We start from the raw sequence: 72089 nt of genomic DNA on the forward strand, positions 1-72089 counted from the left end.
CCACTGTCAATGCTCTTCTATCATTGGATCAAATTTGATCCAATGGTTGAAATTATCCCTCATTCACTTGTAACCGCTCAGATTCCCAAACTCGATGGTGATATCATCATCGTCACATTTTTCGTTGGTTGTTAGGAGAAACCATGAATGCATCGAGGTTACTTTTTTTCCCTTCCTTGGATTGCATCACAACCATTTTCGTCAAGTTTGGTCTTCGTCGCATGCCCCTCCTCTTCAGGTCTGAAAAACCAAAAATCATATAAAAATTGGAAACATTTTCCCCTTTATAACATGCACGATGAATATCAGTTGGGGGAGGAGATTTTTGAGCAAAACAAAAAAAAAAGGAACGAAAATCACCATTGTTCATCACAAAACCCAACCAAGCAAAAATTGGAAGAAACACGATAGGATAGAAGAGATCAATTAAACGAAACCTTATCTCTCGAAAGTTGATGTTGCTCTTTCAAGTCAAGAACCACAAGCTACCAAAGGTATCTTTCTCAAACCTTTTAGATCTAGACTAGGGTCGAGTGCTTGGGGTCTAAAAAGTGAGATAAGGTCCATTTTTGTGTGTGGAAATTTTGATGTTAGAATATATTTTTTAGGGTTTTTTTTAATGAGTTTTGGATTTAAAATGAGGTATTTTGGGGTAGTTTTATGTCGCTAGTGCCAATTTATGGCAATCGGTGCCGCGTGCGGTTCTTTTAGTCAAGGGAGAGTAGGAAAAGGGATAGGATAAGTTTACTCTTTTGGCAAAGTTTCATTTTAGGAGTTATTTTGACCTTACATACATGCTTCAAAACAACACGTTTAGGGGAGAGTGCTCTGTATCAATGCTTGGTTAATAGTGCAAGGAGGGTCCTAATTTTGTAAACCTTTTATTTTGGTCCTTAAATCAAATTTTATTTCCTTTTAATTTGAGCACATCACTTTGCTTGTATTTAATTTTGATCCCTAAATTGATGCCTGATGTTTTATCCCATTTGACTCTTATATTTTGCATTATTTATATATATATATATATATATATATATATATATATATATATATATATATATATTACATGTACATGTAACACGTTTTATATTATTTCATGGATATAATATATGCATATTCATTAATTTATTCATTAACAGGGCTTGATTTTACGCTAATATCTTCGTGTTAGTGTGTATTAATTAATAACGTTATGTACCATATATTTTAGTGTATTGTTTTAAAATATTTACGCGTAATTTAAAATTTATTAGTACCTGACATGTTTTTTAAAGTTTCTCACAAGTACGTTTGATTTAGATGAAATCTTCAGATTTTATTGAATAAATTAGGTCTTTAAATTTAACTTAATTAAAAGAACATTTAAAAGAATATTTGTTTATACTCGAAGTTTTATTTTAATTATTTGATTCAATAAATTCTTAAAATTCGTTAGGTTTCAATATTAGAGCCTTCACTTTAGTTCTAATTTCACCTTAACCCTTTAATTTAGGTGCATTTTTAATTTGGTCCTCTCCTTTTGCCTGGTGTTCCAAGTTAATTATTCGATTCAATAATTTGTTAAAATTATTAAGTTTTAATATTAGAGTCTTCACCTTAGTTTTAGTTTCACCTTAGTAATTTAATTTAGGTGAATTTGAAATTTGGTCATCGCCTTTTACTCGAGGTTCCAATTTAATTATTAGATTCAATAACTTGTTAAAATTGATTAGGTTTTAGTATTAGAACATTTACCTTAATTTTAATTTCATATTAGTCCTTCAATTTAGGTGAATTTTTTTAATTTAGTCGTTGCCTTTTTTCTCGAGGTTCCAAGTTAATTATTCGTTTCGATAAGTTGTTAAAATTGATTAGGTTTTAATATTAGATACTACACTTTAGGTTTTAATGCATTTTAATCCCTAAATTAGGAGGATGTTTAAGACCATCCCTGCTGTTATAACCATATTTTTTTTATGAAAATGAATTTTAAAATAGTTATGATTTTATTTTGGAAAAATTATATTTTTATTTAATTTGAAATTTTGAGACACCATCGACATTTGAGTTAGGTAGGTCAAATAAATATCCTTGAAAATATCATGTGGTTCTTTTCATGCCCATTATATGATAGATGTCCTTGAAAATATCGAATGAGACATAGAAATATTGGCATATGGATATTTATAAAATAAATAAATAAATTAACAATATATAAATATCGGGTTAGGAAATACTTTATATATATATATATATATGTTAAGACTCATGTATAAATAATAATAATAATAATAATAATAATAATATAATAATAATAATAATAAAAGTAATGTACTACCTAATTCATTTAATATTAGCTTGTGTGGTGTAAACTAAAATATATAGCATATATAACATTTATGGCATGCATATCTTAAAACACACACGTACCATAATATAAGTAATGCATATAAGGGTTAATATGAAAGTAACCAAACTATGAGTTAATATAAACGTATGCTTGCTGAATGATTAAGGCAAAACATGGTGATGAAAGAAAGACTAACAAATAAAAAAAAGGAAAAGGCTTTATTTAAAAAGTGGTGGGTAATTATCTATACTTGAAATCAAGGAATGAATTAAGTTTCTTATAAATATCATGGTGAGAGTGCAAAGAAAAATAATTATGGATGTTAAATAGATAAACATATAATATTATAATATAAATAAGAAGTCTTTTAATACAACCAAATATATTCGGATAAAATATAGTAAATACTAAATATGAATTAAATCGAATGAAAATAAAATTGTATTGGTCGGGATATAAACAAAACTATCAATTTAGACTGACATAAATTATGGAATAAATTAATCTACCAAAAATATAAATAAACCAGAACAAGAAACTTAAATGAAGAATAAATAGACATGCATTTAAAAAAAAAAAAATAAATGGGAAATAAAGAGAAAAAAGGCAATAAAGTTATCAAATGGACTAAAATGAATTAAGTTTCCAAATTAGAAGGGTTACATGTCTTATATACCCAGAAGTGTGACCTAGCTCATTTACAAGTATACAAAACCCAAATGTTTTTAGGATAACTCATTTCTTACCTATCTTTAAAAACTAATAAAGAGAGTGAGAGAGAGTTCTGCCACCTTCTCGCTGGGACAGAGGACCACTGTCGCTCGCCACCGTCTCCGATGGTCGTTCGACGTTAAACTTCAAGGGAAGGTTCATCTTCATTCCATGAACTCATATATGGTATTGGTTTTTCGAGGAACAATCTTTAACTCCACGAAAAGACCGTGTAACCTCTCGACTTCCACCATCTGTTTTATCTCATCGGACCGTCGGGTCGAATTGGTTCCAAGGTATGTTACTCCTCTCGGTATTCTCCTTCAGTTGATCATTGAGATTCATGTACCGACCGTCAGAGGTGTCACCATTAGATTCCCAATGGTAAACTTCTCCTTCATTCTCTTTCTTTTCAAATCACCCCATCTTTGTTCTCTTCATTTTTATTTTATGGTGATGGTTTGTTTGGTAGAGGCTAGGTCATGATAGAAGAAGGTAGACTAGGGTTTAATGATGGCTCCCCAGATTCTCCAGGGAGTGTTTATTTTGATTTATTTATTTTATTAGATTTAATAAAATTTGAAATTGATTTTGGTTTGACTAATTTTGATGATAGAACAGGGGATTGTGTCGGGTTGAGGTGACAGACGAAGCGAGACACCGACGGCGGGAGTGGTTACACGTGTGGTTCCTGTCTTCTTTGGCGGCGTAGATGGCTAAAGGTTAGGGTTAATTTGGGTTCTAGGCTAGTGTTTCGTTAATGTTTCTGTTTGGGCCGAATTGTATTTTGGTTTGGGCACTAGTTGCTGGGTTTGGTATTGTAATAGTCCTTCAATATAGATAATGAAGTAATATTAATATAATATATAAATAATAACATAAAAAGTAACCCAGATAAAAAAAAGAGTGTCGACAGCTGTCCCTCTTTGTTTTTCTTGTGTGAACAAGAGTAGTGCAAATATAAAAGGATAACGACTTTTTGTCCAGTTCTACCTTTTGTATTGAAAGTTGACATTGTCTAAAGAGAGACTGAAAATGATTTTTATCTCAAGGGAGTTGTTTTCAATTTTTGGTTTTAAAAATAAATATTCTCAAAAGAGTTAAATTTTAAAATGTTAAAAGTTGCACTTTCAAGCGAGAGAAATTTTAAGCAAGACATAACTTGTTTCAAGAGAAACAATGTCGATGCTTTGAGTTTCAAAAGAAAATGTATAGAGCGAGACAAAATTAGTTTCAAAAGAAGTTATCTCACGCGAGATAAAATTTTCGCTTTTGGAAGAAAATTGTATCAAGTGAGGTAAAATTTGTTTGAGTTTTTGTTTCAAAAGAAACCTTCTCGAGTAAGACAAAAAATTGTTTTAAAAGAAACAATTTTTTTATTATTTAAAGGGAAATTGTGTTGAATAAAATAAATTTTTTTTAAAGAGAAATAATCTCAAATGATACAATCGGTGTTTGCTCACGGTGTTGTTCTTTGTGATGAGGACGACTTGCCATTTTTGAAGGACTGGACATTTGAAGACAATATTGTTCTTTCACATTGAGGAAATTTGATTGCCTAGAGATAATTTGATTTTGGAAACGACACTGCTCATTCATGCTGAAGAGATCTGATCCCCTTTTGTGTGATTTACTCGATGTAAATCTGATGATGACATTGCTCATTCGGGTTGAGGATGTCTGACCAGTGAATGATATTGTTCTTATGTGATGGGGACATCTAGTTGTATTTGAGTAACTGTATCTGAAGACAACACTGTTCCTTCACGTTGAGGAGGTCGGGTTGTCTAGAGATAATTTAACTGAGAAAACGACATTGCCCCTTCGTGCTGAATAGATCTGATCACTTTTAGGTAACTTGATTAGCGAAGATGACATTAATCATTCATGTTGAGGAGATCCGGTTGTCACAATTTTTTTCTAAAGATTTGAAAAAAAGTCTATGTATGAATGCAACTACCTTGAATGTTTTTATAATTGTTAGGATGAAATTGGTCTGATGTTTTGAGGTTTTGAAATTGAGCTTTTGAATTTTTCCTCATGAGAGGAGAAAATATTCTTACATAAAACAAAATTTCAAGAGATATTTTAATGGCATCCTTGTGAGAGTGAAATCAAAATTTATTATGTTGTTTGTGATAATGAATGTTTGATGCAAAGATACAACTTCATGTGACATGTATGCCTATGTGAATGCATGTTTTCCTGATCAGTAGTCATGAAAGGTTGCACAAGCAATCTTGATTTTCTTATCGATTCGCTTATCTTTATTCTTTGTCACACCAGTGTGTATATTTGCAATTCTTGACTTGTGTCAATTTTTCTTCTTACCCCAAAAAATTCCCCCCAAAATTGTCATCTTTTCTTGCCCCAATTCTAAGCATGAACTTCTATGTCTGAGAAGCATTTGCCAATTTTCGAGATCTACCTCCAAAGATATTGTCTTACTTGAAAATTTTTCTATGAAGTTTTGAAAAATGATGCCCCTTACTTTGGGTTCACAATTGAAACAAATTATAAAACAAGAGTTCATTGTATATCAAAAGAATCAACTGTTATTTTAATCTTCCAAAGTTACAAGTCTTTGATAAGTTTCAGGACTGATCAATTGATTTAAGGTTGGCTTCCTAAATTTTCTATGGTTTCACATATCTAGTTGTCTTCTTTGTCTATGTCCATGTGTACATTGTGAAACCCCTTTTTTGTGGCTTGGTATTTTAATCGGATGCGAATGAAATGATGCACCAACATACTCAACTGATAGACCTTTTAGAACATTTCTTTTTATGTTCTCTGAAATTTTTCATTTATTCAAGCTCCCAAGACTCCTTTAGAAGAGATAGTACAAAAATATTGGTCTAAAGATAGAATTCCTGAGTGCTAGTGTGAAGTTGACTATAACATGTGTTTCTACACTCCCTTAGTCCATGTTCACCGAAACTCTTTAGTAATTTAAATCTCAAACTTTACAGTTTGTATTAATTTTGGTCTCATTTGACCTTATTTTGGCTTAGCTGAAGGATTCATCTCATAACAAAGTCTTTCACTTGACAAACATTGTAGAAAACATCAAATTGACATGTATTCGATCAATGTCAGGGTTTGAAATCTATTCATAAAGGAAAATGATCGCTTGTAAATGTATATACTAAGGCAAGCAAATATGTGCAAGTATACACAATCGATGCAAGTAATATAGTAGTGAGTGATTATCGTCTCCACAGGGATTGGATTATAATATATTTTCACCACAACTAGAAATAATGTCACAAGCTAAGTTAAACTAAGTATTATCCTAAGATTTAATGTTAATGAACTAAAAAATGATTCAATGATTTCAGAAAGGTTTGGTTGAGGCAAAATTAATATGCAAACTAATAAAACAAGTGATGGGTTAAATATAATACAAACAACCTCACATATTCAGACGTTTCACAGAGCACTTATGCTAAACCATTATCTTGACAACAAATATTTTTCATTTAGAATGACTTATTATGACTCACTAAAACTGCCCGACATGATTACTAGGTATTTTTAGATGGTTACTATAGCAATACCTCTCGGCGTTAAATATAGACGTAGTCTCTCCTACTCTAGCATCTATCCCTTTTAGTCGATTGAAACTCACTCCTTATCTCTAAGGTAGAAAAGTTAGAACTTCACCATCCCGGATTCATTCTATTGCTCACGTTGATCTATCTTAATTCTCTCGAATTTAAGAATCATTTATCTAGACAAAAGGCTATCTCTCGATGCTCTTACAATGCCAATATATGTTTTTACCAAAACCCAAGGCTATCTCTCGATGCTCTTACAGTGCTAAGGTAAAATATTTAAGCTGTGAACAAAACAGTCATAAGCGAAACATACTTCATCATTCATAAACATAAAAATATTGTTCGGTAAAACAAAGTTTAACACCAAGTAAAGCATTCATGGTGTTATCAAAGATCATCCAAGATTAAATGTTTTAATACAACCCCAAATAAATAAAGAGTTAAAAAAAAAGGAAGAACGACTCCCAAAACTGGGGGCTCTGTCGCGCCAATCCTGATCAGCACCGCACCTGCCTTGGTGATCACCCTCTCTCGAGGCCTGATCATCGCTCTGCTATCGTCTGGCAATGGAGGACACCAAGGAAGGTTGGTGGGTAGACGGTGGGAAAACACTGCAGTTGCTTGCTCACGCCTTAGGTAAAGCTCTTCTCTCTTCTTCCTTGCCTCATTCTTTGGTGGCTACGACTGGCTATTTATAAGAAAAAACCTCCTAAGTCTTTGTCTACTTTTGGAGTTTTCTTAACTAGTTGTTATTAATTGCCCGAACCTAAAAATGAAAGGTGGGTGGTGGCTGTCAGAATAATTTAGGCTTGCTTGTACGTGAAGTAGGTCATCCAACTGGCGTGTGACATTGGCGGTTTAGCCACACCTACTTCAGACTTCCTCAAATAAATCTTTCTTTGGCGAGATAAATCTGCTCCTCACGTTCTCATCTGTTTCGTTGGCCTCCGCACTTTTCATTGTCACGACTAAAATGTTCTTCCTCTATAAGATTCCTGCACAAACACAACCCAAACAACCCTTTCTCTTCAGCAACATCAGTCAAACCAAATAAATCTTGTCTAAGCAAAACTTATCCACCACAATCTAATATAACCTATATATGACTAAATGCAACTAAAAATGCAATGCATACTTTGTCTAAATGAGCAATAACTTAAGTGAAAAGACTAGGAATTAAGTCTTTTTACGGAGTTATCACACCCCTAAACTTAAGCTATTGCTTGTCCTTAAGCAATGGATACTAGCTAGAAGAGAATTAAAATTGTCATGGCAAAGCAGTATTAAGAAAATCATCTGGTTTGAGGTTTCAGCCCTCAACAAAAATTGTTTGGCCTCAACACGTTGACAGTCATATCAGTCAAGTCCCTTCCCTAGTCAGGATCCCTAGCTATTGTGTGTGCGTGATTGTAACTAGTCTATGCATAGAGGTAATTTGAAAACTTAAAGTAAGCACTCATTGTTTGTCAAGGTAACATATTATTCGTCAGGCTTAGTTTATACTCCTAGTTATTTATCAACTTTTATTCTCTTTATTCACAATTTTTTTTCAGGGGAGTCAACTCATCACACCTACCGTTCCACACTCTAGGTGAAAGGGAGCATACCTTCCACCCCCAAGCTAGTCGGACAGAGTCATCTTGTGACTACTTTTATTTACTCATATTCCTTAGCTACTCTAATTTGTTTTGGAGTTTTTCTTGTTCATACATTTGTACAGAGGAGTGTCCCTTTTGTATTTTTGAGTTTTTCAAGTTTTTAAACACTAGAGAGTTTCCACTTTACCCTTAGAATATTTTTGAAGTCTCGGCAAATAGAAAGTTATTTCCTAAAAATTTTACAGATTACCTAGAGCAAAAACATCCTACAATCGTGTTTATAAATTTCAAAGAATCAAGCCTAGAATTGGTTTTCTTCTTTAGACAGTCTTAACAATAATTCTGGCCTAGGCAATAAAATTCTGCATTCATCATTGGGCATCCCTAATTAATTCCTAACAATAATCTCAACCTGTTTATGTCATGATAACCAAAATTCTCAACCAATTAACATCAATTGTTTTCTAACAAAGTATGGCAGAATATGGTACAATACCTCCCCCAAACTTGAAAACTAAACTACATGATCCTAAATGCATATGCGAAAAAGAAAAAAAAAACTAAATTAAAGACTCATTGTGGTAGGGTGGTTTGACTAGACGCCCTCATTTAGCGTCGTTTGGGATGAGAAGGATTCTCGGATCCGGAGTCTACTGCTGCTGGTTGAGAAGTAGATGATTGAAGTATACGGCCTGCGGTTCTCTTGTAGTGCTTCTTGCGGGTGATGTTCGTGCTGGAGTTGATTGCTCAGTCGTAGGAGTTGGTTTTGCTGGGATTGGTGCTGGACTAGTAGCTACTACTGGGACTGGCGGTGGTGGACAGATAGGGGACTGAGTAGGATCATGCTCGGGTTGTGGCGGTTCTGGAGTAAGATCTTCATCTGAGAAGAAGTGGGGTGGAGTATCATCACTGCTTTTGGAGGTTGAAAAGGAGGAGGAGCTGAGGAATTCTTCTGTGTCGCCTTGGCCTTCCTCTGGTACAGGTGGTACTTGAGTTGCTAGTGGTGTCACATCAACGGGTATTTCTGGGGGAACGTCTGGAGGTGCATGTGATGTCGAGGTATGGAATGTGCTTCCGCTCACCTTGTATTTAAGGATGACAGCGGGGAAGGTTGATAGTCTGATGTTTGAGTTCGGGAGCAACTCCTTGAAGAAGTCGTTGATTTGCATATCCCTGGCCTTGACATATTCGAAGTAAATTTCCATGTGGTCCTCCAGGCGACCGATCTTTTCACGAGTTTCTCGAGTGAGTATGACCACATCAACCAATCTAGCTACTGCAATCAATTTTGCTCCTCACTCCAAACTTTCCTTTGGGTCATCGTCATTGAAACTCATCAACTCGAGAACCTTTTTCTTTGTGATGCCCTCCTTTGGTTTAATGTAATCTTCGAAGTGATCCTCGGAAACCTTCTTCGTCTTGCATAATATAGTTATTAAGTTGGGAAACAGAAGGTTACCCCGGTTTCTCTTGGCACAGTCACGGATTTGCTCAAAAATGAATTCTCCAACGTCAATCTTCCTTCCATAAATGATCGAGTGTAGGAGCATCAACCTCTTCACGAGGACAGTGGTGTTGTGAGACGTTGGCATCAGCTTGCCTTTGAGAAAGTGGTTTCATAGTTTCACGTGCAGTTTCAGTGCTCGACGATCAACTCTATTCCTAGTTGGGGCACTCCCTTCGAACTGGCCCACCCAAAGCAAAGATCTTGCAATACGCCACTGTATGTTTCTTGATCGGCCTCTATCAAAAATATCTTGTGTTGCTCTTCAACTTTCCCTAACTTAAAATATCGGTTGAGTAAACAAGGGAAAAATCGAATGAGCTTTCTTCGAACATAAACTGTGTGGTTAGATGGGTCCTCAAAATGGGCATAGAATTGCAGTACCATCATCGGTGCTACGGCTTTGGGATTGCGGGAAAACTTCTCCCAGTTGTGTTTTTTTATCACGTCCATCACCTTTGGTCCGAATGGCTCCTCTTCCTCGGTTGGAAAATAAATCCATCTTCCTAATATACTTGGCGTTTCTAGAAGGTCTTGAAGCATGCTTCTGCTTCTGCTGTTTGGAAACGTTCGAAACTTTGTGTTGGGGCTGGGACTTTCCTTGTTCTCACCATTGTACTTGGCTGACTTTTGTGGTGGTGATGAGGAGGTATTGTTGAGAGAAAGAAAAAAATTTATTGTTTTTAGAGAGAGAGGGAAACACGCTGAAGAAGAAGAGGTTGAGTGGTTTTTTTGGGAAAGTGATAGGTGGTTTCAAGGCAATTCAGTCCGTTCATGGTGGGGAAAAGATTTCTCATTAAATGAGAAATATCTGATTGGACGTAAAGTGGGAAAAGGTTTTCTTTCCCTCTTTATTTTGTCGCCAAAACCTTGTACCCTAGGGCTTTTTCTTCATGCATGCTTCAACTCCCCATGTTTCCACGTGTTACTTGTTTGCCTACAATAAGAGCGAAGAAAATAATAAAATAAAACGGATTAAAATAGAAAATAACTTAACTTATTTATGTACAGAATTCAGATTTTTTGTTGCCTAGGCAACAAATATATGCTCAATTAAGTAAAGCAAATTCTTGGGCATCATGTGCCAATGATGCCTGTTTGTCGCGCATGACTGTGGCTCCTTTGTACTCCTTGAGTCTCTGCCCATTGACCTTGAAGATGGAACCATCGTTTAGATTTTTAATTTCAATAGCTCCATTTTCATAGACTTGGTGAATGTTAAACGGTCCCAACCATCTTGATTTTAGCTTGCCCGGGAATAACTTAAGGCGTGAATTGTAGAGCAGTACTTGTTGTCAAGGAGAAAATTGCCTCGGTAATATTTTTCTGTCATGCCATCGTTTTTTTTCTCCATGTAAAGGCAGTAATTCTCGTATGCATGTGCTCTAAACTCATCCATCTCGTTCAGCTCCAAGAGTCTTCTATGTCCAGCAAGCTGAGCATCCATGTTTATCTTTTTGATGGCCCAGTAGGCTTTATGTTCAAGTTCAACCGGTAGATGACATTCCTTTCCATAGACCAGCTTGAATGGGGACATTCCCAGCGGTGTCTTGAATGCCGTTCGATAAGCCCATAGTCCTTCATCTAACTTCAGCGACCAGTCTTTTCGATTCGGGTTGACCATTTTTCAAGGATTTTCTTAATCTCCCGGTTAGAGACTTCGGCTTGTCCATTCGTTTGAGGGTGATACACCATAGCAATCCTATGTCGTACTCCATATCGTTTCAGTGCCTTGGCAATCAATTTGCTGTCAAAATGTGTGTATTCGTCGCTAATTATGGCTCGTGGTGTTCCAAAGCAGGTGAATATATTTTTGTGCAAAAACTTTAGCATCGTCTTCGAATCATTTTTAGGTGTTGCGATGGCTTCCACCCAGTTTGATATATAATCCACTACCATGAGAATATACAAATCTCCGAATGATGATGGGAAAGGTCTCATGAAGTCTATTCCATATACGTCAAAAAGTTTAATTTCCAGAATATTTTCCATGGCATCTCATGTCGTTTCGAGATGTTTCCTGTTCGTTGACATCTATCACACGACTTGTAGAATTCATGTGCGTCTTTGAACATGGTTGGCTAATAAAATCCGGACTGAAGCACTTTTGTTGTTGTTCTCATTCCACCAAAATGCCCTTGGCATTGGTGTAGGATATATTGCTGCTCTTCTTCTGGAATGCATCTTCGGATTATTTTGTCTCCGCATTGCTTGAATATGAACGGTTTATCCCAGTAGTAATGTCGCACATCATGTCGGAACTTCTTTCTGCCCTGGCTAGATATATCAGGAGGAACAATACCACTAACAAGAAAGTTAACAATGTCAGCATACCATGGTGCAGCCGTGACAAATAATATTTTCTCGTCTGGTAAATCCTCTTTAATTTATGTGATGTCAGGACTATCATGTTTGTTATCTAACCTAGACAAATGGTCTGCCACTTGATTTTCTATACCTTTTTTATCCTTGATCTCTAAATCAAATTCTTGCAGTAGTAATATCCACCGAATTAGTCTAAGCTTTACATCTTTTTTATTAATCATATATTTAATGGCAGAGTGATCTGTGTGCACAATTACCTTAGTGCCTATTAGATATGGCCTAAACTTATCGGATGTAAATACTACTGCTAAGAGTTCTTTTTCAGTGGTGGTATAGTTCACTTGTGCATCATTAAGAGTACGGCTTGCATAGTATATGACGTGAAAAATTTTACTTTTCCCATTCCCTAGTACTGCTCCGACTGCATAGTCACTAGCATCGCACATGAGCTCAAATGGTTCATTCCAGTCTGGTGGGATAAAAATTGGTGTTGCCGAAAGCTTTTTCTTCAGATCTGTGAAGGCATTCAAACAATCATTAGTAAATTCAAATGGATGATTTTGTTGAAACAAAAGACATAAGGGTTTAAAAATTTGTGAAAAGTCTTTTATGAACCGCCTGTAGAAGTTTGAATATCCAAGGAAACTGCATGCACCTCGAACATTAGTAGGTGGGGGAAGATTTACAATTGCATCCACCTTTGCTTTGTCGACTTTGATGCCATGGCATGAAATTTTGAGTCCCAACACTATTCCTTTTTTTACCATAAAATGGCATTTTCCCAGTTTAGCACTAAGTTGTCTTCTTCACAGCGTTTCAACACCTTGGATAAATTTCCAAGACATCGGTCAAAATCCTTACTCGAGACGGAGAAGTCGTCCATAAATATTTCCATGCACTCTTCCACCATATTCGAAAAGATTGCCATCATGCATCTTTGGAATGTAGCTGGAGTGTTACACAGTCCAAACGACATTCGTCTAAATGCTTAGGTACCATACATGCATGTGAAAGTTGTTTTTTATTGGTCCTCCGGTGCTATTGCAATTTGGTTATACCCCGAGTATCTATCAAGGAAGCAGTAAAATGCTTTTCCAGCTAATCTATCCAACATTTGATCGATAAAATGGAGGGGAAATGATCTTTCTTTATTGCTTTGTTAAGCTTCCTGTAATCCATGCATATACATCATCCCGTGACTGTTCTCGTGGTGAGTAGCTCATCATGCTCGCTTTTAACCACGGTCACACCACCTTTCTTTGGTACGCATTGTACTAGGCTAACCCATGAACTATTAGATATAGGATAAATTACTCCTGCATCCAGCCATTTTATAATTTCCTTCAAGACTACCTCCTTCATGATCGGGTTGAGCCATCTTTGGGGTTTCACTGAGGTGCTATGGTTGTCTTCAAGGTTGATTTTGTGCATGCATATGGTCAGACTGATTCCTTTCAAGTCTGCCATCGTCTGTCCTATAGTTTTCTTGTGCTGTGACAAGACATTTAACAAACTATTCTCCTATTCGGAGGTTAGGTTAGCAGAAATTATCACTGGTAGAGTTTCATCAATTCCTAGATAAGCATATTTCAAATGTGATGGCAAAGTTTTAAGTTCCAGCTTCGGTGCATGTTGTAAAGATGACTCATGATATCTAACTTCATCATAATCTAAGGGTTCAAATTTCATACCTGACCTGTTATGAAGAAGTCTCGATTGGTACCTTGTCTTTCCTCTGCATCTTGCATTCGTATTGTTTTTGGGGTGTTCATTGCTCAGATTTTTTTGGTCGAGGCCATGATTTTCAGGATCGTCTTATGAAAATAGTTCATCTGGGCCAAAGTTTTCTGCTTCATGTATCTCGGTTGTAGGTTCATGGTATAAAGTACTATATTTATCGAGCCTTAGGGATTCACCTCGTCCAAGGATTGCCTTTTCTTTAATCTTGTTAATATATTGGCATTCCTCTTAATTGTCCACATATTTCATGGAGTTGAATACATTAATAGTGACGCTTTGCTCGCCTACTCTCATGGTGAATTTTCCCTTTTCATAATCTATGAGGATTCTCCCAGTGGCTAAGAAAAGGCGTCCCAGAATGATTGGTGAGTTTTCATCGGCTTCGCAATCCATGATGAGAAAATCTATTGGAAATACGAATTTATCCACCTTTACTATGATGTCTTCTATTCTTCATTCGGGTCGCACATAAGATCGATCAGCCAACTGTAGGATGACCGATCAGCCACCTTTACTGGAACATGGTATTATAAAATTGTCAGGGTCTTTTTGTTTTGGTGGGAGTTTGCTTACTGCTTAGCAGATTTCTGTTGCCGTGGTGACACGTTTTACCTTCCTCTTCTTTGTAACAATTTCCTTAAGATACTTGGAATAGGAAGGCATTTGTTCGATGGCTTCAAGTAAGGGCACATTAATACACAATTGATCCAGAACATCAACAAATTTATTGAACTGTATTTCATCCTCATGCTTCTTCAACCATTGAGGGAACGGTGGTGGAGGTCTCACATCGACTGCTGATGGTGCTGAGTAATCGTTGGCCTTGACCATGAATTTTTTATCATCCGGTTGATGCTCTTCGGAGCCTTCACTTCTTTTCTTCTCTTTAGGCACTTTCTCTCGTTCAACATTCTTAGATTGATCATCCAGTTGTGTTATGCCTTGGTAAGGATTGTTCAGGTGTCCTCCCCCAAACTTGTCATTTTGGTCGACTTATTTTCCACTCCTTAGCGTAAGTACATTGCATTGCTCCTTCCCGTGATGCTTAGTGACTTCAGTATCACTAGGGGGATTTCCATGTGGGCGAGAATGTAATGCCGTAGCAATTTGTCCTACTTGATTTTCCAATGCTCTGAGATATGAACTATGGCTTTGCAAAAGCGTTGCTTGGCTTTGTAGCAAATTTCCTTGATTTTAATTGTTGCAGAGTGTTCGTGCACCAAGGTCTTTGTGGAAGCCATGAAATCTTTTATCGAGGCCATGAATTCCTGCAATGATAACTCCAAGGAATTAATATTCGAATTGGTGCTAGAGGAAGAAACCATACATTTATTGTTCTACCAAGGCTGTTGATGATGCTGATTCTGAAAATGTTGATGGTCAGAATTATTTTACTGTGGTCTGTAGTTTGCGGCTTGATTTTTACTGTTCCCTTGATTACTCCATGAAAAATTAGGGTGCTGACTCCAACCAGGATTGTACGTATTCGAATAGGGGTTATTATTATTCCAATTGTAGTTGCCCACAAAATTAGTTGACTCATGGTTTTCAGGACATTCACTCTCATGATGATTGCCGTGACAAAATAGGCATACATTATTGGTCACCTTAACTTTCTTATCTCATTAGGACGTTGCAAAATTTTCAACATATTGGTTATAGCCGAAAGTTGAGCTGCAACCGAATCTTTACCTTCTAATTCATATGCTCCTGATATTTTTCTATCAGTTCCCAATCTTGCACTTGGAAATTGATAATCATTATTTACTATCCTGTCGAGGATGTCAAAGGCTTCCTCGGGTAATTTATCCAGTAATGTGCCATTCGCTGAGGCATCTAGCATAATTCAAGTTGGTGCGTTGACTCCAATGTAAAACATTACCACTTGCATCCAATCGTGAAATCCATGGTTAACACATTTGTGAAGTAAACTCTTATACCTATCCCAATATTCGTACATTGATTCATCATCTCCTTAGCGAAAACTAGAAATGTCATTGCGAAGCTGAGTGTTCATATTGGGCAGATTGTATCGCAGTAGGAAACACTTGCATAAGTCTGCCCATGACTCCATTGAGCCGGAAGAAACTCCGTTGAGCCAGGATCTTGCTCTATCGCGTAGGGAGTAAGGAAAAAGCTTCAGTTTTAGCACATCCTCATGTACTCCTTGTTGCCAAAACGAGTCGTATAATTCAAGGAAAGCACGAACATGTTGTCTTGCATCTTTATTGGGTGAACCACCAAATTCTCTGATAGAGTTTAACATGTTAAACATCACCTGTTTGAGTTCAAAGTGAGTAGCTTATATCTCAGGTGCCACTATGCTTGCATTGAGGTCATCGAGAATAAGGTTTAAATGATCTCGTATCGCTCTTGGTCTTGCAACTTGAAGATTAATTGATGTATCTGGATCTCCTAAATCTCCCATGTTGTGTTGTATTTGAAATTGATTTGCTTGTTCTCTGGTTCTTTGGGCACGCAACCTTTGTCTGAGTGATTGCTCAATTTCAGGATCAAATGGTTCCAAAGGCTTACCAGAAGATCTCAAGGTCATGCAATAATTAAAACTTATAAAAGAAAATAGTAAACTACGTTATAGTAATATAAAGTGACAAAGATAACTTGTTATGGCTAAAAATATCGTCAGTTGCCAATCCCCGACAAGGGCGCCAAAAACTTGATCTCTTGTAAATGTATATGCTAAGGCAAGCAAATCTGTGCAAGTATACACAATCGATGCAAGTAATATAGTAGTGAGTGAGTATCGTCTCCACAGGGATTGGATTAGAAATATATTTTCACCACAACTAGAACTAATGTCACAAGCTAAGTTCTACTAAGTATTATCCTAAGAATTAATGAACTAAGAAAATGATTCAATGATTTCAGAAAGGTTTGGTTGAGGAAAAATTAATATGCAGACTAATAAAACAAGTGATGGGTTAAATATAATGCAAACAACCTCACATATTCAGACGTGTCACAGAGCACTTATGCTAAACTATTGTCTTGACAACAAATATTTTCAGTTTAGAATGACTTATTATGACTCACTAAAATTGCCCGACAGTATTACTAGGTATTCTTAGACGGTTGCTATGGCAATACCTCTCGTCGTTAACTATAGACGTAGTCTCTCCTACTCTAGCATCTATCCCTTTTAGTCGATTGAAACTCACTCTTTATCTCTAAGGTAGACAAGTTAGAACTTCACCATCCCAGATTCATTCCATTGCTCACGTTGATCTATCTTAATTCTCTCGAATTTAAAAATCACTTATCTAGACAAAAGGCTACCTCTCGATGCTCTTACAATGCCAATATATGTTTTACCAAAACCCAAGGCTATCTCTCGATGCTCTTACAGTGCTAAGGTAAAATATTTAAGTTGTGAACAAAACAGTCATAAGCGAAACATACTTCATCATTCATAAACATAAAATATTGTTCGGCAAAACAAAGTTTAACACCAAGTAAAGCATTCATGGTGCTATCAAAGATCATTCAAGATTAAACGTTTTAATACAACCCCAAATAGATAAAGAGTTAAAAACAAAGGAAGAACGACTCCCAAAATCGGGGGCTCTGTCGCGACAATCCTGATTAGCAGCGCGCCTGCCTTGGTGATCACTCTCTCTCGAGGCCTGATCACCGCTCTGCTATCGTCTGGCTACGGAGGACACCAATGAAGGTTGGTGGGTAGACGGTGGGAAAGCACTGCAGTTGCTTGCTCACGCCTTAGGTAAAGCTCTTCTCTCTTCTTCCTTGCCTCTTTTTTTGGCGGCTACGGCTGGCTATTTATAAGGAAAAACCTTCTAAGTTTTTGTATACTTTTAGAGTTTCCTTAACTAGCCGTTATTAATTGCCCGAACTTAAAAACGAAAGGCGGCTGGCGGCTATCAGAATAATTGAGGCTTGCTTGTACGTGAAGTATGTCATCCAGCTGGTGTGTGACATAGGCGGTTTAGCCACACCTGCTTTAGACTTCCTCAAATAAATCTTGCCTTGGCGAGATAAATCTGCTCCTCATATTCTCATCTGTTCCGTTGGCCTCTGCACTTTTTCATTGTCACGACTGAAATGTTCTTCCTCAGTAAGATTCCTTCACAAACACAACCAGACAACCATTTCTCTTCAGCAGCATCAGTCAAACCAAATAAATCTTGCCTAAGGAAAACTTATCCACCACAATCTAATATAACCTATATGTGACTAAATGCAACTAAAAATGCAATGCATACTTTGTCTAAACGAGCAATAACTTAAGTGAAAAGACTAGGAATTAAGTCTTTTTACGGAGTTATCAGGAGGACTTTTGAGTCACCTCTATAACTAATTGCTTTAGCTGAATAACTCAACTTTATTACACATACTTTATAATAATACTTCATTAATTTCTTGGGTATACATATTTGATTTTTTAAGCTCATTAAGAAGAACTTGTTATAGTTTAGGTGTCATTTAGAGTCATAAAATTTTATCCTTCGAGTTCAATTCCCAAGAAACTGACCTATTCATAAAATTTTGACCGACATTTCTTCACTCAACATTGATCAAATTGTTTAAAAACTAGTATATCAGAAACGATGGGTGTTTTCTGATTACTACAATTGTTTCCTGTTTTGATTATTGGGAATTGAATTGATTAAAAAGGTGATAAGCTTTTATTGCCCTTTCCTCATGATCAAATCAAAATTATGCCTTTGATCAAGTGTTTCTTTGTTCTTCTAATGGTTAAGCAGCGAAGTAAGAGATTGGTTATGCTTCTTAATTATTTGATTAACTTTCTTCACTCATCATCGTATCTTCAATGATGAACATTCTCATTAAAAAGTTGTTCGTGTAGGTAAACATGGGGCTGATTTAGTGGATAACTGAAATTTCATATATCTGTGACTCTGACTGTCCAACATAATTACAAGTAAATAATGTCTATGCTGTTGATGCCTGCAGAACCGGTATAACAATTTTCTTCTTAACTGGGCATTTGTTGTTTTGGCATTTCTAATAAAGCACCCTCAGTTTTATACAAGTTTTCAACTAAACGACTGTAGAGAAGAAATGAAAGAGAGAAAGAAGAGGAAAGCTTCTTTTCCTGCTTGCAGATTTTTTTTTTGGTAAGGTTGGAAAGTTGGAGGTGCCACTTTTTTTACACTATGCGGGAAGACTTGTTTGAGAAGATGAGAGTAAATGCTAAATACCAGCGGATGCATCAGATGTGTATTCGCTATTGAAGACGAGCTGTTTATTTTAAAGTTATGAGACATACTCCTGACTTGCGTGCAATGCTACAATTGACTGTTTAAAAGGTGGATTAGCTAGGTATTTTTATATCTTCGGCTTCTTTGGAAGACTTGTGTGTGCTTGACAAATGGTTAGGCATTCTAAAACTATATATTTTTTATGAACTGACATAGCAACCAATGCACTTTGTTGTTGTGCAACTTTGAGGATAAACATGGAGAAAATTATAGAACAAACAACTTTTCTCTTCATTACCATTCATTTTAGATCATCGAAACTGATTGTGATATCTGATCAACCATTGTGAGTACTAACTGATCCGTAAAAGGAACAAAGGAAATTTAGTGACAAGGTAAAACACCTGCAAACGTGTCTCCAAATTTTGATGTTATCTATGCCAAAAGTCTTGGAGATATTGTGGAAGAATTTTTATTGTGTTCTTTTTTTAATGTTTGACGTCGAAACATTATGAATAACATGATCTTGTACTGTGATGTTTTTATTATGGCAGGATGTTGGGATGTGGTTGGAAGAGATAAATCTTGGTAGTTTTCGCCAGATTTTCAAAGAAAATGGTGTTAATGGGGAATACTTGGAAGGCATGCTTATGTTTACAACTGAACAGATTCTCCGGTTTATAAGGCGATGCCATATGAAGTGTGGAGACTTCATCACACTATACAAGGAACTCAGACGAATAAAAGGTATATGTAAATTTCACCTCTCAAAATTTGGAAGTTACTTCAATCTTAAGGGTTCCCCCCCAACACCAATATTATTCTGATTGTTCCTGTGGTAAGAGACATATTTCTGTTAGTAGTATTTCTTCATTTCTTCTGCAGTTTAAAACATGGGATATTTTCTCTGCTGCATGAGCATCGAGCCATTTCATCAAACCATGAATATTTTACCCACTCTCATCAAATAAATTATGGTATCCAAGTTATGTTGCAGCAGTGCCTTGTGCATATGAATTGGTGTAGCATGAGAGAGGTTGACTATACCGTATATCGTGCCACATCTCTCAAATGGTTTAATCTTTCAAATGGTTTAATGATATTCATTTTCTTCCCAAGAAATCATTTTTTTTCTCGCTTTCGTTCTTCAATAGCTCTTAGCTATTGTCCTTTTGTTGTCTACTCAAACAAGAGGGACTCGTTATTGGAATTTTCTATACTTCTTGGTTATTGACATATTTAAATTGCATTCTTCAGTGGCTTGTCTAAAAGGAGAGCAAAAAGTTCACCGGCCGTCGTGGGCGCCTTCATTCCTTTCGTTAGTGTTTCTCAAGGTGGCAAAGCGCAACAGACAGTCTCGTGTTGTTTCCCTGAAGCTGGAACCCTGTTGCAAAATTTGCTTTTATGTACGTTTATGTAGTTTTTCTTATTGTTTAGAGAGCAAAAGGTAGGGGGGAAATACTAAACATTTCAATATTACGAGTCTAGTTCTGCGAAGCAGACTATGATAGAATCGTCTTTGAAAGCTGTTAACATTGATCGCGTATGATTCTTGAACTTCACTCCGGTAATGATTAGGATTCACATAACTCTCAATTATTTGACATTGAATGTTCATATCCTTATTGTTCATCATTTGATATCGAATGCTCATACCCTTATTATTCATGGTGTTTGAACCCAAAACCTTAAGGAATAACAACAATTCTTTTACCACCGAGATTAGAGGTGTTCAATTGATCGGTTAGGTTAATTGATTGAACCAAACTTTCAAAATTTCACTAACCGATTTTTCTTTTTCATTTTAACCGTTAACCGAATTGAAAACAATTAACCAAACTGAACAAAGTTTGGTTAATTAGTCGGTTAACCGAGTGAAACAAATTTTAAATAATATATATTATATATTTAATATTTAATATTTTCGGCTAATTCAGTTTAGTAATTCGGTTTAAATCGAAATTTAAATACTCTCAAAGCTATTAATATATAAATAATATATTAAATTTTTAAATTTTTTTATTAATTCGGTTAATTAACCTATTTCGAACCGAATTAACCGATAATAACTTTGAAAAAATCATTAATCGTGAATCGATCGAACTTAAAATTAACCGATCAATTAATCGAAAAAAAATTCGATTCAGTCAATTTAATGGGTTAACCTAAACAATTGATTTTTTTTTTGTTTTGTTTTTGAATTAATGTGTCTGATATAGTTATGTATGCAAATATGATTATATTTGGTGATATACATGAGGGGGTAATGGCGGCTCATCTCTTTTGATGTGGATTTAGTTATGAGGTATTCAATCTCTGGTCGAGAAAGAAAGGTCGACTCAAGTTTCCAAAATGAATATCTTCCTCTTTACCCACATATATCATAATGCTTGATTCACTCACCATTTTCGAAACCATTCAAACACCTTAAACTCGTATCATATTTTATTTTCTGTAGAACGCTTTTTATATCGTCTGATTTTAAGTTTGATAATTCAAGCAACGTCTATTTTGCCAAAGTAGTTTATGTGATTCAGGGAAGATTACAAAGTAACATCCTAACATTTATCATCATATGAGATTATTGAGGTTTTATTATTCCTAACTGTCCGAATTGATATCAACTTATGGAATAGTTTTAAAATTTGGTTGTCACCCGATTGTCTTCCCAATACGATCGGCTTGCCCAAGCTACTTTTTAACTTTTTATACCTTGTATATCCTTAAACAAAAGGACGAATATTTTGTTACATAACGATCGAGTATATTGCCCAGATACATCATTTCAGAAAGGCTTAATTAGAAAATAAGTTACTAAAGTATATCGTTTTCTCACATAGGTGTCTAAACGCTTTTCTATTCATCTAGCTACCTAACGTTATAAATGTTACTACTTTAGGTGCCTTGGTCGTAACACCCGTTAAAAATCTCCGTCAAGTGACATGTGTCACGTTCTGGTAATTTTAAAAGATATTTTAAAAACACTTAAAAAATATTATATTTATAACCCCCTAATTTTTTAAAATTGCAAAAAAGTCTAAAATCCCTAAAAACCTCAAATCCCTAACCCTAATCCTAACTTTACCTCCCTTTTTTGCCATGGCCACCGCCGCTAACGTTGTCCCTTCCATCTCCGTAGTAGGACGATGTCGTTCTTATTGTGTAGTCGCGATGGTCAACTCGACGACTGTCGTGGAGTCGCGATTTTAGGTTCGTTCTGGTAGTTTTATTTGTCGTGATTTAGGGTTCTTCGGCTATTATTACGATGGTTGTTTGTTGGCAATGGCAGATGCGGGAGTGGGTATAGTGATTAGATTTAGGATTTTCAAAGTTTGGGGAGGTTTTTAATATTTTTGAAAAACTTGAACTTTTCTAAAATACAATTTTAAGTTTTTCAAAATTTTAAATAAAATTTTCAAAATTACCTGAATGTGCCACATGTCTTAACGACGGAATTTAACTTTTGTTGCGGACCAGACATCTAAAGTGATAATGTTTGTAACCTTAGACACATGGATGAATCAAAAAAAATTGAACATCTATTTAGGAAAAATGGTATAATTTGGGTACTTATTTTCTAATTAAACCTTTTAGAAATAATAATTTGTTAATTAAATTAATAAATTCATTATTTACGTAAAAAATATTTTTTTTCACTTCAACGTATCAGTGGTAAAATCTAATATACGACGAGGACGATTAATCTTTGAAATATTAAAAATTCTTGTATAATTTAGATTTTTTATTAATAATTTAATTTTGTTCGTAAGATTTTATAAATTTATTTCTTGAGTAAAATCATTTATACATCCCTAAGTCCAAACCTTTGTTTAACTTACTAAATCAGGTAAAAGGTTGGATGAAGATTACCATTAACCTCACTTCATATCCCTTTTGGGGCATAGCAAGAAGTACATAAGAAGCAGGCTAACAGTATCCACAATATTAACTATATCAGCAAGGCCATGTGTACAGCAGTTATTTAGGGTGCTGCAAAGTTGGTTGCTACCTAATATTGTTCGAATCAAGTGCAAATTAAACAGAGATGGTCCATCAAAACCAACCACCTTTTTAGCAATGATAATGCCCTCATGCTGACTGCACTGTGGGTTTCATTTAAAACAACCCCACCCCCACCGGGAAGATAATAAAAATTTAAATTTTTTATATAATTTATACTTTTATTAATAATTTATTTATTTATTAAAATTTTATAAACCTATTTTTGGTACTGTAACATTTTAAGTCGGATGCTTATCCCAAGTGTATTTGCTACCACACCTACCTTCGTGATATTGTGAAAATGCTTCCTTCTGATATGCTGTCTTTTTCATCATGATAAAAATACACCAATATGCAGGCAAACGTGGCAGTGAATATAATCGCTTTCCTTTTAAAAACATAGCTGCGTGACCTAACCATTTATTCCCTCACCAAGGTTCCTTCCAAATACTACTTCCCAATCTCATTTGGACTCTTGTATCTCACACTTATCCTCCATTAAACAAACTATCTGAAATACCTCCTCATTAACTCATCTTCTTGGACTTAGCTTCACAACACCCGATTCTCACCTAAATCCATACATTAATGTGTTTAACAGTAAATGGCCATCTCCCATAAATACATGATCTAATCATCAACCACTTTGTCATAAAACAAAAACTCTTCTCTTTCTTCTTCTTCTTCTTCTTCTTCTTCTTCTTCTTCGTCTTCGTATCTTTCCTATAATGGGTAGACAAGGTGGTGGTGATCCTACCGTGGTTAGTTCCTCCATTGTTCTTTTGCAAGAAAGGTTCAGACAACTGCAGAAGGATAGGGAAAGGAGAGAGGGGAAAGAGCTTCTGAAACTGTTGTCCGAATCCGACATGAGATTCGAGCCTAACGGATCGGCGGAGGCGGCGAGGCAGAAACCCCATCAGGATTCATCGCTCTCTCTTGGACTAAGCTCTCACGGTAGGCGAACCAATTTCAGAGCTGTGGAAATCCAGGCATCATCAACAAGCTTATGGCCTAATGAAACTTCAAGCACATCGAAGAAGTTTGAGACTTGTGACGTTGATACTTCTCTTCATCTGTAGTCTCCCGAGATCAGGAAAAAAGATAGTAAATTTTAAGATTCGAAATCCGATCCTTAACCTACTCCCTTTGTTTCTTTTGGTCTGTAAGAAATGGAAAACTGTGTATTTACAGCTAATATATACATTGCTGGTACGTACATCTTCAAAACCCCATATTATAAAACGTATATAGGCAACAGCGGATGTTGAATTTGGTAGCAAAATCATAATTTACAAAGGACCTAAACCATCTGATTCTTAGAAATGTGCAAATATATTCAAAGAAGAGAAATCGGTATTATCACTGCGGGTTCTTTTTTTGGGTCCTACAAGGAAGAGTGTGTGGGGAAGGTTTTCTTTTTTCATGGGAAACTGTTTGGTTGTACTATAATGTCGAGCTTTCTTGTACTTTAGTGTAGCATAGTTTTTGTGGGTTTTTTCGCTTGAGATTTTTGCTGCTTGTAAAGTTGCTTCATGCGGTTGTTCTTATACGTATTTCGTAAAGCACGTATGAAAAGTTAGCGTAAACACAGCCGGCTATATTAACGTATGCCTTGTTTGTCTGTTTATGTTTTGTACATTGGAACTGACCATAACACTGTTCGATGGATACTTTCATGGCATTAAAAAAATGAAGTTGGTTTTTTTTTTGGATAAGTAAATTATATTTCATCCAAAAGAAACATCATTAGTTGTTACAAACAACCTGCCTCAACCTAGATCAAGTCCCAATTTGTGTACAAGTATCTATTGCCATCATCAACTCTGTGTGTACTAAGGCTATACATTTTGGTTTTCACCGCTACCTTAATTCTATTTACAATTACCTCACTAGTGCTTGAAAGACCTCGAAACTGCATGTGGTTGCGTTCTTCCCAAATATAATAAAGGAACCCGGTCCAAGCAAGCTTAAGGATCCGACTGCGAAGGGTTTTGTCCTTCAAGTTCTCGATCAACCAATTAAGGCGTTGATCCTAACTGAAATCCACACAGCCGTAGAACAGCACTCCAAACATCCTTAGCATAAGGGCAGTCAGCAAATAGATGATCATGTGATTCCCTGCCAGAACCACATACCATACATACATCATCAATATCCAAACCACAACGAACAAGCATGTCCTTAGTTGGCAGCCTATCGAGGGTAACCATCCACGCGATAAGGGAAAATTTTGGAATATGAGAAGGGAACCAAATAATCTTGTGCCAGCTCACCTTCTCTTTGCTAATTCGAATACTATCCCATATCCATTTACCATTGATTTGGCTCAAATCGGTACCAGGAACAAAGAATCTCCTCGCATCATCTCGAAGTCTCAGTAGTTTGCTTAAAATCCAGCTGTAATGAGGCTTACTAACAACCTCCCAGTAACTTTCTGATTTAAGACAGTAAGCCTTTACCCAAGCTATCCACAATGAACCAGCATTAGCTAGAATATTCCTAATTAGCATCAGGCAGCACGATTTACTCCATAGAGCAAGGTCCCTGAGTCCCAGCCCACCCTCAGACTTCAAGGAGCAGATCTGACTCCAGCCTACTCGGGCTCCTCTAGCCGGAGTGTCACACCCTTTCCAAAAAAAACGCATGCAAAGTCTCTCCACTTCCTTAATAATCCCTTTAGGAATGATAAGCTGTCTACACCAAAAATTAAAGATGCTGAATAGAACAGATTTGACTAACTGCAATCTTCCTCCAAAACTAAGTTTTTTGCTGGACCATTGCCTCAATTTGTCCTTAATTCTTTCCAGTAGAGCAGTGCAGTCTTTACTAGTGAGCTTGCGGGTAACTAGGGGAACCCCTAGATACCTAATAGGGAGCTGAGCCATTCTAAACCCAGTGGCTAGCCGAATCTGATCGAGGGTAGTTTGATTCAAGCCACTAGAAAAAAAACTCAGTTTTCGAGACATTCAACTTAAGTCCTGAAAGCTCATAAAACTTTTCTAAAGTACTTTGAACACCAAGCACAGACTCAAGGGACCCATGACAGAAAACTAGAAGGTCATCCACAAAGCAAAGATGGGTTAATTGAATTCTTTTACATTTTGGGTGAAAACGAAAGATTCCCTTCATGGATGCAACATTCAAAAGAGATGACAAAACATTTATCACCATGAAAAATAAGTAGGGTGATAAGGGATCACCCTGCCTAACCCCCTTTGCACCCTTAAAAAACCCCACCAGGCTGTCATTCAGTGAAACAAAATACATGGATGTAGTAATGCATGCTCTAATCCAATTGCAGAATTTATCAGGAAGTCCCAAGGCTCTAAGAACAGACAGCAAAAATTCCCAATTGACAGAATCAAATTCCTTCTGGAGATCTATTTTGATAGCACATCTAGGAGATAAACTCTTCCTTGAGTAACCTTTAACCACTTCCTGTGCTAATAGAGTGTTATCCACTATATTCCTACCCTTGACAAAAGCTGTCTGATTGAGGGAAATCATACGAGGGAAGTATGGAATAAGTCTGTTTACAAGAATCCTGGTTATAGTTTTGTAGACCACTGAACAACAAGATATGGGTCTAAAATCTTTTGCCAAGCAAGCATTTAAAGACTTAGGAATCAACACCAAAGCTGTAGAATTAAAAGCAGGCAGCAAGCAAGAAGTATGAAAAAAGTGCCTCACAACAGAAATAAAGTCATTACCAACAATTTCCCAAGCAACCTTAAAGAAACCAGATGTAAAACCATCTGGACAAAGGCTTTTATCCTTCCCCTGTCTGAATAATGCCTCCTTAATCTCCATATCACTCACCTCCTTGGTAAGAATAGAATCTGCTCCCTCAGGCAGAGAATACCCCAATAAATCCTTCAAAATCTCAGTAGAGCAACCCTTGACCATAGGATCGCTGGAGCCAATAAGATTCGTGAAAAATAACTCAGCAGCCATTCCTTTAAAGGAATCGTGTCTTAGCCCATCCTCACCTACGACGATCCTGATAGTATTTCTTTTCTTATTGGCCTGAGTCCTTTGATGAAAAAAAATCACCCTCTCTCAGCCAATGTGCTTTCGCCTTTTGTTTGTAAAAATAAGATTCTTCCAGTTCTAAATCCATTAATTCAGCATGAATCCTCTTCTCGTCACCAATCCTCCTTTGATCATGGTTAGCCAGATTAAAAATCTGGATCTGTTCTAATTCAGCCCTTTTGTTGGTAACCCTACCCGAGATATCAGAAAAATACTCCTTATTGAAATTCTTTAGGATATGTTTGAGCCTCCTCAACTTTAGGAACAGACCATCCATGGCATTATCACCACAAGAACCCTGCCAAGAATCTCTAACAGTAGCCAAGAATAGCTCATGGCCAGCCCAACAATTAAAAAATTTAAAAGGTCGAGGCCTCTTGGTCAAACCTCCTTTATGAGTCAACAATAACCTGAGACAATGGTCTGAAACGCCCTGAGCAGCAAATTTAGCAAAAGATTATGGATGATTAAACAACCACTGATTGTTAACTAAGATCCTATCCAATTTACGCGCTAAATAGGAATCTTCTTGTTTATTGGACCATGTGAATAAAGGACCAAGAAACGAATGATCCATGAGGTCAAAACTCTCCAAGCAGTCTTGAAAATCTTTCATGTCTGGGGTGCAATGAATACCCATGACATCAAAGTCAGAGCTCTCCTCTGCTTTGGCTATGATGTTGAAATCCCCTCCAAGGATCCAAGAGGAGGAACCAATATCATTTCCAACAGAATTTAAGTGGTCCCAAAGTCCTCTTCTAGCAGCTCCACTATTGTTACCATAGAAAACAGTTATAAATGTCGTATGCCCATCAACTGTCCCCCAAATAGTAATAGCTTGGTCATGTTTTCTCAGTATATAAAAAAACAAGTTCTTCCTCCAAAAAATCCACAGTCGACCCCCATCAATTAAGTCATAATTTTCAGCAAAATGCCAATCAGCAGACAATGTAGAGCAGAAACTATCAACATTGTCCCTCCTAATACGAGACTCCATCAAACAAATAACATCCACACCATATTTATCTAATCTTCTAAACACTTTCAGTTGTTTAAGGGAGTTGTTAAACCCCCTAACATTCCAAAATCCTATTATCATTAAGAAGGGATGGATTGCACAACACCACCAGTACCGAAATTCACCATAGCACTCTTGGCTTTCTCAAAATGGTCTTTCTTTTTCGACTTTATCTAATGAAGTTGGTTTTGTTTGTGAAGGAAGCACACCTTCCCCTCCGATTTTGTATGTTTGTTTCTTTAATACATGTCTTAGAGCATACATAAATGAATGTGCAAATTTAAAGATCAAAAGCCAACACAATTACTAAACACAATATCCAACTTGTTGATAAATCGGGCAAAGTAAATGAAAGAACACAAGAATCGTAACGAGGATCGACAATGTGCTTACGTCCTCGGTACCTAGGCGGCGCTAGAAAATTTTATTCAATTCTCATAGGTTTAGGTTACATATATATTTATAATAGAAAACCCTGGTACATAATTACAAAATTAACCCTGTACCGTACCACGGGGCCGCAGCCCCCGCATCCCCAACCCACATAATCGTAACCCCCTCAACGAGACTTTCTTTGTAAGGACAGTTGATGTTCGCTTCGCTCACTCCGCTCCATCCCCTGTCCTCTTTACCGGTATATTTATGAGCCATACCTTACAAATCTCCACCTTGGCGAATATCCTGCCCCTTAGGAAACATTCAATGTGGGTTGGGTTACCTTAGTTCTTTAACAACTTGAAACATTCAACAAGTCCAAGCAATGCTTGAACTTGTCTGTCATAACTGGCTTGGTGAACATATCAGCGGCATTCTCATCAGTGTGTACCTTCTAAAACAAAATCTCTTCAGATGCAACCAACTCTCTGATCTTGTGAAAACGTACATCAATGTGCTTAGTTCTAGCACGATATACTTGGTTCTTAGCTAAGTGAATAGCACTTTGATTGTCGCAAAGCAGCTGAACTCCATATTGCTGAACACCCAACTCCTTCACTAAACCAGTGAGCCATAAAGCTTCTTTTGCAGCTTCAACCGCTGCCATGTACTCAGCTTCAGTTGTAGATAGTGCCACTACAAATTGAACAGTAGACTTCCAACAAATAGGTCCTCCACCAAGAGTAAAAACATACCCTGTCGTAGATCTTCTATTATCCAAGTCACCTGCATAGTCTGAATCCACATATCCTACAACCAAAGGATTATCTCGTTGACTACCAAAAACAATTACATGTCCCACAGTACCCTTTAAGTATCAAAAGATCCACTTGACTGCTTCCCAATGTTGCTTACCAGGTTTAGACATATACTTACAAACTTGACTAACAGCATGAGCTAAATCAGGACGAGTACATACCATTGCATACATCAAGCAGCCAACAGCATTAGAATACGGAACCTTTGCCATATCTTCAGTTTCCTTATCTGTCTTAGGGCACTTTTCTGATGAGAGCTTAAAGTGGTTCGCCAATGGAGTGCTAACTGGTTTTGCGCTGCTCATCGCAAACCTTTCTAGCATTTTTTCAACATAACCCCGTTGAGATAGCCACAGTCTCTTTGAGACTCTGTCCCTGCAAATTTCTATTCCAAGAATTTTCTTTGCAGCACCTAAATCTTTCATATCAAATTCCTGACTCAATAAAGTTTTCAAACCGATAACATCATCCATGTTCTTCGCATCAATCAACATATCATCAACATACAGTAATAGAAAAATAAAAGAACCATCATCAAGGCTCTTAACATAGACACAACAATCATACTCACATCGGTTGTAGCCAATCTTGATCATATAGGAGTCAAACCGTTTATACCACTGTCTCGGAGACTGTTTCAACCCGTACAAAGATTTCTTCAATCTACAAACTAAATGCTCGTTTCCAAGTTGAGTGAAACCTTTAGGTTGCCGCATGTAGATCTGCTCCTCTAAATCACCATGCAAAAAAGCAGTTTTAACATCCATCTGCTCTAAATGCAAATCCCAACTGGCCACCAATGCAAGTTCTGCTCGGATTGAAGTGTGTCTGACCACAGGAGAAAAAATTTAATCATAATCAACTCCTTTCTGCTGTGAAAAACCCTTTGCTACCAAACGAGCCTTGAACTTGAACTTCTCCCCCTCTTTTTCTGTTACTGCTGGTTTCTTCTTATACACCCATTTACAACCAATCGACTTTTTACCCTCAGGAAGGCGAACCAACTCCCATGTACGATTGTGATTCAAAGACTCCATCTCCTCAACCATGGCTGCCATCCACTTGTCGTTTTCCTGACTCAATAAAGTTTTCAAACCGATAACATCATCCATGTTCTTCGCAGCAATCAACATATCATCAACATACAGTAATAGAAAAATAAAAGAACCATCATCAAGGCTCTTAACATAGACACAACAATTATACTCACATCGGTTGTAGCCAATCTTGATCATATAGGAGTCAAACCGTTTATACCACTGTCTCGGAGACTGTTTCTGGTTTCTCAACTGGAAACTGCTCAAAATCCACCACTGTCGTGTCTTTCTTCTGTTGCAACATGGATTGTTCATCAAAAACAATATCTCTACTGATCACAATTTTCTTCGCAACTGGATCCCAGAACTTGAATCCTTTGACACCTTTCTTGTAACCCAGAAAAATGCACTCCTTCGATTTTGCATCAATTTTGGATCTCTCATCAGCAGGTACATGCACATAAGCAGGACAACCAAAAATCCGTAAGTTATCAAAACTAACATCATGACCAGTCTATACCTCTTATGCAACTTTCCCAGCCAATGATGCCATTGGCGATTTGTTGATAAGATAACACGCCATGTTAACAACCTTATCCCAGAAGTGTTTGGGAAGCCCCGCATTCAACCGCAAACATCTGGCTCTTTCATTCAACGACCTGTTCATCCGTTCCGCAACACCATTCTGTTGTGGTGTCTTGCGCACTGTAAAATGTCTCTTAATCCCGCACTCCTTACAGAAGTGTAAGAACTGTGAATCTGTGTACTCCGTACCATTGTCAGACCGCAAACACTTGATTTTTTTTCCTGTTTGGTTTTCTACCTCAGCTTTCCACAGCTTGAACTTCTCAAAAACTTCAGATTTCTATTTCAAAAAATACACCCAAACTTTCCTTGAAAAATCATCAATAAAAGTAACATAATACCTAGATCCACCCAAAGACGATGTCGTGGAAGGCCCCCATACATCAGAATGCAAATAATCAAGAATCCCTTGAGTTGTGTGCCTCGCAGTCTTGAAACGGACTTTAGTCTGTTTACCAAGAACACAATACTTGCAAAAATCGAGCTTACAGCTTTTGACACCATGCAACAGATTTTTTTTGTGTAATTCTGTCATACCACGTTCATTAAGATGAGCAAGATGCATATGCCACAGTTTTGTAGTATCATCACAGGACTCAACATAATGAACTACACCTGCAACGGTACTTCCTAACAATCTATAAATATTTCCTGCAGTCATCTTTCCTTTCATCACAGTCAAAGCACCTTTAACAATCCGAATGGTTTCCCTATCCTCATCAGCCTTAGGGATAAAACCATTCTTGTGCAAAGTGCCCAAAGAAATCAAATTCTTCTTCAAATCTGGGATATGTCGAACACTACTCAACGTCTGAACAGAGCCATCATACATCTTAATTCTGACATCACCAATACCAACAATATTGCAACATCGATCATCACCCAAATAAACAGAACCAGAATTAACCGACCTGTATGTCGAAAACCATTCCCTATTTGGCGTGATGTGATAAGAACATCCAGAATCAAGAATCCACGCATCCGTCAATTGAGTCGTTGAAATAGAAAGCATATCACCCTCACTGCAACTAGAATTGTCATCCTCGACCACGTTCACAGACTTGGATGAAACATCACGCTTCTCATCAGTCTGTTTTTTCAACTTCGGACAGTCTCGCTTCATATGTCCCACCTCCTTGCACTTGTAACAGTGAATTGTCTTCTTATCCCTAGATTTGGATCTGGAATTCCGCTTGCTAGACCCTGCCTTCTTTGGCTTCCGTCCACGGTCTCAATTACCCTTGACATATAAGCTATCGGCTTGAGAGTTTTCCCCTGCATTTTGCTTCCGCTGGTTGTGAGCCAACAAGGCTGCAGTAATCTCCTCAACGTTTATAGTCTCTTTCCCATATGTAAGAGTAGTCACCATGTGTTCGTAAGAGGGAGGTAACGAACATAACAAAATCATCGCTCTGTCTTCATCCTCAATTTTTACATCAAGTCGAGCCAAATCAGAAACGATTTGATTGAAGACATTCACGTGTTGCGCCAGATTATGATCGTCCTACATCTTCAGCCCATACAGCCGCTGCTTTAGATATAGTTTTATCGTTAAGGATTTGGACATAAATTGACTTTCCAACTTCCTCCAAATTTCGTCTGGAGACGATAGATGCATGACGTGATACATAACCTCGTCCGCCAAGCATAATCGTATGGTTCATGCCGCTCGTTGTTGCAATTCTTCCCAATCTTCCTCCTCCATCGACGCCGGCTTTGTAGGTCGCAAAGCCTTCAGGATCCCCTGCTGCGCCAATAGATCCTTCACCCTCATTTACCATAATCCGAAGTTACCCAGACCATCGAATTTTGCGACTTCGAATTTTGCTCCTGACATCTGATACCAATTGTTGATAAATCGGGCAAAGTAAATGAAAAAACACAAGAATTTTAACGAGGTTCGGCAATGTGCTTACGTCCTCGGTGCCTAGGCGGCGCTAGAAAATTTTATTCAATTCTTATAGGTTTAGGTTACATCTCTATTTATAATAGAAAACCCTGGTACATAATTACAAAATTAACCCTGTACCGTACCACGGGGCCGCATCCCCCGCACCCCCAACCCACATAATCATAACCCCCTCTACGAGACTTTTTTTGTAAGGACAGTTGATGTTCGCTTCGCTCACTCCGCTCACTCCGCTCCATCCCCTGTCCTCATTACCGGTATATTTATGAGCCATAGCTTATAAATCTCCACCTTGGCGAATATCCTGCCCCTTAGGAAACATTCAATGTGGGTTGGGTTACCTTAGTTCTTTAACAACTTGAAACATTCAACAAGTCCAAGCAATGCTTGAACTTGTCTGTTATAACTGGCTTGGTGAACATATCAGCGGCATTCTCATCAGTGTGTACCTTCTGAAACAAAATCTCTTCAGATGCAACCAACTCTTTGATCTTGTGAAAACGTACATCAATGTGCTTAGTTCTAGCACGATATACCTGATTCTTAGCTAAGTGAATAGAACTTTGATTGTCGCAAAGCAGCTGAACTCCACCTTGTTGAACATCCAACTCCTTTACTAAACCAGTGAGCCATAAAGCTTCTTTTGTAGCTTCAACCGCTGCCATGTACTCAGCTTCAGTTGTAGATAGTGCCACTACAGATTGAATAGTAGACTTCCAACAAATAGGTCATCCATCAAGAGTAAAAACATACCCTGTCGTAGATCTTCTATTATCCAAGTCACCTACATAGTCTGAATCCACATATCCTACAACCAAAGGATTATCTCGTTGACTACCAAAAACAATTCCATGTCCCACAGTACCCTTTAAGTATCGAAAGATCCACTTGACGGCTTCCCAATGTTGCTTACCAGGTTTAGACATGTACTTACAAACTTGACTAACAGCATGAGCTAAATCAGGACGAGTACATACCATTGCATACATCAAGCAGCCAACAACATTAGAATACGAAACCTTTGCCATATCTTCAGCTTCCTTATCTATCTTAGGGCACTGTTCTGATGAGAGCTTAAAGTGGTTCGCCAATGGAGTGCTAATTGGTTTTGCGCTGCTCATCACAAACCTTTCTAGCATTTTTTCAACATAACCCCGTTGAGATAGCCACAGTCTCCTTGAGTCTCTGTCCCTGCAAATTTCCATTCCAAGAATTTTCTTTGCAGCACCTAAATTTTTCATATCAAATTCCTGACTCAATAAAGTTTTCAAACCGATAACATCATCCATGTTCTTCGCAGCAATCAACATATCATCAACATACAGTAATAGAAAAATAAAAGAACCATCATCAAGGCTCTTAACATAGACACAACAATCATACTCACATCGGTTGTAGCCAATCTTGATCATATAGGAGTCAAACCATTTATACCACTGTCTCGGAGACTGTTTCAACCTGTACAAAGATTTCTTCAATCTGCAAACTAAATGCTCGTTTCCAGGTTGAGTGAAACCTTCAAGTTGCCGCATGTAGATCTGCTCCTCTAAATCACCATGCAAAAAAGCAGTTTTAACATCCATCTGCTCTAAATGCAAATCCCAACTGGCCACCAATGCAAGTACTGCTCGGATTGAAGTGTATCTGACCACAGGAGAAAAAAATTCATCATAATCAACTCCTTTCTGCTGTGAAAAACCCTTTGCTACCAAACGAGCCTTGAACTTGAACTTCTCCCCCTCTTTTTCTGTTACTGCTGGTTTCTTCTTATACACCCATTTGCATCCAATCGGCTTTTTACCCTCATGAAGGTGAACCAACTCCCATGTACGATTGTGATTCAAAGACTCCATCTCCTCAACCATGGCTGCCATCCACTTGTCGTTTTCCTGACTCAATAAAGTTTTCAAACCGATAACATCATCCATGTTCTTTGCAACAATCAACATATCATACTCAAAATAGACACAACATCATCAACATACAGTAATAGAAAAATAAAAGAACCATCATCAAGGCTCTTAACATAGACACAACAATCATACTCACATCGGTTGTAGCCAATCTTGATCATATATGAGTCAAACCGTTTATACCACTGTCTCGAAGACTGTTTCTGGTTTCTCAACTGGAAACTGCTCAAAATCCACCACTGTCGTATCTTTCTTCTGTTGAAACATGGATTGTTCATCAAAAACAACATCTCTACTGATCACAATTTTCTTCGCAACTGGATCCAAGAACTTGAATCCTTTGACACCTTTCTTGTAACCCAGAAAAATGCACTCCTTCGATTTTGCATCAAGTTTGGATCTCTCATCAGTAGGTACATGCACATAAGCAGGATAACCAAAAATCCATAAGTTATCAAAACTAACATCAAGACCAGTCCATACCTCTTCTGCAACTTTCCCAGCCAATGATGCCCTTGGCGATCTGTTGATAAGATAACACGCCATGTTAACAGCCTCAGCCCAAAAGTGTTTGGGAAGCCCCGCATTCAACCGCAAACATCTGGCTCTTTCATTCAACGACATGTTCATCCGTTCCGCAACACTATTCTGTTGTGGTATCTTGCGCACTGTAAAATGTCTCTTAATCCCGTGCTCCTTACAGAAGTGTAAGAACTGTGAATCTGTGTACTCCGTACCATTGTCAGACCGCAAACACTTGATTTTTCGTCCTGTTTGGTTTTCTACCTCAGCTTTCCACAGCTTGAACTTCTCAAAAACTTCAGATTTCTATTTCAAAAAATACACCCAAACTTTCCTTTAAAAATCATCAATAAAAGTAACATAATACCTAGATCCACCCAAAGACGATGTCGTGGAAGGCCCCCATACATCAGAATGCACATAATCAAGAATCCCTTGAGTTGTGTGCCTCGCAGTCTTGAAACGGACTTTAGTCTGTTTACCAAGAACACAATACTTGCAAAAATTGAGCTTACAACTTTTGACACCATGCAACAGATTTCTTTTGTGTAATTCTGTCATACCACGTTCACTAAGATGAGCAAGACACATATGCCACATTTTTGTAGTATCATCACAGGACTCAACAGAATGAACTACACCTGCAACGGTACTTCCTAACAATCTATAAATATTTCTTGCAGTCATCTTTCCTTTCATCATAGTCAAAACACCTTTAACAATCCGAATGGTTTCCCTATCCTCATCAGCCTTAGGGATAAAACCATTCTTTTGGAAAGTGCCCAAAGAAATCAAATTCTTCTTTAAATCTAAGATATGTCGAACACTACTCAACGTCCGAACAGAGCCATCATACATCTTAATTCTGACATCACCAATACCAACAATATTGCAACATCGATCATCACCCAAATAAACAGAACCAGAATTAACCGACCTGTATATCGAAAACCATTCCCTATTTGGCGTGATGTGATAAGAACATCCATAATCAAGAATCCACGCATCTGTCAATTGAGTCGTTGAAATAGAAAGCATATCACCCTCACTGCAATCAGAATTGTCATCCTCGACCACGTTCACAGACTTGGATGAAACATCACGCTTCTCATCAGTCTGCTTTTTCAACTTCAGACAGTCTCGCTTCATATGTCCCGCCTCCTTGCACTTGTAACAGTGAATTGTCTTCTTATCCCTAGATTTGGATCTGGAATTCCACTTACCAGACCCTGCCTTCTCTGGCTTCCGTCCATGGTCTCGATTACCCTTGACATATAAGCTATCGGCTTGAGAGTTTTTCCCTGCATTCTGCTTCCGCTGGTTGTGAGCCAACAAGGCTGCAGTAATCTCCTCAACGTTGATAGTCTCTTTCCCATTTGTAAGAGTAGTCACCATGTGTTCGTAAGAGGGAGGCAACGAACATAACAAAATCATCGCTCTGTCTTCATCCTCAATTTTTACATCAAGCCGAGCCAAATCAGAAACGATTTGATTGAAGATATTCACGTGTTGCGCCAAATCATGATCGTCCTGCATCTTCAGCCCATACAGCCGCTGCTTTAGATATAGTTTTGTCGTTAAGGATTTGGACATAAATTGACTTTCCAACTTCCTCCAAATTTTGTCTGGAGACGATAGATGCATGATATAATACATAACCTCGTCTGCCAAGCATAATCGTATGGTTCCTGCCTCTCGTTGTTGCAATTCTTCCCAATCTTCCTCCTCCATCGACGCCAGCTTTGTAGGTCGCAAAGCCTTCAGGATCCTCTGCTGCGCCAACAGATCCTTCACCCTCATTTGCCATAATCCGAAGTTACCCAGACCATCGAATTTTGCGACTTCGAATTTTTCTCCTAACATCTGATACCAATTGTTGATAAATCGGGCAAAGTAAACGAAAGAACACAAGAATTTTAACGAGGTTCGGCAATGTGCTTACGTCCTCGGTGCCTAGGCGGCGCTATAAAATTTTATTCAATTCTCATAGGTTTAGGTTACATCTCTATTTATAATAGAAAACCCTGATACATAATTACAAAATTAACCCTGTACCGTACCGCGGGGCCGCAGCCCCCGCAGCCCCAACCCACATAATCGTAACCCCCTCTACGAGACTTTCTTTGTAAGGACAGTTGATGTTCGCTTCGCTCACTCCGCTCCATCCCCTGTCCTCTTTACCGGTATATTTATGAGCCATACCTTACACAACTTATTAAGAAATCCATGACCGACCAGCTAATAGAGACATTTTTACTCGGGTGTTTCCCATTTAAAAATAATTTCTATATTAATATCCATTTATAACATATTATTTTTAATCTTAGCTTACGTGACACAAAAAGAATAGATATATAATTACGCAAGTTAGTCAACATATGTGTATTAATTTTATGTTCAATTACCTAACAAATTATTACTTAAAATTTTATATTTAAATAATTAAAAAATTATATTTCTAAACAATATGGGATTTGAAAATCTTTTTTCAAATCTCACATTATTTAAATATGTCGATTTTCAAATATTTAAAAACATGAATTTATTGAGTGATGGCTAATAAATAGAGATATAGTTCTAATATAAAATCTTGCTTATGTTTATACTAATAAATGCACGTCATAATCTAATTCGTGCTCGTGTAATTACTTGTTTTTGACATACATCGTACACGTTTATTTATTTTTGATAAAATTCATATGAAATTTCATCTAAAGAAAGCCATCATCACGCTGGAGCACCTTTTTTTGTAATGAAAATGAATTTTGTCGTCGTCGTCTTGAGATTGAAGATTGAAATCAATCAAAGGGTAGAGATGGTGCATTATAGAAGGCTAAGACAATAGTAGAGTGATAGAAGAGAAAGACTTGAGAACGAGGATGTAAAGATCTCTAAGCTTATCGTCGTCTTCCGTAGGTGTAAGGAAGAATGATAATCTTCATATTGCACGAAAACTGAGAAGAATTTTATAGCAAAAAAAATGAAGAACTAAGGACTTAGAAGATAGGACGATTTGACCAAACTGACATTATTTAAGCAAATATTTATCTTTTTAGCACCGTTTGATATATATTTCCCGAAGTGACACCCTTTCGGCTGAGCTGGCGAAAGGCGTATCCCCGGGGATGCGCTTTTCCCGGGTTTTCGCTGAGTTGGATGCCACGTGTGGAAGGCGCATCCCCGGGGATGCGCCTTCACGGGATTTTGATGACTCGGCTGCCACGCTAGTATTTTGTTTAATAATAAATATTTTATTTTTATTATTATTATAAATTAGTAATATATTATGTAAAGTGTTTCGATTATAATGTAAGAATTATCAAATGTATTTTGTTAATGTGTGTTAAAGGTGGAGTGAATTATCTACATCAATATGATAGAACAATATATGAAAACCAATTTTGATTTTATTGTAGTTATAGGAAAAATGTATGAAATTATAATATTACACATATGGTTATATTATTATTTTTTATTTTGATTATCGATCTATTAATTTTATCAGTTAATTATTTAAATGTTATCAACCTAGTTATCTCTTATCAATATTTAACGAAAATATTGATGCATAAGTTAATAAATTAGTATAATTACACATTTAATCTTCAAGACTTACATATTTTATGAATTTAGTCTTATTGAAAATTTAATTTAATAAATTTAATCCTCCAATCAGAACATGAAATGAGTCATCGTATACATAAATTTTTTAATAACTTTTCATTTGTTTAATTTAATATTTTTCTCTACTTAGAAGGTGGAATTATTATTATATTTTAAAAAAATTTATAATTAATAATATTAATTATTATATTAAATAAATATATTGAAAATATTTATGTATTTAAAAGTTAAAAAATTATTTAGGTGTACATACATTGACAAATTATATAAAATGCAATAACATTAAATTATTAGAAACAAAAACATTCATTTAAATACAATATTAATTACATAAGAGTTAACCTGATGTTTCTACAATGCCCACATCGTTTTTGTTCTGTTGACTTCTCTCGAATATCCATATCACAATGTTTTCTAGTAGATTTTGGATGACCTGAGTCCCTCAATAGCAATGGATCTGGTACAATTGTAAGCCAAGTTTGAATCTCATTTGGGTCTCTTTCGTTTCCTATGGGCGGAAACTCAAATTCATATACCTTGAATACTTGTGAAAGTTGGTTTACGGGATCAACATAATTTTTGTAGTCCAAATGCGAATGTGAGCAAGCTGCAATGACATGAGAGCATGGATATTTGAGTGCTTGAAAGAAACCACAATCGCACCACCTCTCTTGCAGATTAACTCTGAAAGAGTTAGCTTCAATCCCTTGCAGCGGACGTGGCATTTCGGTTACACGAAACAATTCACGGGTGCGAGAAATATTTGTAACTAACATCCCATTTGATGCAACCACTTTTTTCTGTAAATCAACTACTAGTCTTGGGTGGTAAATATGGCCGTTTTGCATCCAAGTAAGAGCTTGTCCACCGAGCTTTGCAAAGAGTTGACCCAAACAAAAATAAGTCGTTTTAACCAACGCCGTGACTGGTAAATGACGCGCCTTCTTTAAGGTTGAATTTATTGCTTCAGTCAAGTTTGTTGTCATATGACCATAGCGATACCCCCCGTCATATGCATTTGTCCACATTTCTTTGCTGATGTCCATAATGTACTCGCACCCCTTCTTATTTTTGCCAAACAGCTCTTGTAGCATCGACTCAAACCTTTGAGGTAAGAGTTCGTAACCTAAGCCATTAGGAATATGTAATAGTTAATATGAAGTATAAATAAGTAATAAGAAATTGATAGAAAAATTGGGAAAAAGTAACATACCCATCCGCACGACTAACTGACGTTCATCGTTCTTCTTGTATTTTTCGTAATAGTTTGCAGCAATATGACGGACACAATAACGATGTTGAACATGTGGAGGTCTATACATTGTACCCAAAGAGTCCATTGATGCTTTTATCCCGGCTCCTCGGTCTAAAATAATGCATACTCGTTCCCTGGTGACAACATGTAAACGTAAATTTTTAAGGAAAAAAGCCCAAGGCTCAGTGTCTTCTCCTTGAACGAGGGCAAACACAACAGGAAGAATATTGTGGTTTCCATCTTGGACCACAGCCAATAATAAAACTTGCTTGTATTTCCCATACAAGAAAATTCCATCAATTTGGACAACTGGTTTACAGTACTTGACTGCATTAATACACTGAGGGTAAGTCCAAAAGACACAGTAAAATTGGCAGCGATCGCGAACCATTCGATCATTCACGAAATGATGTTGAGTTTCGAACTCAACAATTGTCCCGGGATTAAGTTTTTGCACAACATGAAACCAACTGGGCAGCTCGTTGTAAGAGGAATCCCATTCGCCATGAAGTTTGCAAATGGCATTCTGTTTTGCCAACCACACTTTTTTATATGAGATAGTGTACCCATATTGTGACTGTATAACAGAAATCAACACTGCAACATCTATATGAGAGCTTTTCTTCACAATGGGCATGATTGCTTGGCAAATAATGTTGGAGTCCAAGTTGGGATGATCCTGGTTTATACCTCTTGCACAACATGTATGAGGACCGTTGTATCTGGTTAGTTCTCATAAGTTGTTCTTCCTCTTCCTCTTTGATACACGGACCATCCATTGATATCCGTTGTCACGTTAGACGCAGTAACAGACATATTTCTCCGTGTTAGATCGATCAACATGGGACTGAACTGAGTTACGAATATTGTAACTCTTTATTGCCATCATTGCTTCCTCCTTCGATGCGAACTACATTCCAATATGTAAATTACCGTCATTGACTGATGATTGAAGTCCATAGTTGCCAACATCAGGAACATCTGGAAATTCAGGCTCATACATTGCATCATAATCAGCCTCATACATATGTGCAGGAAGTTCAGCTGGTGTTGTATTTATCGGAACGTCATCCTCGTCATCATCAGAATGTACGTTAAACTGTGGTGAGTCAGGTTCAACGAATAATCCCGTTTCAGCACCTGGCTCCCGAAGAGGTTCTTCTGGTAGAGATGAGGGTTCCTCCGATAATCCAATGTTGAGGTCAAATAAGTTCCCGCTTGCGTGTCCTCCCCTTGAACTTGAGGTCATTGTATCATGTGGGATGTGAATAGACTGTCGTCTCGTTGGCATTTCCATATGTAAGTCGAAAACATTGGCAGATGAATGTCTGCCCCTTGAAGTAGAAGAGATGTTGCATATGTATTATTGGTGAAGCCACGTGGGTTGAGATCATAAGCAGTTGCAGATGAATGCCTTCCTATTGAACTTGATGGCATGGCATCTGGCATTGGATCCGCCATTAATGATGTGAAATCATTACAGATCAGTTGTATCGGGCTATCAACTTGATCAACTTGATATGCAATGCCAAAGTGAGAGGAATATGAGAGATCACGAGTTGCACGAACCTCAATAAAAGTGGCATACATTTCAATAAGAGATTGTGAACTCCCCATATGAGCATCAACCATCATAGAAACATCATCATCGTTTGAAAGCTAAATGATATATACGTGAGCAGAAAAAGTTCAGTAGGAAATCTGTACTGAAGTGAAGATAGTCTTCTCTGGCCTGCTACACGAATCTTTAACGAAATTTTTGTGATTAACTCCTCAATTGTGATGTTTCTCTTCAAGGTTAAGGGGATATAATGATCTGACTCAAAAATAACCCCCTCTTCAGCTTCCTTAATTTCTCTATCATACAAACCAACAGCAGAAAGACGACTCATTTTCAGAGAATTTGAGAATTTAGAGTTTGGGAATTTGAGAATTTGAAAGCTTGTGAACTGAAGTTTGTTTTGAAAGTTTATAATACGTTACATATAATAGTGTCTATAATCGGGGTACTATTCACATAAAGGCGCGTTCCCGAGGGTGCCTTCCATTATTTTATCAGAGAATATGTTATCATTGCCCTATTATGTCACTCATGTCCCTCGGGGACACTATTCATATCAGTACCTATTATTTCTCAGGGGACTTGAAGGCGCGTTCCCAGGGGCGCGCCTACCATTATTTTGTCAGAGAATATGTTATCATTGCCCTATTATGTCACTCATGTCCCTCGGGGACACTATTCATATCAGTACCTATTATTTCTCAGGGGACTTGAAGGCGCGTTCCCGGGGGCGCGCCTTCCATTATTTTGTCAGAGAATATGTTATCATTGCCCTATTATGTCACTCACCCTGTTATGGATAAATTGAATAAATGTGAAGTGATAAGTTGATTGTGACATTGAAATTGTATGGAATGAGCATCGAGATGTTTTTACGAATAAATGTGAAGTGATAAGTTGATTTTAATGTATATGTTTTAATATATATGTTAATGATAAAATCATATGTATGGATAAATTTAATTTCAATTTAAGTATTGTGAACTATAATTGGAATATAACTTTTAATTTCGAATACAATTGGAATATTAAGTTGAAATTTAATGTTAAATTTCGAATACTATAATTTATATTTTAATTTTAACTTTCAAATAATATTATTTTTATTTTTATTTTAAATTTCGAATATTATAATTTGTATTTTAAAAACATTTATCAAACATTTAATGTTAAATGTAAATAAAAAATAACATTAAAAATATGTATGTAACAACCATGAAATATTTAAATAACATAACCAAATTACATAAAATTCTGAAATATAACTATTTAAATAACATTAAAATACAACTGGATCACCGATGCCGTCTTCTCGAATGAGTTCCACATGGCGGTGGTTGTCTATTTCGTGGAGGATTTCTTCGTGGAACTTGTTCTTCAGTCTCCTCATCTTCACTATCATCATCAACAGCATTTTCTTCATTTGGTGTAGATGACGCTGAAGGGGCTGAAGGGCCTGTATAAAATAACGACCCTGGAGGAGTGCTAGTAACAATCCCACCGCTCCCCGGGAACTGTGAAAACTGTGGAAACATTGGCATCGATGTCTGTGATCCAGATGGAGATTGAGGTGTCTGCGGAGAAACACCACCAGCCAAATAAGATGCATATGAACCATATGCTGGATCATTAAACATAGTCGTATATGCACCTCCATATGGTATAAAACCCTGCGGGCTCGGAATGTAACCTGGCGGGCTAGGAATGTAACCCTGAGGGCTCGGAATGTAACCCTGCGGAGATGGCATATGAACTGGTGGGCTTGGCATATGAAGTGGAGGGCTGGGCATGTACCCCTGCGGCATCGGCGGATAAGGATGTTGTGGTGGGACTGATGTAGAACCGGTAGCGCCTTCTCTCTATCCATGCGTCGGGGGACGATGATATTGAGATGGTTGACGTCTTTCTCGGCGCCTAGGAATGCTAACCCCTCGTGCTTCCGCCGAAAGTAGAAACGGCTTCCCATTTTCATTAAACCAGTCATATAGTTATCCGTAACCATATGACCAGTTTCAGCGTAATATTGTCGAGAGGCCAACAGTGCATATCGGTTCTCCCAAAGCGCAATCCAATCTCTGTGTCTCACCACCCAGTTAACCTCTTTCTTTCCTTGTCTATCTATGTTCTGCACGTCGTCTAAATTCCTAGGTGCTCCAGGAATATATTGCGTACAACCATACTGACGGAGCACGCGATCAACTGGATGCCACTCAATAATAGCATAACATATAAGAGGTATAACCGACATCATTACTTCTAATGACCCACTAAGGTGGTGTGGGATGCAAGCCTTCACTTCATCGCTCGCATAAGGTATCCACTGAAACTGAAATATAAATATACAATTCAAATAAATAAAATATTCTAATTATATCTAGCATTTTAAATTAAAATATTAATATTTAAACAGATTTAAAAACACACCTCATACCCAGCTTTCGTATCAATAAGTAAACGAATTTCCTCTAACCCAGTAGGTATACTTTTATGGTTCTTTCTTTTCATCGACCACCTATAAAATATATTATAAACTAAATATCACCCTATTTAATTAAAAATATTTAAATCAAAATTTAGTTCGAAAATTACCTCAACAATAAGGGGAATACGTATGGTTCATTCACGATCGGGCATAAGAAAGGCATGCGGAACCACGCCCATGATTGTAGAAGCAGGAGACATCCACCGATAGCAGTTTTCTTATAATTCGTCGCCCGACACATTTCTCTAAAGAGAAATGCCAAAACTGCAGCGTCCCAACTATATCTTCCAGCTTCATCAAAATCGATCAGATGCCGCAACCACATACAATGCACCTGGTTGCGAGATTTGTCGGGCATCAATATTCCTCCAATTATTCGTAGAATATATGCCCGAGCACATGCCTTTTCTTGATCCTCTGAAGCATTTTCATTTAAAACCTCAAAATTAGCTTTCAACCAAGATAAAGCTATTCTACCTCCATTAAACTCTGGCGGAGCAGCTCCAAGTTAATCAATGCACATTGATTACCAATCACCATCCGCCATACCACACATCATATTTCCGTCGACGGGAAGCCCCAGATGCATAGAGACATCCTCCAATGTAATCGTGGCCTCTCCAAATGGAAGGTGAAAAGTGTGTCTTGGGCCTCCACCTCTTAATCAGTGCAAAAATTAGGACAGGTTCGAGTTTGCAACCGCCAATAATTGTTGCAATATACCCGAACCCGGCAGAAGCCAAATATGGAAAAATACATTTCGGTGTCGGTATACGTGGATTTTTAATAAAAGTCTCTAAAATACGATCAGTATCCTAAATAATATACATTAAAAAAATTAAAATTAATATAAATTCATAATAACTTTAAATTAAAAATAAATTTAAATATTAACATTAATTATAAAAAATATTACCATATCGCTAAAATGTCTGGAGATATAATCAACATCCAATCGCAGCAGCATTTCGTTTTCCATTATAACTGTAGACAAAACAATATAATTAGCACAAAAAAAATTAATAATTCTAAATAAATAATAATTATATAAATATTATTTTAATAAAAAAATAATATTTATATAAATATATTAATATAAAATATAATAACTATTTAAAAAAATACTAACATAAAAATAAATTTCTTACCACTAATAAAAAATTTAAAACTCAAATAGTTGGAGAATTTGAGTTATATAAGAGAGGATAATATGATTTTGGTGTGAAGAATGAGGGAGGGTTGAGGGGGTTTATATAGGGGAGGAGGAGGGGTAGTTAGGGAAAACGGATGGGGGCATTTATGGCATTTAATGGAAGGCGCGTCCCCAGGGATGCGCCTTCCACACGTGGCATCCAACTCAGCGAAAACTCGGGTAAAGCGCGTCCTCGGGTATGCGCCTTTCGCCAGCTCAGCCGAAAGGGTACCACTTTGGGAAATATATATCAAACGATGCTAAAAAGGTAAATATTCGGTTAAATAATGTCAGTTTGGTCAAATCGCCAGAAGATAGAGCGTGACGAAGAAAAACAAATATAAAAAAGTTGTCAGGTATTCACATAACGGACCATATAAGTTTTGTGTAACCCATATTGTTAATATAGAGCGACTGATTTAATGTTAATCGATGACGTCAATGATTGATTTATTAATTTTAATAATTTAATATAAAAAGATGATTTAATATAAAAATAAGTGTTTGAATTTTATTTCAGAATATATTTAATTATTTAAAGAATTTTTCGTTAAAAATAAATATCTTAAGTTTTCTCGATTATATTTTTAAGTGTCTACCATTTATTTTTTAAAACTTTTTAATAATAAAAATATTATTTTTAATTAAAAATAAAAAAATAATTATAAAAAACCCCATTTTTTTTTACCGAAATTATAAAAAACTCCTAAAAAACTAAAATCTCTCATTTCAATCTTATTACCAATCGTCGTCGGTCATCTCTGACTACTATTGTCATCGTTGAATGATCACTCATCCGTCGTCACCCACCCATTGATCAATCATCATCTTTACCGCACCAAAATCCCTAAATCTAAAATTCTCAAAATCTAAATTCCTAATTTCCAATTTTAATTTTCTAACCCAAACGATTGTCAACCATCTCCAACCATCATCGTGGTTCGAATGGCGACGGCGACGTGACTTATAAACGTCGAAATCATCCATAATTGACGAAGAACGGCGATAGTGGCTTTAAAATCGATAAACCTTCGAACGTTCTTCCACGATAAACGATGACATTATGACGAAAGATCAACAAGATTTGATCAGGGGTCAACACCGGTACTGATGACAGTGGTAATGATGATCTTGGCTTACCAACCTACGACTATAAAAGGGGAAAGAGGAAGGGGAAGGGAGAAGGGAAAGAGGGGAGGGAGACTCTAAGCATAGGCTGTTTGGGTTTTTTTACAAAAAAATATTTTTTTTAATTTTTTAAATAAATTCTTAAAATTACTATAATATGACATATTTCACTTAACGAAGATATTTAACGACGGTTAACATTTGAGCACTTAAAGTATCGTTTGAAATATTAGATACTTATTTCTAACAAAAAAATTATTTAAACACTAAAACGTTTTTAGAGGTATAATTTAGGTAAACTTGTTATTAAACCAAAAAAGAATTTAATCAAATATTTATGATGATATGTGCACTGTACCTTATTTTTTTTTTAAATTTGACTTTGTCTTTCGTCAAAAGTAGGCATCCAGGATACATCGTGAGCGGCGTTACAAGATAAGGAAGCAATCATATGACCCTTTGAATCAAAGAATTCCCCATTTCCTCCAACGGCACTCTTGACTTTGGTCAATCTGATCTCTCCTCCGCTCTTTGCCGGTCCGACCTTTCCACCGGTCCGACCTTTCCACCGGTCTGCGTCAAAGGTATTAACTTTTCTTCATTTGTACTCTTCTAAGTTACAGGGTTCTCTTTCACAAGTTTCTAGTTTTGAACTTTCTTCCTTGTTTGATTCGCGAAATAAGATGGTTGTTGGTTTTACTTCAGGTTTCTCAATAATTTAAGTCTTTCTTTGTTGACTGAATTTCGAATTGTTATTTTCTAGCTGGGGGTTGACTCAGATTAGGGTTTTGACCATCTGTATCGTATAATTGATTGTACGAGATCAGAATATTTTTGTTTGAAGGAACTAATTTTGGGTAGGTTTGAAAAGATATGGATTTGGAATTTTGGGTTAAATCTTAGGTCTTCTCATTACAAATTTAATATGAAACAATCCTTTTGGAATAGAATTACTTTTGAAATTGTTAATCAAGTCTTCATTTTGAACAAATAAGATATTGTTTTGACTTGTTGCTTTTATTTTTAAAGCAACTCTTGATGGGGTAAAAAAGAAAATAGCAAAAATCAATGAGGAACTTTAATAGAAAGAAGCTCAAGTTTATGTTATAATCTATTGTAAGTTGTGTTGGATCATGAATGATGATGCATTAGAGTTGCTTTTTTATTTGCAGAGTAACTGAGATTTTTTTGATGGGAACATCATCTGGGTCTAATATTAACCACCAGCATATGTCGAAGATGCTGCCCCCACGTCAAGAACAACAACCAGGGAGCTTACAGACTTCATTGTCCTTCGTCTCCTCGGACCCTCAACTGTTGCCTAATGCCCAAGAGCCCAGATTTAACTCGGATAACATTCACGAGTCTCCTACTGAGAGTGCTACCTCTCGAGAGACTCTTACTACTGATGCTGTCACAGAAAAGAAGATGGTAAATGTGAAAACTGAAAATGATGGCACCAAGCAGTCTGTTATTCTCCGTGTTTCTAGTGCCGATAAGATAACCCTTCGAGACATTGCAAGAGAAAGAGTTGATGTTATCTCTGAAATGATGCATCACCTACCTGATGAGTTTCTAGATGAGCTAAAGAATCAACTCAAGAGTATTCTGGAAGGCAATGGTGGTTCACAAAGCCGGGAGGAGTTTTTGATTCTTCAGAAGTTTGTTCAAAGCAGATCTGATTTAACAGCAAAGACATTGATTAGAGCACACCGGGCACAACTTGAGACCCTTGTTGCAATAAATATGGGAATTCAGGCATTCTTGCATCCAAACATCAGTCTATCCCAAGCCTCTCTCATTGAGGTTTTTGTGTACAAAAGATGCAGAAATATTGCATGCCAAAACCAGCTACCTGCAGATGATTGCGCCTGTGAAATATGTGCCAATAGGAATGGATTTTGCAATCTTTGTATGTGTGTTATCTGCAACAAGTTCGATTTTGAAGTAAATACCTGCCACTGGATTGGTTGCGATTTCTGTTCCCATTGGTCTCATACAGATTGCGCTATTCGTGATGGTCAAATTTGTATGGGTCCTTCTGCTAAGAGTGGAGCAGGTCCTACTGAAATGGTTTTCCGCTGCCGAGCTTGCAATGGAACATCTGAGCTGTTGGGTTGGGTTAAAGATGTCTTCCAACATTGTGCTCCAGCCTGGGATAGGGAGGCTCTCATGAGAGAACTTGATTTTGTTTGTAGGATTTTTTGTGGAAGTGATGACCCCAGAGGGAAGAAACTCTTTTCAAAGTGTGAGGATCTTATAGAAAAAATGAGGGGTGGACTGGCAGGGTTGACAGCTTGCAGATCAATATTAATATTTTTCCAAGGTAAAACGTGTGCTAATTATTTTATCTTCCAAGTTATCGGTGAACATTGTGTGGGGATGAAAGTTCTATGCTCATTTATGCATTTTTTCCTTTCAATGCATTTAATGAATATTTAGAATTATTTTTCATACTTGATTCCAAAAGTAGGGAAGCTATAATCGATTCTTCATCAACCATATGGTAATCCTGCGTTGCCAATGCCCAATGGCGAGCATGATTTAAGGTCCAAAACAGAAAAACACCAGTCCTAACTATAATTTGATCAGAGCCTGATGGCAGCTAGAATTAGATTGTGAAAGTTATTTGAAATGAATGATTTACAACGGTTTCTATACGGTGCATGTTGTGTTTTTCCCCTCTGGTTTTATGTCGACTTGGTTTTAATTATTTTTTGGTCCAACATGTAACTTTTCTGCAAATTTGATATGTGTGATTCTTGCTGGAATTCTGCTTTCCCTTATTAAGTTTTCTTTTTCTTTTTTATAAAAAAATCATTGTTACTTCTCTCAGTAGAGCTTGATATGGAATCTTCAACAAGCCTGGAAATTGGGGAAGGTGGTGGGTTGGTAGCACCCCAAGAGGCATGCAATCGAATTGCAGATCTAGTGCAAGAGGCCATAAGGAAGATGGAAATGGTGGCTGATGAGAAGTTGAGGATGTTCAAGAAAGCTCGCGTGGCTCTTGATGCTTGTGAGCGGGAGCTCGAGGACAAAGCCAAAGAAGTGGCAGAACTGAAGCTGGAGAGGGAGAAAAAGAAGGTGCAGATAGAAGAGCTGGAGAAAATTGTTAGGCTTAAACACGCAGAGGCCGATATGTTCCAGCTCAAGGCCAATGAGGCAAAACAAGAGGCTGAGAGGCTTCAGAGTATTGCACTTGCCAAGTCTGATAAATCAGAGGAAGAGTATACTAGCAGTTACCTCAAACTTCGCCTGAGCGAGGCAGAGGCTGAGAAGAAGTATTTGTTTGAAAAGATAAAGCTGCAGGAGAGCTCACGTGCATCACAGAGCAGTATTGGAGGCGATCCTTCACAGTTGTTGGCGTATTCCAAGATCCGTGATCTTCTCCATGGATTCAATATCCTCTCTGAGGCAGACTCACTGCCAAACGAGGGCCACAGTTTCAGAACAAATCCCTAAGGAGTTCTAGATAGCATGTTATTTATTGAAGCAAGTTGCTTTGTCAGTAAATTTGTGAGAGTTGCTACTTCATATTAGGCATGCCCTTGAACCTTGAATCAAGGTCAGTTAACTTATTATCCTGTAAAAGTAATTAGTAGTTGTGAATCCTTATTTTTAGCTTTTTGTAACTATGCTATCATTCTTTCCTTATGGACGAACTTCATGTATCATGTTAATTTTGTGTATACAATGCCGAAACTAAATACAATGTAGATTTTGGACGAACTTCATGTATCATGTTAATTTTGTGTATACAATGCGGAAAACTAAATCCAATGTACATTTTGTCTCTGTCGTAATTCTGATGTCCGGACACCACCTTGATGTTAACTCGACATGGATCTGTTTCAAATGTCTTTGTCATGAAAAATAAAAACACGAGTTAATGCCAAAGCTGCAGGTGGTGCCCATGAGAGTTGGAAACAGATGTTTTGATATAGAGACAACCAGAGGTTCATATTTTGTAGTACAACCAGAGAGGCGTGCAGTACTGTATGGCTGTTATTGTTGCAGACATGATGTTGGATAACCTTCTCAATCTCCATGAACAAGGCAGTAATAAAGAAAACAAAATCTCCATGAACATGTAACATCCGAAACCCTAACAATATAGGCATTGATTAAGTAACACAATATCACCGCATCAAGGTAAACTCGAGGGTAATGCTAAAACTCGCCTAACTCGAAACCTACCATGATAGCAGTAATTTACATACCGTATACTAAACTAGCTGTATACAGAAGTTTCCTCAGCTCTGCATGATAAAATTCTCTCACCAAAAGCAGGAAGCCTCCTCTTCAGGCAGCAGAGGAGTCCTGCAAAGAGGGCATGTAACATTCCAATAATTCAACCACTTTTCCAAGCACGCCTTGTGAAAGAGATGGCCGCAAGGCAAGTGGTTGATCTCTGATTTTGGCTCGAACTGAGTCAGGCAAACCAAACAGTCATGCTGTGGCTGCTTGAAGCTATACACTGCATCAAACCGTATCGCTGGGGTCTTACTTCGGAACTCCTCAATGTAACTATCAGGAGTATTGAGGTGGAACTCAAAAGGTTCCGATAGATTTTCATCAGAATCTGAGGATGATGATGATGGTGACGAGAGATGGATACCGACAATGTGAAGGATCGATCGGATTATGCCCTTAACTATAGATATAGATAAAGCTGTGTTCACCAAAAGTATACATAGCACTCCTTCTGATGGAGTTGGGAGACTTGCGAGACCCATTTTTCGTGTCAACTTGAATTTTGGAAACGATGGCACTCTTTTGTTAATATATATGACCTGGAAAACACAGATACATACATTAGAACACCATACAAAGATAGCAATCAATGCAGAAGTCATAAAATTATGCAAAACAAAAACGAAAATCATTGATTCCAAAACTCCCATGAAGATAAAAACACCAAACAAAAAAGTTGGAAGATCACTATAATTGATATCGGAATTTACCCTAAAAGCAGAGAGGGGGAACAACTTCAAACAACAAGTGACGACCCAGGTAACCTGCAAAAGAACCAGGATGGGTTAAAAATGACCTAAGGTTGAAATGACCGAGAACAAATAATTAACATTGATGAGTTAAAAATGACATCTTGTATATGAGATCCAACATATTCATCCATAATATAAAGAAGAAACCCATAAAGTTAAATTTACAATCCATCACCGGCTTCATTAAAGAAGAAACTTACACAAAAATGATCAGCAAAGGTACCAAGAACTAAGCTTTAACTTTTCTTTAAATGGTATGGATGAAACGTAGAGAAAAGTAAACTGGGGTTTTAACAGGAGGGAAAAATGTAAGCTTTTTGGCAATGGGTGCTGTGGGATCCTTTTTTTTCGCCTTATATAGCAAACACCACCAGCTTAACTCCGAAAGGAACTGTGGTTAGGATTCCGGGTTTTGCGGCTTATTTATGGTGTTTACTTATATCATCAGTCCGTCTTTTACTTCAGTTTAGTGTTTTGGTGTCTTGAAGCCTAGTAAGCTCCCTTTTTGCATTAGTAGATTAGATTCTGTTCTGAGCTGTTGTAGAGCTAGGCATGTATGTACAACAATTCCCAAAAATATCTATTTAACAAATGGCTTGTCCATTTGTACATATGATTTTTTTGTCTGATTCATTTTAATATTAATAATTTATATAATAATTTTTTAATTATTTTAATGTTATAAATTAATTTGATATTAATTTAATTCAAAATATATTAAAATAATTATTTTTTATGATAACTATATTAGAAAAGTATTTGAATCTTTTCATATTTTTATAACTAAGAATCAATATTTTTTTATTATAATGTTGAATAGATGAATTTACTTACAAGTCTTTTATTACTTCATTTATAATCATTCATTGAATTAGGATTTTTCTTTTAATTAATTTTTTTTCGTTGTTTGCTTTAGAGGGCGACATTGTCTGTCTTTGAACTCAAGCCACTGTCACCCGTTATTTCATTCATTATTAGTTCACATTTATAAAAATTACGTATTTGGTCCATCACTTTAATTTTGTGTTAATCACTCAATTATTTTTTTTACAAATAATACTCAATGTTATATTTTAATTTTTTTAATCACACATCGTTAAGAAATAAACAGATGGATAATGGGGTGATTTTTAATTTTTTTAATGATAATATGACATTATCTTAGTGTGACACGTCATCAACACACGTCAAACATTATATTTATTAAGTTCGACCAATGTAAAATATGTCTCAAATTCTATTTAAGTTCCCCTTCAACTTAGGCATATTTTTTTATGCATTATCTGAGGATTTTTACCTAGTGAGTTGGATGATGTAACTCTATTATTTATAAAGATTTAGTTGGATTTGAGAGTTAAAATTATTTTGATGTATAAAAAATATCTTTCACAGTTAGCAGCTTCACTTTCCATCTTTCAAAGCAATCAACGTCCCAACTTTGTCCTGTTTAAGAGAGATGCCATAACTCCCCATATTGAAAACCTTTGATGGAGCCCTCAATCACAATGGGATTACCACTTTTGCATTCAACATATGCTTCTGGAGTTTTATGTTAGGATCAACCAACTTATAAAATTACAAAGAAATGAAAATATATTATTAATAGAAAATATATATACGATAAGACAATTAGTCTCAATCTCGATCCATCCCTGAACATATCTTACCTGCACCATTCACAAGAGATAAAACGTGTAAATTTCTTGATTGAATCGTCTTAAGGTACACAACCTCATCACAAGTGCAAGTGTGATTAATCCTGTGCTGTACACGTCCAGTCCACCGCAAGAGAGAATATTACAACCGCGTGTCTCTGGTCTCACCTAACAACTGTTAACTGCCAGCCAATAGACAAATAAAAGGTATATCATGACTGCAAAAGTGTGGTTTCTAAGTACATATCATGACTGCAGCAGCAGCAGCAGCAGGTGAAGGTATATAATTGTCAACATAATAAACACTGAGCATTCTCTTTTCCATACTATAATATGAACTTGGCAGCTGAAATTGCTTGGCTGGTGGAACCTGCAGGAGACAACATGATCCGGCCGATTTATGCCCGGCATCCATCAATATTTTACTGCAACCCTTCATGGCATTTTAGCATCCAACTTCTGATGAAACAAACCTGGAGCCTTATGCACAACCATACAGCCTGTCAATATTTCAAAATGAAAGTATGAGCATCAATTTCAACATTTTGGGGTAAGAATATAACCACTTCTTTCCAACTAACATTTTTTTTGGGTAAGCATGGTTAAAAAAGATTGTACTCTCAAAAGCTTCTTGTTGGGCTCAATGGATCAAAATCATAGGCATTGCCAGCTTTGACAAATCGTCCCTTCACACGCTTTCTCACGTCAGCCCTTGATTTGCGAGACTCATATCTCACTCACTTCTCAAACCTATCATGCAGTAAGTATGAAGTTAAACATACATTCCTTTGAATGATGGGATTATGTAACTGTAGTGATTATTTTCATATACTTACATTCGCGTCTTCTTCTTTTCCTTGTAGAGCAAGCAGCATCACTTCTAGTTGCTGATGGGTTGGAGCTCTCAGCACATGGAGTACACCAAGGAGGATCTCCCATGGGAAGCATAGCGGAAGCCCCACAATCTTGGTAATCTCCTGCAGTGCTCTCTCCAGTTTGGCCAGAAAATGTTGGATGGGCATGCCTTGCGGTAAAATACAGAATTGAATCGGTTTTATTACTCATCATGGAATCACTAGATGCCGCGTTGCTGCATGCTGGCTGAATTGCATTGACCAATCCAACAGATGAGCCCTGGACAAGAATATTTAGGATCAACCATAGAACATTTGCTGCTCACTACATAAAACAAAGGCCCAACACATGGAAGGACAGGACAGTAAACTTTATTTTGGTACATTAGTCAAGAATGTAAATAAAGGTTATTAACACTATTGGCAACCAACTGAAAACTGATAATGCATAAATAGGAATACTATTTAAAAATATAAGAAAAAGAATAGCATTTAGAAGAATGACAATACTATCATCAGAAAAATATAATACAGATACTGCACAGCAAGACCAAAAGAGATGAGAGAACCTCAGCACCAGCTGCCGTGGTCTGACAGTCTTAATCAGCAGCAGGCATGTCCTTTATCCCAAATAAGCTAGCAATTCCACCATTCTCGAGAAGTTGTTCTGAATGATTGAGATTCATCCCAAAGAGTTCTTCATACTTTTCAAGATTCAGATCAACCTCGCCCATATGGAAGTCATCCTAGAGATCATCCTCAGAAAGTCTAGGATACTTTGTGGGAGGGCAACCTGACTGCAGATTAATAAAGTAAAAAATTAGTGTTTATCCCTGAACTCTTACTGTTAATGTGTTTTGTAGCATCAGACGTTATGAGAATACGGCCGAGTACATTTGCAAATATAAATAGGAAGGTAACATATGCCTGAATGTACCTCAAGAACAGTTTGTCAAGATTTTTTAATGATATATATTCCAAATTCACCATTTACCTTGGACGATGATGCATCTTTTGATCCAGATGTCTGATCCAGAAGTCGTGCAGATTTGTGTTCAGGGATTGATGAAGTCCCACACAAGCCACTTCCCCTATCCGTACTGCAAGTTTCATTAACTCCAGCCACGCCAGTATTATCCTGGCTAATGTTGTTCTCTGTAGAGTCCCAGGAAGTACTCTCCACATTCTCATCGATGCTCAATAGACCTAATTCTTGTTCAAAGGTAGATTGACCAGCTGAAGGAGATTGCTGTAAAAATGGCCAAATAGAAGAAAGTTCGGCGGATGATGGGCAACCAGAGTAACAATTAATTTCTTGTCTCGTATGTGTTGAGTTCGATGTAGAGGTTCCATGTCCTACCCAATCGCAGTTTTGAAAGAGTGAAACTCTTTCCTCTTCACATCTAACAAAAGCAGGTTGAAAATTGCATCTTTCACATAACAATGTTCTTGAATGGTGATGACTATATGTATGATCCTCAGACTTGAGATCAATACTATCCCAACATATATTGTTGTATGTTTTGATGCAGTTAAACAAGCTCCGTAACTGGTTGCTCTATAAAGACTATTATTGAATATATCTCAATATATGTAGTGGGTGTGTATGATTAAGATAGGATATATACTTCCTACATAATAAGAAATATATCATAGGTCACTTGATTGAGTAAGACTAGAAACGCATGGCCATGCTCGAATAAGTTGATATGAGATATCATAAACTATTCGTTAATTAAAGTCTACTCTAGAAATCAATAAACAATAGATGGGCTATATAAGTGTGACTATTCCAAGACTTGTGCCTATTCCAAGACTTGTGCCTATTCTAGATATAAAGGACATAAGGATATAATACATAAAAGAGTTAATCACCAAGATGATATATCGAATCATATTTTCTTGTAACTTAGGTAACAATGATATATTGCTAGATGTCACTCATTTTATGTAATATTAGAATTGTTCTAATAATTACTTCTAATGTTACAAGAACCTACAGGGTCACACCCTAAGATTGAAACGAGCAAAAATGTACAATTTGTTGTACGTTACTAAAATATATCTAGAGTTAGTATATATATTTTAATAATCCCAAATATTTAATTTCAATTAATTAAATATAAATTTAATTAATTTGAAATAATAAAATCCCTAATATGATTAGGGTAACTTGGATATAAAAGGATTATTAAATTCTAATTAATTAAATATAGATTTAATTAATTTGAAATAATAAAAACCCTAATATGACTAGGGTAACTTGGCTATAAAAGGGTGTGTTAGGTCTAGCAGCCGTTTTGGGGAGAACACACACAAAACCTTCAGTCACTTTCTCTCAAAACTATTTTGGGGGAAAACAAAATTGCTCTCAATCGGGTGAACTGAATAGAGGGTGAGACGTGATTTCGTGGAGGCTTACGATTCGAACCGATCTACACCACCAGAATTCACTGTTTTCCTTGCTGTTTTTCAAGGAACACGCTGTAAGTATTCTCATCTATTCCTCCCGTTTTCAGTTTTTCGTACTTGGATCGCTGGTGAGACCGTCGAGTTTTGTTTCCGCTGCGCCATATGGTGCGCCGATGGTCCTAACAGTGGCATCAGAGCCACTTGTATGATCTGATTTTGGGTTAAATTTTTGGTTGATGCGATATGTATGAGATGCATGTTCTAGTTTTATCGATTTCGGTAAATATGTTGATATCATTGTTCGAATCGATACCCATAATGATTAATTTGTTAATATTTTTATCAATCGATTTATTACTGGATGATCTATGGGAGTGCGATAGCAGATCGCGTTTAGCAGTGGAACAATGGTTGTTCCGATGCAGAAAACCTTCGGGATTGAAAATCCCAAAAGAACGATTCTGTTGATAATTGTTATCAAATCATGAAGTTTTTCCATGGAAACAGCAGTACAAATTGAAGGCCCATATTAATATTTTAACAAAGGCGTAACAACGTGTATATATATGTGATATGTTTGTTTTGCACGGTGTTTGATATGCATTGTTATAGCCCTTGTTCAATTCACAATGGTTTATTTTGAAATACGGTCTGCGAGCCGTGCCTTTCTATATCTCTGTTGTATTTCTCTTCTCATCTTACTCCCTCGTATGTAAAACGAATTTCTTTTAAAATTGTAAATCTATGAAGATTCACAAGGAGCAGAAGAATGGCGAGAAGATGCCTAGAGAGTAGTCTTAGGCTTTAAGGTTCTTGGTTCTCCCATTGGCTTGGGATGGGCCACCTTAGTCATTGTTTTGGGCTATAACCATTGCATCTTATTTATTGTTATATTTGTTATGTATGCAATGCATCAAATGATATAATAAGAATAAATATTGATGAGATCAATAAGGGCCTAATATTAAAACGAACAATGATGAGATAATTACGCAAATCCCTCTTTATAATCTAAGTTAACTTAACCGTCCAATATTTACCCTCGTTAAGGCTTTGATCGATATTGTGTGGGCTTTGCTAAAGCATTGGCACATAAATCTATCTTGGTTAAACGCAGAGAATAAGCAAGTGATATTCACCGGTTGAAATATTGGTAATAATTTAGCTAGGTTATTCTAATAGGATTAGAAACCTAGAGGTTAAATATTTGGATAAGTCATGAGATGACTTGAACAAAATTTGTTCACCAAAAATGAGGAGTTACATGAGATGTAACTAGTCAAGTGTTACTTACCTAAATAATCACTATCCTAAAAGAAAAGCCAAAGCTGATTTAGGAAATTGATGTATTATGGATCCTCACCCACTAGAAAAATTTTCGTTGAATTTTTCTGAAATTAAAACAAAGAGGGTTTTTAATTTTGAATAAAATAGTGGGAGTAATTTGTAAATAAAGTCCTATTTATAAATTTTAATTCGGTAAATTTACTTACTTTAATATTTCCATTGTTGTAGATTTAATGGCAAACAACACTTTATCACTGCGATCACTCCTTGAGAATGATAAACTTAATGGCATAAACTTCCTTGACTGATTTCGTAATTTGAAAATTGTTCTCAAACAGGAAAGGAAGGAATATGTCATTGAGGAACCTGTTCCTGATGAACCGACAACTAATGCTTCAAAAGCTGACAAAGACAAATTCAAGAAACATATGGATGATATGTTAGATGTTGGATGTCTAATGCTTGCCACCATGACTCCTGAGCTTTAGAAGCAACATGAGGACATGGTTGCATATGAGATGATTCAAAATCTCAAAGAAATATATGAAGGGCAAGCACGTCAAGAGAGATATGAGACCTCTAAAGCTCTATTTCAATGCAAAATGGCAGAGGGAACTCCTGTAGGATCTCATGTCATCAAGATGATGGGCTACATCCAAAAGTTGGAAAAGTTAGGATTTCCTCTCAAAGATGAATTGGCTACCGATGTTATCCTGTAATCGTTGCCAGATAGCTTTAGCCAATATTTCCTTAATTTCAACATGAATGAAATTAACAAAACTTTGCCACAGTTACTTGACATGTTATGAACTGCTGAAAGTAACATGAAAAAGGTTGGACCTAAGCCCATTCTGATAGTCCACAAGGACAAAGGAAAGGGAAAGAAAAAGGTAGTGGCAAAGTCTAAGGGAAATGGTAAGACCAAACCAAAATAGAAAAATGCATTGAAACCCAAAGGGGGAGTTAGCAAAGAAGGAAAATGTTTCCATTGCAATAAGACCGGACACTGGAAAAGAAACTGCCCTGTTTACCTTGAAGAAGTCAAGAAGGCAAAAGCAAACGGAACGTTTGTTTCAGGTATTTATGTTATTGATGTTAATTTGTCAACATCTACTTCTTGGTATTAGATACCGGTTGTGGTTCTTATATTTGTACTTATATACAGGGACTACAAAAGAGAAGGAATCTGGCTAAAGGAGACGTTGACCTACGAGTGGGAAATGGAGCAAGAGTTGCTGCATTATCTATAGGGACATATGTTTTATCTTTGCCTAGTGGACTTGATTTAAATTTAGAGGATTGCTATTATGTGCCTAGTTTGACTAAGAACATTATTTCTATTTCTTGTTTGGACAAGATTGGCTTTGAGATTATTATTAAGAATAATTGTTGTTCTTTTTATCTCGATAGTGTTTTTTATGGTTTGACACAATTGGTTAATGGTCTCTATATTTTGGATCAAGATAACACCATTTATAACATAAATACTAAGAGATCAAAAACAAATGACTCGAATCAAACTTATCTTTGGCATTGTCGTTTAGGCCATATAAGTTAGAGACATATCAAAACTCCATAAAGATAGATTCTTAGATTCATTTGTTTTCGAACAATATGATGTATGCAAATCTTGCCTGTTGGGAAAAATGACTAAATCTCCTTTTAATAGTAAAGGTGAGCGAGCAAGTTATTTATTGGGGTTAATACATAGTGATGTATGTGGACCAATGAATACACAAGCCAGAGGTGGATTCCATTACTTCATTACTTTTACCGATGACTTTAGTCGGTTTGGTTATATTTATCTTATGCGCCATAAATCTGAAGCCCTTGAAAAGTTTAAGGAATTTAAAAATGAAATACAAAATCAACTAGGAAAGAGTATTAAGGCACTCCGATCAGATCTAGGTGGAGAATACTTAAGCATAGAGTTTGATGAACTCCTAAAAGAATGTGGGATTGTCTCACAGCTTACACCACCTGGTACGCCATAGTGGAATGAAGTTTCTGAAAGAAGAAATCGAACACTGTTAGACATGGTTCGATCGATGATGAGTCATAGTGATCTTCTGACTTCTTTTTGGGGACATGCACTTGAAACAGCCGCTTTCACACTAAATCGTGTTCTATCTAAATCGGTTCAAAAGACACCATACGAGATATGGACTGGGAAACGTCCTAGTATGTCTTTTATAAAGATTTGGGGTTGTGAAGCTTATATAAAACATCAGATGTCTACAAAGCTCAAACCTGAATCTCATAAGTGTATATTTGTTGGATATCCTAAAGAAACTAAGGGATATTATTTCTTCAACCCTAACGAGAACAAAGTGTTTGTTGCTCGAACATGAGTTTTTCTTGAAAGAGAATTTCTCTCAAAGAAAAAGAATGGTAGAAATATTGAACTTGGAGAAGTTTAAGAACAACAAATAAATGAACCTGAAGTTGAGCATGTTTCACAAGTTGTTGAGGAGCATTCAACAGATTTAGAAATACAATCACTGCGTAGATCCACAAGAGAACATCGTGCACCTGAGAGATTTGGATTTCTCCTTACGACACATGGAGATGTTCTTCTTATGGATCAAGATGAGCCCAAGACTTATCAAGAGGCAGTGTCTAGCTCAGACTCTGAGAAATGGCTTGAAGCCATAAGATCTGAGATAGATTCTATGTCAGTAAACCAAGTATGGACTTTGGTTGAACAACCTGAAGGGGTCAAACCTATTGGGTGTAAATGGGTTTTCAAGAAGAAAACTGACATAGATGGTAATGTACAAACATACAAGGGGCGATTAGTCGCTAAAGGTTTTCGACAAGTTCATGGTGTAGACTATGACGAAACATTCTCCTCTGTAGCTATGTTTAAGTCCATCCGGATCCTACTCGCAATAGCTGCATTCCGTGATTATGAAATCTGGAAAATGGACGTCAAAACCGCCTTCCTTAATGGAAAACTTGAAGAGGATGTGTATATGACATAACCAGAAGGTTTTGTCTTTCCCAGAAATACTGGAAAGGTTTGTAAGCTACAGAGGTCTATTTATGGACTAAAACAAGCTTCTCGAAGCTGGAATCTTCGTTTCAATGATGCAATCAAAGAGTTTGGTTATATCAGAAATGAAGATGAGCCTTGTGTTTATAAGAAGGCTAGTGGGAGCATTGTTTCTTTCCTAATCTTGTATGTAGACGACATACTCATCATAGGAAATGATATACCTACTTTACAGCCTGTTAAGACTTGGTTAAGTTGTTGTTTTTCTATGAAAGATTTGGGTGAGGCAGCGTATATCTTAGGAGTTAAGATCTATAGAGATAGATCAAGATGACTTCTAGGTATAAGTCAAAGTACATATATAGACAAAGTGCTGAAAAGGTTCAGTATGAAAGAATCCAAGAAAGGATTTTTGCCTATGAGACATGGCATTTCTCTTTCGAAGGAAATGTGTCCTTCAACTCCACAAGAAAGAGAACGGATGAATAAGATTCCATATGCTTCGGCTATTGGTTCTATCATGTATACCATGATATGTACTCGACCAGATGTATCATATGCTTTAAGCATGACAAGTCGGTATCAAGTGAACCCTGGTGAAAATCATTGGGTTGCGGTTAAAAATATCCTTAAGTACTTAAGAAGAACTAAGGATAAATTTCTTATCTATGGAGGAGAGGAAGAGCTTTGTATAAAAGGTTATACTGATGTCAGTTTCCAAACTGACAAGGATGTCTCACGATCGCAATCGGGTTTTGTGTTTTGTCTTAATGGAGGTGCTGTGAGCTAGAAAAGTTCGAAGCAAGATACAGTAGCTGATTCTACAACAGAGGCTGAATACATTGCAGCTAGTGAAGCAGCAAAAGAGGCTGTTTGGATCAAGAAATTTATAATGGAATTAGGGGTTGTTCCCAGCATATCAGATGCTGTAGAACTCCGTTGTGACAATAATGGAGCCATTGCACAAGCAAAGGAACCCAGATCTCATCAACGATCCAAACATATTCTTAGGCGCTTTCATCTCATTCGAGAGATCATTGATCAAGGAGATGTGGAAATATGTAGAGTACACACGGATGACAACATTTCTGATCCTTTGACGAAGCCTCTTACACAGCAGAGGCATGATCGTCACACTGAGTCACTCGGTATTAGATATGTGAGTGATTGGTCCTAGTGCTAGTGGGAGATTGTTAGAGTATGCCCAAAGACCAATCATATGATGATTGTAATAATACTTTTATTTACCGATTTTATTGAATAAAGGCATTGCCGCTATTATTTTCAGTTATATATATGTGTTTAACATAAACTGGAAGATAATAAAGTCCATATAATGACATAATTGTTATTATTAAAAGATCCTTAGTCAAGTATTATTATGGGCATGAACAATAATAATACGCTCAAGACTAACATGTTATTGATTGATGACATCGAGTTGTCATTGACATAGAGATGTCAGAATTAATACATGATTATATTGTTAGAGAACAATGTATTGGATTGACCCACCATGAGCATATGTCTTGGATTATTATGTAACAGTCATAACATTGCTCATGGTGATGACTATATGTATGATCCTCAGACTTGAGATCAATACTATCCCAACATATATTGTTGTAGGTTTTGATGCAGTTAAACAAGCTCCGTAACTGGTTGCTCTATAAAGACTGTTATTGAATATATCTCAATATATGTAGTGGGTGTGTATGATTAAGATAGGATATGTCATTCCTACATAATAGGATATATATCGTAGGCCACTTGATTGAGTAAGACTAGAAACGCATGGCCATGCTCGAATAAGTTGATATGAGATATCATAAACTATTCGTTAATTAAAGTCTACTCTAGAAATCAAGAAACAATAGATGGGCTATACAAGTGTGACTATTCCAAGACTTGTGCCTATTCTAGATATAAAGGACATAAGGATATAATACATAAAAGAGTTAATCACCAAGATGATATATCGAATCATATTTTCTTGTAACTTAGGTGACAATGATATATTGTTAGATGTCACTCATTGTATGTAATATTAGAATTGTTCTAATAATTACTTCTAATGTTACAAGAACCTACAGGGTCACACCCTAAGATTGAAACGAGCAAAAATGTACAATTTGTTGTACGTTACTAAAATATATCTAGAGTTAATTAAGTGTATATATTTTTAATAATCCCGAATATTTAATTTCAATTAATTAAATATAGATTTAATTAATTTGAAATAATAAAATCCCTGATATGATTAGGGTAACTTGGATATAAAAGGATTATTAAATTTCAATTAATTAAATATATATTTAATTAATTTGAAATAATAAAAACCCTAATATGACTAGGGTAACTTGGCTATAAAAGGGTATGTTAGGTCTAGCAGCCGTTTTGGGGAGAACACACACAAAAACCTTCGGTCACTTTCTCTCAAAACTGTTTTGGGGGAAAACAAAATTGCTCTCAATCGGGTGAACTGAGTAGAGGCCGAGACGTGATTTCGTGGAGGCTTACTATTCGAACCGATCTACACAACCATAATTCACTGCTTTCCTTGCTGTTTTTCAAGGAACCCGCTGTAAGTATTCGCATATCTTCCTCCCGATTTCAGTTTTTCGTACTTGGATCGCTGGTGAGACCATCGAGTTTTGTTTCCGCTGCGCCATGGGGTGCGCCGACGGTCCTAACAGAAAATTGCATCTTTCACATAACAATGTTCTTGAATGGCGTCGGACAGTGCATTAGCAGAATGGACATTTGTATCACAGGACAAACATAAGCAGGCAGCATCAGACCGGCAATATACTACCGGCCTTTGATCTCCGCAGAAATGACAAGCATAACTCGTGTTTCCAATCTCACTACTGCTGACAAGAACCTAAAACTAAGTTCATTTTCGAGCTAAACATTAAGAAAAATGGAACAATTGCCAATATGGGGCAGCTTAGTTTACTTCAAACTCTGATACAATAATGATACAGCACAGAGTCAAATTAATGATGAAAGAATTATTTTTCTTGTTTGAAAATAGTACTCACCCTAAAACCTAAAACAATTATTAGTTATTTATTGTATTGGTTACGTTCGGTCTAACATTTTATTTGTGTCTAATTCATATAATATTTTTATATTTTTAATATATATGTACACTTTAAAATATATTTTTGGATCAATCATTCATCGTGAAGATAATTACACGACTAGATACGTAATTTACAAATGCATGTTATACCGACTTACAGCTGAGAAGGCAACATCAAAGTTCAACATAATGTATCCTGCCGATGTGGGAGATGAGCCACCCTCGTGGGACAATAAAAAGAATATATTATTAGTATTATTAAAATAAAATCTTCTTAATCAACAGGCAGGAGCAGAACATAAGCAGGATTAGTGGAGACATGACCCCAAAATTTAAAAAATCATAGTTTAGATCATTTAGATTTTAAAAAACTTTTATTTGGTATCTCAAATTTTTTAAAAATTCATATTAAACTTTAAAGTTTTTAAATGTTCTCAATTAAATCCCCTCCCATAATTTAAAAAAAAATCTTATTTAGCCTCTCAAAATTTTAATTAGACCCTAATATTTTTGTAAAAATATAAACTAAAAAAATCATAGTTTAGACCTTTTAGATTTTCAAAAAATTTAATTTGGTATCCCAAAATTTTAAAAAAATCAGGTTAAACTTTAAAGTTTATAAATGTTCTCAATTAAATCCCCTCACATAATTTTTCAAAAAAAAAAAAATCTTATTCAGCCTCTCAAAATTTTAAAAATTGTAGTTAGACCTTAATATTTTTGGAAAAATATAAATTAAACTCTTCAAAATTTTTGAAACTTTAATTTAAACTTCTAAAATTTTTAAAGTTTTAAGTTGCCCCATCTCTATCACCAAGTTTCACGCCGGTCAACAGGAGTTGATTCAAGTGGTATGAAGCATAATATTGCTTAAATAAGACTTTGAGTTCGAGTCTTTATATATGCAAATAATCATTGCTGAGGAACTTACTCACCAAAATTAAGTGTGCGACGCAAGTCGTACGAATTAGTTAAGGTGAAGCTTTAAAAGACAACAAAAATATATATATATAATCTTCTTATGCACATCTCGAAAGCTGTGCTATGACAGCCAAATAATCAACCAAATACGATTCTACAAACCAACAAAGCTAATTAACCATCTTACCAACCAGCCCCTTCATGCAAAAGTGTGTTACAGTGAGCTAGGCCAGCGAGGAATTCCTTTTCTACAAAAAAAAAAAAAAATCATAAGTGGTTAAGGAATATGTTATTATTCTTTGAGATTATGAGTTTAAACATTATGTATAGATTCATTATCAAATTATTAAGAGTTTTTAAATATTATATTCACCTTAGATTTATTTAAAAAGAATTAAATTCAAGGAATGCATATAAAAGGTTTATTATACAAATTGATATTTGAGTTTGATATTTTTTCAAAATGATACATACACTTTATGTATGTATGGATATGATTGTTCAATATCGCTCACATAAACTCTGTTTAGAATTGTTATCAGATATGTTAACACCCAATCAAGTAGTTAATGTGGATTGACGGGTCAAAATAATGACATCATTAAGTATCATGTCATAATATGATTGGTTGTCACCATGCATCAAATTGATTTCCTTTTCAAGTTTAGTTACTAATTTAAGAAATGTTTTAAACTAAAGTCTAATTTGAGATATAAAAAAATTCATTACGTGTTTGAAAAAATATCAAATTTAAATATAAAATTATATAAAATTATCAAATGAATGAGATTATATACGTTTTAAATATAAACTATTGAATAAACTTTATAATATAATTCATCATTAAACAAATTCAAAATAAACAAGAAAGTTTCTATTCAACTATTTATCGAAGATGTCGCCTAGGTACAACAATTTATAAAGAAAAAATATATATTTTTCACCCCAAAAAATCATTCATCCATATCAAATTATTGTAATATGTAATTGATCTTTTATGAATACTATTTTGTAACTTTTTCATAAGGAGGATAGAATAAAAATATCAAAAGCTAATTTTGAACTCAGGTCTCATAACCATGTAAACTAACAGAATGTTTAGCCAATAGTTTAGCATGAAATTTATTTATGTTCGTATATTTATTAAAATAACGATCATAAATAATATATTTTTGTTCATTTAGTTAAATGAACAAACATAAACAAATAACTCGTTCTTTTATTTATATATGAACATATATTATATTGTATTTACCCCAGATTAATAAAAAAACTAATCACACATTTATTTCCTTTTATTTCACGATAGATTGAAAAAAAATACCCTAAATAGTTTAAATTTATGTATGTTTGCATTCGTTTGTGTTCATTTATCATTTTAATAAACGGACATTAACGAACACTAACAAGTTATATTTTTTATTTTATGAACATGAACAAAAAATTATGTTTGATTTGTCGTTCATATTTATTTTTTGTTCGGATAAAATTAATAAAAGATAGTGGATGATTCGGAATACTAAAACATATAAAGAGATTAGCCACGGAAATTATGTATATTATATAAAATTTAGACTTAAATTCATAAAAGAATTATTTTTACTGTTTGAAAAAATCTATATTTCGAAAAATATTAAGTTTTTTTAAAAAAAAAATTGAGTTTTTGAAAATTTTAATTTAATAAATTTTATCACATGATATTTTTTAAAAAAATCACTTCAGTTTTGAAACGGGTTTAAAGTTAACATTATAATAAGTCTTAATTAAAAAACAAATGTCCAAACTATAGTGATTTTCACCAATAGATGTCTAAAATATTTTTTAATGATCTCAGTGCTTAACGTTACAAACGTTATCATTTTAGTTGTCCGGACCATCAACGGCATTAACTTCCTCCGTTAAGTGGCATGTGTCACAATATATTAATTTTTAAAAATTCTATTTAAAATTAAAAAATTAAAATTACATATTAAACAAAAACACGAAAAATTGAAGTAACCCGAAAACTTTGAAAACTTTCATTTCAACCCCTAAACCCACGTCGACTTCCGCCCTTTGTCGTCGATAAAGCTCCACCAACCTCACCTCCCCCAACGACCAAAACCCTAAGATATCGTAGTTGATCGACGACGAATCGACATTTTATACCTCACGAATCCTAGGATGAAAATTGTAATCCCACGTGATTTTGACAGTCAATCGGTGGCAACTATAGCGGCGTATGACTAGGAGGATGGTAGGAACTATGTCGGTAGCAGTGTTAGTGGTCGGAAAGGGCAGTGGCAGGGTTATGGTTAGGATTTGGAGATTTTAGGGATTTAAGGTTTTTTTTTATAATTTAAGAGAAATTACAGTTTTTATAATATAATTAATATATTTTTTTAAAATATATAAACTTCAAAACCACCTAATTGTGATACTTGTCACTTAATGGATAAAATTAACGGCGTTGACAGTTTGGACCTAAAGTGATAATGTTTGTAACGTTAAGCATCAAAATCTTTCGAAAAATAATTTAGGCACCTATCAGTGATAAATGTTATAGTTGGATTATTTTACATTTAAGCCTTATAATAATTTATTAAAAAAATTTAATATTGTATAAAAAAATTTGATCTAATAATATTACAAAAAGAATTATAATCCCTCTTAGATTTTATTTATTTTTCAACGAACAGAGTCATATGCAAATACTTGCTTTATTGATACATTAAACATGTAAACGAGTACTAATGACAAACAGAAACAAAAATGAAAAACGCTTGTATAGTGCATATTTATTGAGAAAATAACCTCAGTGACCCAAAATGCCTTATAATACGATTTTAACCAATTTTTTTTGGATTTGTCAAAATGACCAACTAAATCGCAATGCGATCGATAATTCGCAACGCGATCTCCGGTATCGCAAATCAGTTTCCAGATTCGCAACGCGATTCTGACTATCGCATTGCGATTTTCCAAATTCGCGTTGCGATTTTCCGACTATCGCAATGCGAATATGTAAATCGCAATGCGAATATGTAAATCGCAATGCGATTATGACTATCGCAATGCGATTCTGACAATCGCAACGCGATTCTGACTGTCGCAACGCGATTCTGACTGTCGCAACACTAAATTTCAAATTCGCAACAGGTTTTAGTTTCGCAACACAAATGTTTTGGGTATATAACTACGCAGCAGAAGCAACTCATAACCTAAATCCCTAAATCGCAACTCATTCCATCTCCATCTATCACTCTCTCCGGCGACATCCGTTCTTATATCCAACGACATCATTCCCCATCCGGCAACAGGTTTTAGTTTCGCAGCTCGTTTGTTTAGTAAATTAATTTACAATAATGAAATCATCTAATGTTGATCATGTTTGGATAGATTTGTGTTTTGGAGGGTCATGGGAGAATGTTCATGGTGTTTTACAATATATGCCTTTACCCATGAATCTTCAACTAAAACTGTCATTAAAAAAGTTAACTTATGAAACTCTAATGTTACGTGTTGCAAATAAATTGAATTTAGAGCCCTTAAGTGGATTTAGGCTATATTATCAGAGAGAAGGTAAAGTTTATTTGTTAACCGACAATGAAGATGTTGAACGATTCATTGCTTACATCAGTGTTTCGCAAGATGATGTTACATTGTATGTTGTTGAACCTAGAAGTAGTGAAGTTGGGTCAGTAGCGGGTAGTAATCAACTAAGTTTTTCAACCCCAGTTTATGGTGCTCAAAATTTAATGGTTCCACCACAATTTCATCACCAAGCAAATTTTGTTTCACCACATTTCCAATACCAAACACAATCTCAAAACCCACAACCTTTCCCTAATTCAAATCCCAATCAACTTTCAGCACCAAATTCCGGTTTTTGTATTAACCAGTTAGACCAACAGAAAAAATTGTGAGTACTAGTCGGTATTCGAAATTTGATCTTGGTCAATACCCGGACTTTGATCTTGGTCAATACTCGGATTTTGATGATGTTTCAGAAGAAGAAATAGACCCTGCGTGTAATGATTTTGATATTGATCAATACCCGAATTTTGATGATGAAACAGCCGCTGCCGAGGAAGATGTTGTTGATGATAATGAGGAGGAAGTTACGACTGTGAATGAACATGTTGAACATCCATTCTGTAATTCATATAACCCTGAAGAAGAAAAAGAAGAAGAAGAAATCCCCGAAGAAAAGTCCCCGAAGAAAATGCCACGGGAGTATAACTGGAATATGCCAGAATTACTTCAGATACCGGAAGAAGAGTTGGTAAAATTAGCAGTTGATTGTTACACAAAAATTATTCGTATCAAGAAAGATGATTGTTTGGATACAAAGGAAGACTTGAAGATAGCTTTGTATACGAAATGTGTAGAAGATGGCTATCAACTAAAAGTTAACAAATCAAGCAAAGATCGTTTCGAAACAAGGTGTATGATTGACAAAAACTGTACGTGGCGCATGATTGCAAAGAGGATAAAAGATTGTGAAATGTTTCAAGTTAGGACTTTTATTGATAAAAATACATGTTCAAGAACCCAAGTTTTTCCTCACCATAGACAGGCAAACAAAAAGGTGTTGGGTGGTTTTCTGGATGAGTTAATGTTTTTGAATGGCAGGGTATATCGGGGACATGAAATTATGACTGACATGAATGCTCGGTTCAAGATTAGTATCTCATATTCTCAAGCTTGGAGAGCCAAATGTTATGCCTTGGAATTGTTGAGGGGGTCGCAAGAAGCATTGTTTGCCCAACTGACGACTTATTGTCACAATTTAAAGCTGAAAAATCCTGGGTCGGTAACTCATATCAAAACAGATAGAGATGGACGCTTTGAGTTGCTGTTTATCGCCATTGGTGCTGCGTTTAGTAAATCAATATAATTTTGTTGACTCATTTTTGTTAGTTACATGCATTTCACATTTAAATGATTATATTTCTTGTGTATATGATTTTGTAGATTCGTTCGTTTTTTACTTGTATGCACCCAGTTATTATAGTTGACGGAGCATATTTAAAAGGTTGATACCTTGGAGTAAACTTATTAGCAGTAGCCATGGATGCTAACAATGGGATACTGCCAATAGCTTACGGGGTTGGCAAATTTGAAACCTCTGATTCATGGACATGGTTTATGGGGCATCTTAGGGATTGCATAGGTCCTATTAGCAATCTGACAATCATATCCGATAGGGAAAACTCAATTGACAACGCTGTTAGAAGGTGTTTCCCAGATGCTTTTCATGGAATTTGTGGTGTTCATTTATATAGAAATCTAAAATCAATGTATGATGGTATAAAAAATCACAAATGGACATACTGGAAGGCTGTAAAAGCTTATCGGGAAGTGGATTTTAATAAGCATATAAATCGTTTAAGACATGTTTTGCCTCAGTGTGCTCAAACACTAGAAGATGTCGGGTTTGAAAGATGGTCAAGAGTACATCAACTTGGAGCAAGATATGGTTTCATGACGTCTAATAGTGCAGAATCAATCAACGTTCTAAGTCGTCATTCCCAGAAATTACCCATTACTATGTTAATGGAGTTTTTTCGAGCCTCTATTCAACAGTGGTACTACAAGAAAAGAAACCATGCAGGTATTATTTCTTTAAATTCGTAACTTATCATATATTTTACTAAGTATTATTTTTTTAAATTTACAGGAACATTGGAACATCGTGTTACACCATAGACTGAAAAAAAGATAACGAAACGTGTTGTGAAGTCAACGTCATGGAGAGTTGAACCATGTTCAAACACTTTGTTTGAAGTACTGGATAATAACTTAAATGGGCTTGTCGATCTAAATGCAAAGAGGTGTAGTTAAATGGCAAACATCTGGTTATCCGTGTGAGCATGTTATAAAAGTTGCTCTTCATCTAAACCAAGATGATTCAAGCGCATATGCTATGGATTGCTACACTACAGAAGTATATCGACAGACTTATGCCGAGATTATCTACCCTATTCCACATCCTTATGAGTGGGACATACCAGATGACTTACAAACAGTTTTGCCACCAGCCATGGACAGAAGGCTACTTGGCCAACCAAAAAGTCACGATCGTATACCGTCTAAGGGTGAAGAGAAGAAGAGATCGACATGTAGTCAGTGCAAGGAAAGTGGTCATACAAGGTTGACATATGGATCACCAGTGCCATCACAATCATCTTTTCCTCTACCAAAATATGGATCCTCATCAAAATCCAAATCTCATATGGTGTCAAGAAAAAGGCAATCAAAATCGCAATCAAAATCAAAATCTCAATCACAACCGGCTTCACCTTTTGGGACTATTAACTTAGGTGATTTTTAAATGCAAACATTGTATTATGTGTAAACTTTTAACATTTTCAGTTAGGCATGTATTAGTAACTTGAGTTTTAACATTGCTATGATCTTTTCAGTTGTTATCACTTATTACACATTCATTTGAATATCACAATGCGAATTTGACTATTATGTGTATTTTATGTGTAAACTTTTAATATTTTCAGTTAGGCATGTATTAGTAACTTGAGTTTGAACATTGCTATGATATGTTCAGTTGTTATCACTTATTACACATTCATTTGAATATCGCAACGCGAATTTGACTATCGCAACGCGAATTTGATTATCGCAACTCAAAAATCGCAACGCGAATTTGACTATCGCAACACGAATATGACTATCGCAATGCGAATTTGACTATCGCAACGACTATTTGACTATCGCAAAGCGAATTTAACTATCGCAATGCGAATTTGAGTATCGCAACGCGAATTTGATTATCGCAACGGGTATTTGACTATCGCAACGAGAAAATCGCAAAGCGTATTAGACTATCGCAACGCAAATTGACTTTCGCGTTGCGATTTTGTCTTTCGCATTGCGATTTTGAGTTTAGCGTTGCGAAAGTGTACCTCCAACAGGTCTTTTTCCTTCAATATAATGCAGATTGAAATCAACAAATCAAGTTTTACATTTCAACCTATTAAACAAGCACAAATAAGAATTATTTACACATCAATATTAAACAAATCAACTTTTACAAATAAGTTTTTATAAATCAATTAAACAAGAAAAAAATGATAATAATTCTTATTTTCCTCATCAATTAAATAAATCAAACTTTTAAGAATCAATTAAACAATAAAAAAAGTGTACCCCAGACAGTTGTTTATGCACTCATACATCAATTTCACGCAGCTCACTTTAGGATTAACCTGTAGAAACCAAACATTTGCTCAAATAACACTTTCTACACATCTAAAACCAAAAAACAACAAATTATTATTGAATTCTAGGTACTTAACAACACTTGCATTTGACTTACAAATTGTTTATGGACACTTTCATAAGGCGGATGCAGGTAGGCAGTGTCTCGAATATATCGCTCTAGCCATAAAATGCCGAAACCACAAGCCTACTGCACCTCTATCTCTATCGGTGGGAGGTAGAAACTGTG

General features: G+C 36.1%; 5 protein-coding genes and 1 long non-coding RNA gene across 7 annotated transcripts; 3 read left to right on the top strand and 3 right to left on the bottom strand.

Moving 5' to 3' along the window:
* Window positions 1-8848: 8848 nt before the first annotated feature.
* LOC120182929 (lysine-rich arabinogalactan protein 19-like) lies at window positions 8849-9403 on the bottom strand. The gene is made up of 2 exons (XM_039187748.1): window positions 9160-9403; window positions 8849-9078 (listed from the first exon to the last, which is right to left on the bottom strand). Exons 1-2 carry the CDS (start codon window positions 9401-9403, stop codon window positions 8849-8851), a joined length of 474 nt encoding a protein of 157 aa, XP_039043679.1.
* A 9498-nt stretch (window positions 9404-18901) lies between these two features.
* LOC120182815 lies at window positions 18902-20422 on the top strand. Its single transcript, XM_039187679.1, has 2 exons — window positions 18902-19715; window positions 20226-20422. Exons 1-2 carry the CDS (start codon window positions 19505-19507, stop codon window positions 20417-20419), a joined length of 405 nt encoding a protein of 134 aa, XP_039043610.1. The 5' UTR covers window positions 18902-19504; the 3' UTR covers window positions 20420-20422.
* Window positions 20423-23698: 3276 nt separating this feature from the next.
* LOC120182930 lies at window positions 23699-24049 on the top strand. Its single transcript, XM_039187749.1, has one exon. The coding sequence runs from the start codon at window positions 23699-23701 to the stop codon at window positions 24047-24049; it is 351 nt and encodes a 116-aa protein (XP_039043680.1).
* A 22822-nt stretch (window positions 24050-46871) lies between these two features.
* Window positions 46872-50150, top strand: LOC120183048 (OBERON-like protein). 2 transcript variants are annotated; one of them, XM_039187843.1, is made up of 3 exons: window positions 46872-47005; window positions 47594-48747; window positions 49258-50150. In XM_039187843.1, the coding sequence occupies exons 2-3, from the start codon at window positions 47613-47615 to the stop codon at window positions 49881-49883; spliced, it is 1761 nt and encodes a 586-aa protein (XP_039043774.1). In that variant the 5' UTR covers window positions 46872-47005; window positions 47594-47612; the 3' UTR covers window positions 49884-50150. The 2 variants fall into 2 exon arrangements, with proteins under 2 accessions (XP_039043774.1, XP_039043775.1); XM_039187844.1 differs by lacking the exon at window positions 46872-47005 and having other exon boundaries at window positions 47378-48747; window positions 49261-50150.
* Window positions 50151-50515: 365 nt separating this feature from the next.
* LOC120182787 (probable E3 ubiquitin-protein ligase XERICO) lies at window positions 50516-51436 on the bottom strand. The gene is made up of 2 exons (XM_039187655.1): window positions 51386-51436; window positions 50516-51214 (listed from the first exon to the last, which is right to left on the bottom strand). Exon 2 carries the CDS (start codon window positions 51155-51157, stop codon window positions 50699-50701), a length of 459 nt encoding a protein of 152 aa, XP_039043586.1. The 5' UTR covers window positions 51158-51214; window positions 51386-51436; the 3' UTR covers window positions 50516-50698.
* A 2080-nt stretch (window positions 51437-53516) lies between these two features.
* Window positions 53517-54634, bottom strand: LOC120182775. Its single transcript, XR_005521866.1, has 4 exons — window positions 54506-54634; window positions 53919-54216; window positions 53701-53832; window positions 53517-53582 (listed from the first exon to the last, which is right to left on the bottom strand). It is a non-coding gene; the product is annotated as an uncharacterized LOC120182775 (long non-coding RNA).
* Between the last annotated feature and the right edge of the window lie 17455 nt (window positions 54635-72089).

This window comes from Hibiscus syriacus, unplaced genomic scaffold (assembly GCF_006381635.1).
Source record: "Hibiscus syriacus cultivar Baekdansim isolate YM2019G1 unplaced genomic scaffold, ASM638163v2 tig00112738_pilon, whole genome shotgun sequence".
NCBI lineage: Eukaryota > Viridiplantae > Streptophyta > Magnoliopsida > Malvales > Malvaceae > Hibiscus > Hibiscus syriacus.

Bases quoted from the DNA above. Each gene is read 5' to 3' on its own strand.
- LOC120182929 (XM_039187748.1), bottom strand. From the start codon at position 9,403: ATGGAAATTTACTTCGAATATGTCAAGGCCAGGGATATGCAAATCAAC. The intron at 9,079-9,159 runs GCGACACAGAAG...ACTTCTTCTCAG, and splicing joins TGTACCAGAGGAAGGCCAAG to ATGAAGATCTTACTCCAGAA.
- LOC120182815 (XM_039187679.1), top strand. From the start codon at position 19,505: ATGTTTTTATTATGGCAGGATGTTGGGATGTGGTTGGAAGAGATAAAT. The intron at 19,716-20,225 runs GTATATGTAAAT...TGCATTCTTCAG, and splicing joins GGAACTCAGACGAATAAAAG to TGGCTTGTCTAAAAGGAGAG.
- LOC120182930 (XM_039187749.1), top strand. From the start codon at position 23,699: ATGGGTAGACAAGGTGGTGGTGATCCTACCGTGGTTAGTTCCTCCATT.
- LOC120183048 (XM_039187843.1), top strand. From the start codon at position 47,613: ATGGGAACATCATCTGGGTCTAATATTAACCACCAGCATATGTCGAAG. The intron at 48,748-49,257 runs GTAAAACGTGTG...TACTTCTCTCAG, and splicing joins AATATTAATATTTTTCCAAG to TAGAGCTTGATATGGAATCT.
- LOC120182787 (XM_039187655.1), bottom strand. From the start codon at position 51,157: ATGGGTCTCGCAAGTCTCCCAACTCCATCAGAAGGAGTGCTATGTATA.